The 72,089-nt window shown below is 37.8% G+C and overlaps 1 protein-coding gene across 1 annotated transcript; it reads left to right on the top strand.

The window, feature by feature from the left end:
* The first annotated feature begins 35,647 nt into the window (after nucleotides 1–35,647).
* On the top strand, nucleotides 35,648–37,222 carry LOC131066236 (glutamate receptor 3.6-like). The gene is made up of 2 exons (XM_058000945.2): nucleotides 35,648–35,900; nucleotides 36,283–37,222. Exons 1-2 carry the CDS (start codon nucleotides 35,684–35,686, stop codon nucleotides 36,477–36,479), a joined length of 414 nt encoding a protein of 137 aa, XP_057856928.2. The 5' UTR covers nucleotides 35,648–35,683; the 3' UTR covers nucleotides 36,480–37,222.
* The last annotated feature ends 34,867 nt before the right edge of the window (nucleotides 37,223–72,089 follow it).

The following is a 72,089-nucleotide window of genomic DNA, read 5'->3' on the forward strand; positions in this document are numbered from 1 at the left end:
ACTAGGATAGATAGCAACACTTTGTGATGAACAGTGAGTGTCACTTTGACTGACATGATTGATTTTCTTGACTACAGGAGTATTTGCCTATGCTAGAGTCACCAGAGAGATTCCCATCGACGCAGAGATTACGACCAGAGATGACATTCGAGGATCGAGCTACTATTGAGGTTATGGGTCTATGATATATTCTGTATGTGCCTGAGTTTCGGGTGAACATGGGTTTGCTGACTGCACTAGCTGAGAGATGGCACTCTGAGACTTGTACATTTCATTTGCCGATGGGTGAGATGATAGTCACCTTGGAGGATGTTTATAGAATACTATAATTACTGATCGATGGGGAGCTGATACCCTATGATCGAGATGGAGATAGGGAGGCTGTGAGATGAGTGTTCCAGGATCTGGGACTGGAGTTGAGAGCTAGACACGTGGCATGGGACACGATGACAATGATAGGACTAGCACTACCGACAGTGTTAGGAGGAGTGATTAGTGGGTTCCTATGTCCAGACAGGGCGACATGAGGGTTGACTGTGGGCTGGGGGCGCACCTTGGAGACACTGGTTACACAACATACTAGATATGCCTAGGGACCATGCATGCTAGCACACTTATACTATGAGCTGCATCAGTTTGTTTATCATGGATCCGTAGAATTGGGCTACGGAGTTACATTGTTGAGAGTGTGGGCATATGAGTATCTGCAGGTTACTCAACCAATACATTTTAGGAGCTAGGATCATGGATGCAACTTTGTGCATTTGTATGATATGATTACATCATAGCCACAGATTGACAAGTTGGAGCATTGGTGTCGAGTCCTAGATGAGATCGATACTATGATATGGAGGCCATACCGTGAGTGCGAGCAGTGGGAGGATGATGTAGTGGATCTACCCTATACTTTCTGGAGCAAATATCTAATTGGGTGGATGCCCTATGTATTGGAGAGATAGCTAGCTGACAGGGTATGCAGGCAGTTTGACCGGATTCAACGGATGCCACGGGGTTCTGGGTTGTATGCTCGGACAGTCAAGGATCAGGCACACTTTGGGCCGCTATTGTCGTATGATCAGGCTATGATGCAGCTAGTAGAGATTGTGCCTATGCCATGGGATATGTGGCCGGAGATTGAGGATGCAGGTATGGATGCAGAGTACACTACATTTTGGGCTAAGCATCCCTTTCCACGACTAACAAACTTAGGGGAGCCTCTAGATGGAGATGGTGGGGGGAGAGGCCGACGGAGGAGATGGGGTGTAGTTGGAGAGAGGAGGGTGGCTCCATAGAGAGAGGGTGGGGAGGAGAGATAGGCTCGGGTGGTGAGGGATCACGATGGATTGCCATTACAGGTGCCAGCAGCACAGGGTCCTAGACAGGTGCAAGGATAGGGACAGAGGTAGGTACAGGTAGAGGTACAGGTACCAGTATAGGGGGAGCCACAGGTAGAGGCACAGGGGGTCGAGGAGGTGGAGGATGAGTTGTTTGAGCTAAGAGAGATCTGCCAGGGACAAGCAGATGAGATCTAGGACCTAGAGAGGGAGACAACTAGGCTCAGAAGGTGACTAAGGGACACAGAGCATGAGCAGGATCAGGCTATCCAGTGCTATACTGAGGCTGAGACAACACTGAGGGATGGGAGACAAGTGACAGAGGACATAGGGGCTGGATATGCCTATGTTCTGTAGGCAGGGGAGGAGATAGGTTACTGGTGAGACCTATACTATGGGGTAGTGCCACCAGAGCAGCAAGCGAGGAGCTTCCGAAAATCATCGCGGACAGCGATGGCTATGAGAGGGAGCCAGAGGAGACAGGCGTCCAGTGGTGGGGTTATGGGTCCTCCACCAGCACTAGATATAGGGGGTAGGAGAGATGAACCTGGGGTGGGTCCTTCTAGGGCTCAGACTTCGTCGAAGCCAAGCGGCTCCAAGGGAGGGAGTTCATCATAGCCTTAGAGGGCTCCCTATGTATCAGTTTTGTACCATTTTTTATGATGATATAGACACCTTCGGGTGATTGTAGCCATATGATTTTGACATCATTGTATCATGACACTTACATATATATATATATATATATATATATATATATATATATATATATATATATATATATATATATATATATATATATATATATATATATATATATATATATATATATATATATATATATATATATATATATATATGAGATGAGTTATCTTTGAAGCAGCTATATGCATGTGTACCTATGTGATGAGATGTTTTTTATGTGATGCTCATGATATGGATGCAAATATGTACATGATGAAATGCAATATTTTTGTTTTTTTATGTTTTTAATATGTTATGTATGATGCCAATGTGAATGTATGAAATGCAGATGAATATGATAATGCAAATGACTATTTACATGATGAAAATGTAAAATGTGCTAACATGTGTTGTGTGTGGGATGTGATGCAATTGTGATATCTGTATGTATGTATGAAATGCTAATATGTGGTAATGCAGGTGCAAACTACATGAAATGCAAATATTTTTGGCGTGTCACTATACTCAGTCATGTGATAGTAGGCTACACGGACTTGGGAAGGACTATGGAAATCAATCAAGAAAGGGGGATGGAACGTAGAAGATATGAAAGTGAAAAGAGCTTCTTGTGCATTATTATCATTGAGCTTTATTATGGCAAAATAGGTTATGGCAATCGAGGCATATGTTTGACCTAGAAAATCATTGTACCTATTTGCATGGAGATAAGATAGTCTCAAACAAGGAATGCCCTAGTTCATACTAGACTCACAGTGTCCTCATATCCTTGGACAAGTCATAGCATTACTAAGAGACAATCCATAGACAGCAAAAAAAAAAAAGGTGATGATACCCCATCCTCACCTTTCTAGTCAAAGACATCCTGAAGATAAAATCTCTAGTCAGAGACATCCTAGAAAAGCTAAAAGACATGTCACCAAAAAGATAAAATCAAAAGAAAACCAAGACTCGACACCAACATCCACTGTAGTCATCAAGTTTAGTGTCTCTTGTCACTTGTATAAGTCTTATTTGATTGTGGTCACAATGTTTACTTTCACAAAAGGATAGATAGCACTGAACCATATGTTGTCTAAGTCTGTTAAAAGATTTGATTTGTTGAAGCCCATCACTATTGTGTCTCATCTAAAACTGACTGAATCCATGAAACCGATACTTTATTGTGGAGAAGACAGAACTTTATTGCGGATTAGTGATGCAAATGTTGCTTTATTGCGAATTGTGCACAGATAGACTGAAGAAAACTGGAAGAAACTGTACTCCTCGAAACATGTGATGCTCTCAGTTCCACACCCATCACTAGATGTAGGATTTACCTTAGCCATAGATAGGATCTGATTTATTATGGTTGGAAAGGGTTGAAAAGGAATGTTATTATGAATGGCTAACCAATCTTGGGTAGATCAATGACAAGCCATGATGGGAATGTGTAAAGTTTATTATGGATGAATAGGTTGTGAGTGTGTGCAAAGTGAAAGGATGAGATTGAATCCTGAAGGAGGGAAGAGAAATGTCTCTACACATGGCGCTAGTGACCCAATTTTCACCATGGTACTTGCCCAGGGCGCCATTGAAGTGGTTTTCACCATTGGACGAAAATGTTTTTCTTTACTTTTTTTGATTTTTTTTTTTTTTTTGATTTTTTTTTTTTTTTTTGTATTTTTGATATATTTGATTTTTTTGTTGTATTTTTGAATTAGGATACTCTAAAGAGCTATGTGTAAAACCTACGAAGGTGCATGTTGTTGATAGGATCCTCCAAGGATTCACCCTCTATGGTTGAGAGTTGATATGCACCAGATCCATATGCTGCTGTGATGATGTAAGGACCAAACTAGTTTGGTTTGAACTTGCCCTTCTTCTCTCTGTCTTGCTGATTTTTAGGATTTTCTCTGAGAACCAAATCACCTACCTCAAATGTGTGAGGCTTGACTTTATGATTGTAGCTATGACTCATTCATTGTTGATAAGCCTTGAGATGATTAAAAGTAGTTTGTCTTCGTTCATCCAATAGTTCAAGTTCTTAGCGAGAGACCCTATAGTCTTCATCACTAATAATGTTTTGCAAAGAGACTCATAAAGAGGGTAACTTGACCTCAATAAGCAAGATAGCTTCAGTGCCATAGATAAGTGAATAGGGTGTAGCCCCTATAGGTGTGCAGATGCTTGTGCGGTAAGCCCAAAGTGCGAGATTAAGTTGGATATGCTAATTACGACCAACGTCGTTGACTGTCTTTTTCAAGATTTTAAGGATTGTTTTATTAGACACCTCAGCTTGACCGTTACCTTGTGGGTAATATGGTGTGGAGAAATGATGGGTAATATGGAAGTGATCATAGAGTTCACAAACATCCTAATTTTTGAAGGGATGCCTGTTATTAGTGATGATGGAAATAGGAATACCGTATCGACAATGATATAGTTGAGAATAAAGGTAGCAATTTGTTTTCCAGTGACTTGTGTGAGAGGTATGGCTTTGATCCATTTTGTGAAATACTCTATGGCAGTGGTGATGAATTTGTGACCATTGGAAGAAGGAGGGTGAATCTTGCCTATGAGATTGAGTCCCCACTGACAAAAGGGCCAAGGAGTCGCAATTGGTTGAAGTTCTTGCACTGGCGCATGGATGAGGTTTCCATGAAGTTGACACTATTTACATTTCTTGACAAACTGATATGAATCTTTTTCCATATTGGGCCAGTAATATCCAATCCTGATGAGTTTCTTGGCTAAGGCAGGACCACTAGAATGTGGACCACATATCCCTTCATGTACTTCACATATCGCAATCTGAGCTTCGTCGCTTTCTAAACATCTAAGAAGAGTGCCATCTAGACCTCAACGGTATAGGATATCAGCTAAAATGATATATTGAGAAGATTGGTGAATGAAAGTGTGACGTTGGTTATTGGATAGATCAGGAGGTAGGGTATTGTCACGAAGGTATGCGAAAATGGAACCGTATAACTGGGACTCAGGACCAACAACACATATCATCTCAGTAGGAGTGGTTTCATATGAGAAAACCAAAAGGTTATCCACCAAGAACTCATAGCGGGTCTCATTAAGTGGTAGATCAATTAGTGAAGCAATTGTAGCCATGGCATTCACAGCTCAATTTTGCTCTCTGGGTATCTGCTCAAAGTCTATCTTCATGAACTGTTGTTTCAAGTCATCCACCATTCTTTTATAGGGAATTAATTTCTCGTTCTTTATTTGGTAGTCATTAATTGCTTGATGAATTACAAGTTGAGAGTCCCCAAAAACACGAAGTTCCTGGATCTTCCACTGAACTGCAATATGTAATCCAGTTGTTAATGCCTCATATTCCACTATGTTATTAGTGTAGTGAAATGATAATCGATATGATTTTGGTATAGAATCCCCTTGAGGAGTTATGAAGAGGATGCCAGCTCTTGCCCCATGCTGTGTGTATGAGCTGTCAAAGTATAGTTGCCAAGGCTTTGCATGTGACACTGTTAAAATGGATTCATCTGGAAATTCTGAAATTAGAGGAACATCATCTAACATGGGAGCATCTGCTAACTAATCTGTGATAGCTTGTCCTTTTATTGCTTTTCTATCCACATACTCGATGTTGAATTCACTCAAGAGCATCACCCATTTGGCTAGTCACCCAATAAGTGTTGCTTTATTGAGAAGGTATTTCAATAGATCGATCCTTGCAACCAACTTAGTCTTATGAGTTAGCATGTAATATTGGAATTTCTGGGAAGCAAAGACCACAGCGAGACATGCACGCTCAATTGGTGTGTAGTTTAGCTCATATCCCACCAATGTGCGACTGATATAGTATACTACCTTTTCTTTTCCCTCAACAACTTGTTGTGCTAAGAGTGCCCCCAGTGCTGTTGAAGTAGCTGATATGTATAGTAATAGAGGTTGATCTGGAACTGGTGGCATCAAAACTGGTGGATTTAGAAGATAATCTTTGAGTATCTGGAAATCCTGTTGACAGTTATCATCCCATTTGAATTTGATGTTTTTATGTAGCAAGTGCTAAAAAGGATTACACTTATCTACAAGTTGTGCTATGAATCTTCGTATGGACTGGAGTCTCCCCTACAAAGATCAAAGTTGACTGATATTTCTTGGTGGTTGCATCTCTAAGATGGCCTTGACTTTTGCTAGATCAGCTTTGATTCTTGTTTTTGATACAATGAATCCTAGGAGTTTCCTAGAGGTTACTCCAAAGACACATTTCTTGGGGTTTAATCTTACTTCATACTTTTCCAACCGATCAAAGATGACTGAAAGTATGTCCAAATGTGTATCTCTGTCTATTGATTTACCCAAGAGGTCATCAACATAATCTTCCATAGTTACGTGCATGAGATCATGAAAGATAGTAGTCATGGCCCATTGATATGTAGCACCTACATTTTTTAGCCCAAAGGGCATGACATTCCAACAGAAAGTTCCCCAAGGACAAGTGAATGTTGTTTTGTGCTGGTCCTCGGATGCGATTTTTATTTGATTGTAACTAGAGAATCCATCCATCAAAGATAACATCGCATGACCTGCTGTGAGATCGAGAATCAAGTCAATATTTGGTAATAGAAAATTATCCTTAGGACAAGCTTTGTTGATGTCTTTGAAATCTGTACATATTCTGATACTACGATCTGGTTTACTGACAGGCACTAAGTTGGAGATCCATTTGGTATAATTAGTTGGGTGTATGAATCCGACATCCAATAATTTCTCAAGCTCTGCTTTGACTAATAATGCGACTTGTGGATGCATCTTTCTTAATTTTTGTTTCACTGGTTTTGCCCCCGATTTATTTTTCAAATGGTGCATTACCAAATCCAAATCCAATCTAGGCATGTCAACGTATGACCATGCAAAGTTGATTTGTCGTTCTGTGAAGAAACTTATGAATTTTGACCTTTCTGACTCTATCAAAGATTGAGCCAGGAATATGTTGTGTGGAACCTCTTTTGTGCCAATGTTTGTTTTGATAGTCTCCTCTACCAACATGGATGACTTTTCTTCATATGATGCTGGGAGAATGTCGAGCCTTCCATATTCAGGTGCCTTAGAGAGGTTTTCGCCCTCAAATACATCCTTTCTTTTTAATTTTTTGGGTAAAAAAGCGCCACAATGTGGTTTTCGCCATAAGACCCTTGATTTGTTTTTATTTTTATATTTTTATGACTGGAAGGCCCAACACCCTCACCAAAATATGCCACGCTATTGAGTTCTATAGTGTATCTCGCTTTATGGTCCCCAGGGGGAAGATCATCTCATATGCCAAGATAGTCAATAAAAGCTTCATCATTTTGGAATGTGTCAAACTGTGCAGGTCCTTCATGGTCCCAGTCAATAAGTTGGTGGTGAACAAGGGGAAGGCCTTTGATGTCTTTGAAGTTAGCAGGGCTAAGAGTGAAGATGCAGTTATATTCAGGTATGTCGAGGTAGTTATCAAGGTCATCGTTGGCACTCTCCTCATCAGTCTTGATCGTGAATGAATCCAAATTATCATCACTAGTAGCACATTCTGGGACAGGTGTTCTCATTCTATGTGATTTCAATCGAGGACCTAGAGGCAAGGACTATATGGGATCCTCCGGGGTTGTTTCTTGACCAACTTTGAATTTTTCATAAAATTCCTCTTCTTTTGTGGGTTCACCTAGTTCTCTAAATGTCTCGGTGAGCTTGTAGTCATTGGAGGATTTGTCTGAACCCCATTCCCTTTCATTGGAGTCTGTGGAATAGCATTTTTCTTGTTGGATTTTGGCAACTTTGATTTGTAATGCTTCTCCTGTCTTTTGAGCATTTACCTTGGAACTCATGAAACCAAGTTCTTTGGAACATTCCTTTTTGAATGTCAATTCAGGTTGTAAAGGCTCAATGATGCCTTATTTTCTTAATCCAAGAGGACTTTTGCCATCATACCCAAATCTTTGCAGGATCTTGAACCCTTTGCCATACATTTCACATGGTATGCTGATATGATCTTGTGTATTATTTTTAGGATCTTTGTAAAGCATTTTGTATAAGTTTTCTTCTTCCACTTCACCCCATTTTTGGAAGATTGTAGGATCCCATTTAAGTGTAATGATGGATACCCGCTTAGTAGGATGTGGTCGTCCATATTCTTTTGGTGAATTTATGACTTGTTGTAATTACATGGTTTGATTCAAAGTGTATTCACCCATGCCCTTGTCCTAGAATTTGCCTTTAAGCTCACCTTGTTTTGATGTCGAAGGTTTTAATGATTCAGGATCAATGTATGCAGAAGAAGGAACAGCTTCACGATTATTGGGAATGATCATCTCAGTTTTCGGTCTCAAGTTATTGCAGTATATGAATGGATTAGGATCTCCATTAACTGTTATTTCAACTCCATTGTGAGGAAACTTAATGCATTGGTGGTATGTAGATGGGACTACCCTCATTTCATGAATCCAAGAACATCCTAGTAATATATTGTATGTGAGATCCAGGTCTAGGACTTGACAAACCACATCCTTGGTAACTGGCCCAACTCTGAGAGGTAAGGTGACTGTGCCTTTGGATGAACGCTCTTCATCATCATAGGCCTTGATGGTAATTCTGTTTTTAGAATTCACAACTTTATTAGAATATCCCAATTGTTTAATAGTGCTCAATGTACAAATGTTTAGACCCGCTCCTCCATCTATCAGGACTCATTTTATTCGATGTTTGTGTATGAAGGCTTCAATGTGTAAAGGTGCGTTATGTGGCTGACATACGGAGGCATCATCAGCTTCTATGAATGTAAGTGAGTGAGGAACGGAAAGGTATCCCACCATGGCTTGAAACTGGTCCACATTTAGATCAGTAGGGACAATAGTGTCTCTCAAGATTTTATCAAGAATGGCTTTATGTGTGGGGGATATGCGTAAGAGCTCAAGGATGGAGATGAGCGCGAGTGTCTTCCCTAACTGTTCTACAAGGTCATACTCAGGCTTGGTTGATGAGGAAGCAGTGTTTTTAGCTGTAGCACCTTGCAAAGTGAATTTACCTCCCCAGATTGTAACATGACATTCAGGGGTAGGTTCGGAAGAAGATCCAATGCCTTTTAGGATAATTTTGGGTCTTTGGGTAGAATTCTCAAGCATTTTGTCCTTGCTGATAATGTTAGAGACATAATTGTCCATCAAGATGTGATTGATAGTTGAATCATAGTTATAAGATGCTCTGGTATAGTTGGTTTGGTCATCTATGGCTTTAGCTTTTCCCTTGTCATGCTTTGGGAATGGTTCCTTAAACATCTCATGTTCTTGATTGGATGAGTGTCCTTCAATCTCAATGTCACTTCTATTAATAAGATCTTGTATGATGTTCTTTAGTTGAAGGCAATTTCCCATCTTATGACCCTTGCTCTTGTGAAATTCACAATACTCATCATCAATCCACCAATTTGGTTTAACCTTTGGCTCATATGGAGGCAAATCTGGAATTGTGATTATTTTATTTGCCACTAGCTTTTTGAAAACTAACTCAAGTGGTTCTCCCAATGGGGTGTACTTCCTTCGTGACTTTGAAGTTGTTTGAGTATTCACTTGATTGTTTGTAGAGCTTGATCCTGAAAAAATGATTTTTGGTCGTATTGTATTGGCATCAACAACAACACCATCATTGACTATGTTCTTGTTTTTGTTCCAAAATCTTGGCTTATCTTTTCTTTTAAAGTCATCTTTGTTTTCCTTGAATATCTTAATGACTCCTTGTTCAATTAGGACCTTCTCTATTGCTAAGCCTTTTTCAATGACGTCCTTGAAGTTGGACAAACAAGCTTTCCTTAGATCATAGCCAATGTATTTGTTAACATTTTGGGTGAACATTTCTACCATTTGTTTTTGTGGAATTTCACAAGAGCATCTGCTGGCTAGATTCCTCCATCTTTGTAAAAATGATGAAAAAGATTCTCCATCTTTTTGCTTGGTGTTGCACAAAGTAGTGACTGATATGTTTGTCTCTATGTTGTATGAGAAATGCTGGATAAATGCCTCTGCTAAGTCACCCCATAACTTAATTCTAGGTGGAAGTTGGGAGAACCATTCCATAGCTTGATCACCTAAGCTCTGTGGGAATAATCTCATCAAATATGTCTCTTCTACTACTAGCTCAATGCAAGCTATGAAAAACTATCTTATGTGTGCCTTAGGATCCCCTTTTCCTCTATAGTTATCAAACTTAGGTGTCACAAAGTGTGTAGGAAATGGAGGCATTGGAATGCTTTTATCAAATGGATAAGGACATATGTCTCTCATTGTGTATGTTGGCTTTGGTGTATTTATGTCCTCCATTTTCTTTTGTAAGTCCCTAATTTGTTGCTCCAAATTGTTCTTCGGTGGAGACCAACTTCTTGGACCATACCCCATGCCTGAGGCACCAATTGGAGGAGGAGCATGTTGCATATATGGAGGAGGTCTATAATGATGCTGCATATATGGACCACTTGGGTATAGAGTCATGTTGAGGAATGACATATCTGCTTTGTCCATGTATACCATACTCTATAGGAATGTCATGAGTTTGTTCTAGTGTGTTGCCCCCAAATTTGACGCGGGGTTTCCTTGTATCCAAATTTTGAGTATGCCTTTGAATATCTAATTGCTTTGGTGGTTGATCCTTAGCATTGGTATGTGATTGAGCATATTTTTCTGCATAAGAATTCCATAATGGTCTGTGAAGGTGAGTATCATATTCTTGACCATGTGTGTATGGGACCTCTGGTTTTTGAAACAAAGATGATGGTGATTCAGGCACCATATGTGGTCTTCTATTTCCTCCACTATTAGGCCTCCTTTGATCCATGTTGGAGTGAGTTTGTTGCAAAGGTCAATTTTCCATTATTTGAGACATGTCAAAATCATGAGGGATCTTGGTTCCACTTTGTGCCATCACTTGTAGAAAGTATTGTCTATGTCTCCTCATTATTTCCTCAACCAATCAATTGAAATGGGGATTCATAATGGTGTCTTCCACTTCTGCTGAATGTACGAAGAAATTGTCCATATTGTCATTGTGTGTATTATTGTTGTTTGTAGTGTCCATGTTCTCAACATTTGGAATGTTTCTATAAGAATCCATGTTAGGTAATGTGTTATGATCAAAATTGAAAAAGATATCATTGTCATATTCATAGGAACTCATGTTTGCGGACTCTTGAGCCTCTTTAGTTTCTCTCCTAGATTTTTGGGAACGGGTTTCAACCATGAACTAGGTCTTGACCAAGATGTGTGAGACTAGATGAATATGGAAAGAGTATGGAAGATCAAGAGTTGGATGGAATGTAAATGAATCTGAAGTGTACTTGCAATGTCCAAAGTGTAAGACCAAGTATGTATGTAGTAGAGTAGGTGTGACTTCCAAAGAGATGATAGTTTCTCTTGATGAGGTAAGTTGACCTTGACTCTAAGTAAGACCAAATGAGACCCAAAGGTGATAGACCTTGATGAGGGACCACTTAGCAAAATGTTGTTGTATGTAGTGTGTTGGCAAAGTAAGATGAGGACAAGCAAGTGACCTTTTGACTCAAGTTTAGACAAATGTGAATGTAATGTAAGGTGTAAACTTGATGAGGTAAGTTGACCTTGACTCTAAGTAAGACCAAATGAGACCCAAAGGTGATAGACCTTGATGAGGGACCACTTAGCAAAATGTTGTTGTATGTAGTGTGTTGGCAAAGTAAGATGAGGAGAAGCAAGTGACCTTTTGACTCAAGTTTAGACAAATGTGAATGTAATGTAAGGTGTAAAGAAATAATGGACTTTGTAAGACCCAAAGACAGGTTGAATGCTAGATGAAAACCCCAGAGAGATAACCTAGGAAGCTCAATAAGTCTAAAACTATCTGTTCTTGTTTGCTGAATTATGAAAGTTTTCAATCTTGAACACAGACGTGCCTGTATACTTCACAGACGTGCTTAAAGGACACATACGCTATTTTGTCAGACATAGACATGCTTAAATGACACAGACGTGGTTCTATTAGACATGGACATGTTTCTGAGATGCTGCAATGTTGCTCAAAAGACACAGATGCATTTTTGCCCTTCACAGACACGTTTAGATGACACAGACATTGTTCTGTCAGACACAGACGCGTTTCTACAAACTTTATACATTTTTTCCAATCTGTGAAGTTGTTTTGTTGTGACCAAATCTGAATGTTTTATTGTTTTCCATGACAAGAGGACACAGTGTTGATGAGGACTCAATGTTTGCAAGTGTTTAGACTCCAAAATGACTCCAAGAAAAGTGTGTTGTTTGATGTAAAATTGTTTTGCATACACTTGAAGACACAAAAGACACAATGTTTTGATGTTTGGTCTTGAATGTTTGATTGTTCAAAATAAGTCAAGCACAATTCTTATGGTTGGCCAAGACAATAGTTGTTGATCCCACATGGAGTTTCCCTAGAGGCTACGCTATTCAGAGCGGATACTTAGATGCTTGACCCCACTAGCTCCACCCTCGCCACTCACTTCTTGGGGTAGCCAAGCATTAGTCCCCACAAAAACTCCTCATGGTGAACTTTGTATCTCTACTAAGAACCATATGTGTGTGGGCTGCTACCAGAGGTCCGACCTCCTACCCCAACAACTAGAAGGATTTTGGCTTCTAAAACAAAAAGGTGCTAGTAAGGGCATCTGCTCGTATGACCATAAATGTGGCACTTTCAGCTCTGTAAATACAGAAGGCTCCCAGCTGGTAGGGGTTACGCCCTACAAATGATCAAATAAATTTGATCAAACGGGTTTATGGGGAGACATAGTGTCGGTATGAACTAATCAGCACACGTTATCCATAGTTTTCACCATGGATATAGTTATTTATAGTGGTTTGGAAGAAGATGGCTTTTCTTTTGCTACCACTTGGGTCATTCTCTCCTCACTAGTAGTCCTAATGACCACACGGGGAGACAAGCCCTCTAAAGATTTAAACAAAAAAAACCTATTGCTCAAGACACAAAATACAATGGTTCAATTTTAGTGCACCAATTGAAGTGTTTGCTAATCTATGAAAACAAGGCACATAATAAAAATCAAAAACCCTTGCCAAGGTCCTGCAACAGAGATCTATTAGTAGTTTGGATTGTTTGAAATAATCACTCCTTCCTACAAGCACACAAGTTAGGTAAATTTTAGATCCAAAAGACTTTGTGAAATAGGGGCCTTCAAAAAAATGATTTTGCTTTCAATACAAGCTGCACCAATTTCGTTAGCTAGATCTGAAAATGTTAGCCCAAAATAAATTAGATCTGAAATCCGAATGATGAAAAATTGATTTAATGAAACCAAAAATACAACAACTGAACACAAACGCAGTTGTCACAGACACAGACACTGCTAAAACACACAGACGTGCCTAAACCTGACACAGACGTGACTCCTGAATGCAGATGTGTTTGAAGACTTCACAGATGTGGCTGAGGAACACAAACGCATTTCTCAAAATCTGCAAAAAAAGATAAAATATTGTCGAAGACGCAGATGCGGTTCCAGGTGTCACAGACGCAGCAGAAAATCAAAAATGCGATCTGAAAGTGCACAAACGTGAAATATCAAAATGTTGTTGGAAATGTCAGATCTACAACCTCAAAACAAAATCTGCAACAAAAGATGTTAAATGCAAAAGGGACAAGAGTCCCATCGGGCGTGCCAAAATTAATACAGTGAAAATGGATAACAACAATGATGAAAGAATAAATGAATTCAACCACAAAAAACCCTAGCCTAACAACAACAAAGATCCACCATAACATATGAAGATTACCTAAGACAATGCAAATCAAATGAGATCACAAAGACTATACCATCACATGTCCAATAGGGGTTGAATCTCCATTCTTCCTATCTCCATTGATCTTGCTTGATATATTTTCTCTCAGAGTTTATGTGCACAAGAGCTCAACAAAGAACGGAAATGTGGTTGCAAGTAGGATAACATATTTAGGTGCAAAGCGTAGTGTAGTCAATTGATCAAGTAATCCGTTAGTTAGGGTTTGACAATGAAGGAAGTATCCTCTTATATAGAAGACACTATAAGAAATGGAGGGATAAGATTGAGAGGTGTAAAAGATAAATGGTCGGCTATGATTAGAGGGTAGGTAAAAGAAATAATAAAATAATAAGAGGGTAGGTAGTGTATGAATTAAGAGATGAATGACATGTGTCATGGGGAGAAAAGGTTAATGAATTAATTAAATAAATAAAGATTTATTTAATTAATAGAGGAAGTGGGATCAATTAAATAAATAAGATATTTATTTAATTTAGGAAAAGGGATAATTTAAATAAATAAATGTATTTATTTAAATGAGAAATAAGGCTAGAAGAAGATAAATGAATTAATTAAATAAATAAAATGACATGACAATTTTAGGTGTCTACAAGTATATCTTGGTTTTGTAGTTTCTCAAGGTTATTTGAAAATGGATCCAACAAAGGTAGACGCAATAGTTAGTTGCCTACTCCTAAGTCAATAGGAGATGTGAGAAGTTTTCATGGATTAGCTTCTTTCTATAGGAAGTTTATTATATGATTTAGCTATATATGTGCACCTATACTGAATACCATTAAGGGAGGAATGAAATGCCAATTTAAGTGCACTAGTGCAGCAGATAAGGGATTTGAATTGTTGAAACAAAAAGTAGCAGAAATACCTTATCTTAGTCTCCCTAATTTCAATAAACTCTTTATTGTGGAGTGTGATGCTAGCAAGATGGCAATAGGAGCGATTTTGAGCCGATCACCTGGTAGCATTTTTCTTTGAAAAGCTCAATGAGGCAAAACAAAAGTATTCTACCTATGACCTAGAGTTGTATGCCATGGTACAAGCCCTTAAGAAATGGCGGCATTATCTACTTCCCAATAAATTCATAGTTTATATAGATAACGATGCACTTAGCTTCTTGAATGGACAAGAGAAGTTGCATCAAAGACACATCAAATAGGTTGAGCACTTGCAGGCCTATACCTTTTCTATCAAACACAAGAAAGGAGTCACCAATAAGGTAGAAGATGCCTTAAGTAGAAGAGTTCTTACCATCCAAGAAGTGCAGCTCCAAAAGGTGGGGTTAAATAAACACAAAGACCTATACGAAGGTGACAAGAATTTTGGTGAAGCATATGATGTTTGCACCTAGTTTACTAATGTTTGTCATGTTGCATATTCTAATTTTCTATTGCAAGAAGGCCTTTTGTTTAAAGGACGCTTACTTTGCATACCTCATTTTTCTATGAGGGACAATATTATCAAGGAGAAGCATCAAGGCAGCTTAGGAGGAAATTTTGGTCTTGACAAGACCTTAGAGAAGGCTAGAAGGTTTTATGATTGGCCTAGACTTCAGTCCGATGTTAGAAGATTTGTGGAGAAATGTTCCATATGTCAGAGAGATAAGGGAACCTCCAAGAATGTGGGATTATATCAACCATTGGCCATATCATCTAGACCATGGGAATGTTTGATCATGGATTTTGTTCTCGGCTTGCCTAGGACCTCAAGGGGGGTAGGACGGTGTTTTTGTTATAGTGGACACATTCAGTAAGATGGCACACTTTGTGACTTGCAAATGCACTAATGATGCCTCCTATATAGCAGGGTTATTCTTCTAGGAATTTGGGAGGATTCATGGCCTATCAGTTAGCATTGTGAATGATAAAGACACTAAATTTTTGAGTCACTTTTGGCAAACCTTATGAAAGAAATTAGGCACAAAACTTTCTTTTTCATAAGCATACCATCTACAATCAGATGGTCAAACTGAAGTGGTTAATAGATCCTTAGGTAACTTGTTGAGATGTCTCACCAAATAGCATGGACAAGCTTGGGATCTAGTATTGGGTCAAGCAGAGTATGCCTACAATGACTCGATGAATAGAAACATAGGCCAAAGTCCCTTTGAGATTGTTTATGGCTATCATTCGAGGGGTATCTTGAAACTTAGAGACCTCAGTCCTATGGACCATAGAAGTGCACAAGGGGAAAAATTTGCAGAGAATATAAAAGAGATACATGAGCAGGTCAAGAAGATATTGCAACATCACAATGAGAAGTACAAGGCAATAGTGGATAAGAAAAGAAGAGAAGTACACTATAAGGTTGGTGATCTAGTGTTGGCCTACTTGAGGAAGGAGAGGCTACCCAAGGGACAACCTAGCAAGCTTTGCATGAAGAAGATTGGATCTCATAAGGTGTTGCATAAATTTGGCAATAATGCCTATGAGTTGGAGTTACCCCAAAACTTGGGCATATCCCCAATATTCAATGTATGTGATTTGTATCCATACAAGGGGTCTCAGACAGCTACAAATATAGAAGAACCTACTACTATAGAAGATGTAGACTGGTTACAAGATTTATCTCCAAGCCAACCAGTCACATTGGAATGCATTTTGGAATCTAAAGTGGTGAAAAAGACTAGGAAAGGAGTTTATAGACACTATCTAATCAAATGGATAGGGTTACTAGAGTCTGAGGCTACATGGATGTCAGAGAGAGATATCATACAACATGGTACCACTATTCAAGCTTTATCCACTCAAGAGAGTTGAGTTTTCTTACCCTTGGAGCATGGTGTAGGAGCACCTGAACAATTTTGTTGTGAAGATTCCAGGAGTTTGGAATCAAGTGAATATTGGTTTGTTATAAGGTTAGAATAGGTTAGTTGATGTTGATTAATGGTTTTTAAGGTCATTTGAACCTTTCAAAATGATCTAGGTTTGATTTGGGCAAAAGGTGCTTAACAATGTAAAGTTGTAAACACCAAGGGGTAGTTGGTTATCTTTTCAGTTAAAATATCTTTGTAAATAACCCAAGGCCAATATAAGGCTTGGGAAAACTGATGAGAAAGTTGGTTGAAGAATTGGAAGAAGGAGAACAAGAATTAGCCTTTCATTTTTGTGTGTTTTCAGTGTTTGCTTTAAGTTTTCCTTTGCATCGTATGGATTGTACGGACTTTCAAGTCTAGACCAAGGCATGAACTGTTTAAATAGAGTCATATCTTTCATTTCATGGTGATTTGAGGTTTTGAAGTGATATTGTTTGTAAGTTTTTTACATTTTTGTGTAGGCAGGTCCTATAGACCTTGAAACCAGGGTTTGAAGACTTCATGGCTCAAACCTAGCATTCCATGGTGGAACCACAGATTGAAACCTTGTGGAATGCTAGGAAGCCTTGTATTTTATGTTTTCAATTTATTTTTGAGTCAAGGGAGGCTAATCTCCAATTTTGCCACCATACCCTAGACTTGGCACATTGAGCTGGCAAGTAAAGGGATTCATAGACTACAGGACCTAGATGGGTAAATCTGTTGAATGGATTTGATTCCAACTTGGATTGTAAATCCTCATGGGTGTACAGACCTAAAACAATCATCACAATCCTTGAGTGATCGGACTAGTGAAGGCATTTGGGCAACACCCTGTTTTGTAGGCTTAAAAGGAGGAATTAGGCCTAAAAAGAGTTAGGATGGTTAGCAACCAAACCAAGATCCAATTTTGAGATATTGTATGAAAATTCCAAAAGGGTATCCGAGAAGCTAAAGAGTTTATACTAGTAATCAGGCTACTGGCAGATAAGTGCAAAATACCTCACCGATAGGGCAAATTGGACTAGGTCCACTAGTAGACTTAGAAAAGGCAAATTGGACCTAAATCTTGTAACCGGTAAGCACCAAGGTCCATAAATTAAGGTTTAGGGTGGGATAACTAAGGAAAATCATCTCTAAATGTGTTGGTAATATGTAATAAAGATCCTGTGGTAGAGAGGGTAGGTTCTTAGGGAAAGTGTTGAGTAGGATGGTCTCTAGCAAAGAGTGTTGGGCACTCAATAAACAAGGGGAGGTCACCTAGTAGAAGGACCTTGGGAAGGTCAGTAAGGGTGAACCCTACAACCTTTTGAAGGTTGGGAAGAGTGGAACCATTAGATGGTTCATGAGATAGCCTGGACAATCGATAAGAATTAAACCGATAGGAGTGAGCATTCCCCCTCTACATCAGATTAGTATTAGAGCCAGTTGATTGAACAAAGTGGTGTATGTCAGACCAAGAGGTAGAATCAGAAGCCAACAACATGCCACCTAAGGCAATGAGTCAAGAGGCCATTAGGAAGATGATCCAGGACATGCTTAGTGAAGCCCGACAGCAAAACACCAAGAAAGGTATGATAGTTCTGATACTTGATCTAAAGTACAGATGCCAATAGCTAACAAGATGAGAGGGGGGGGTGAATCATACAAACTTAAACTTCCATAAAATCAACATATTCAACCTGGGTAACATATACTTTAGCAACTTAACCAAAAACTGCTAAACATGCAAACTTATGAACACATAATCATAATAACACTCATAACACCAGTTTTAACATGGAAACTCAAATAGGGAAAAACCACTGTGGGATTTTAGACCCACTAAGAAATATACTCTTCTAGAGTATGCTCAGTTAAAAGAAAATCCTGTTAAAGATTACAAACACATTGCTAGATGTGACCTGGTTAAGGGATTTCCCTCAGATCTGTTAGGATCTTCACTTTGTTAGAAGTGACATTGTCAAAGGATTTCAAGCACTCATTTAGAATGTTACCTTGCTAGAGGGTTTACATATAAGACTGTTAAGTCCACTCGGTTAAGAGATTTTCTGTCACTTACAAAATAACAGTAATAAAAATCTATCTGCAACTTCACATCTAAAATACTAAAGTAGATTCTTATTTTCTCAAAGCAATTTAGTCATAGGACTTATCTTGTCCCTCTGTTGGGCTCTCTACACTGTTAATCAAACAAGTCTTCAAGCTTCTGTGCTCGGTAATCACTATGTAGCATCCCTGTGCTTACACTTGCCCGCATACCTTGTTTATCAACAATTCCTTATTTATAAACAATTGCTAATCGCTTAATCTCCTTGATCACATTTCCCATGATCAATCTTAGCCATCAGATCTTCAAACTTGACCAGGTTCAATGTATCCTTTCGATCTGAAAACATTTTACCTTGCCTTGGGACTTGTAGTCCTTTCTTGGAACTTGCACAAGGTTATTGCGGTTCAATCTGCGCTGTAGATCTTCCTACCAATTTTCCTTCGTCATAGATCTTTTAACAAACTTCATTCACGGCATACCAATCATTTATACATCTCCAGCTAATCATTGGCCTTCATTAAATAATGCTTTTATCCATCCCATGCATACAGTCATAACTCGGTTGCAACTCGGTAAATACTAAACTTTACTTGGTAGACATTTCTCCTTCATTAACCGATATCGATAACCTTAGGGTTTACCGACTAGGTTATTTTCTTAGTTGCATAGTATAGTATTAACCTTACAATTAACAACATATGTAGGATATCAAAACAATCTAAACATCATGATCTCATCATTGTCTAACTCGGTAATAGTTGCCCATTGAATAACTTATTTCTCCCCTTATTCATCACATTCTTTCTATGTCTTTTACCAACATCTTAATTCTCTTCTAATCAATCTTCTCAAGATATGGCAATATCATACTGAATCAGATAATCAATTTCTTGACATCAATGACAAAATAATGTTATAAAGATATTTATCATCCTTCTTCAATTATATAAAATAATCTTCAACAACCTTCTCAATATCCTTACTGAATATCAACAATCTTTCTTACTATAATGCCAACAAGGTAAGGGAAAGATCATGGAGTGGGGTGATGAAACTGATGATGAAGATGCAGATGTGATAGGAGTGGTGATAGAAAAGAAGGATTTAGAGAAAGATCAACAAATCTTCTTGGACGCCCTTAAATCATTCAAAAAAGATAGCATAGATTGTTTACTGGTCTACAGTGGAAGCCTAAATGAAGAAGAGCTATTGGATTGGATAGAAGCTTTGAACAATCATTTTGAATACAAGGAGATTGGAGAAGAAAGGAGGTTCAATATGGCTAAGACCAAGTTGAAAGGATCATATCTAGTGTGGTGGAACATGATGCAAGAAGAAAGGGAACAAACCGAGAGAAAGAAGATCAATTCCTGGGAGAGAATGAAGATTATAGTCAAGACCCAATTCCTTCCACTAGATTATGAGGTGTAGTTACACAATAAATTGATGATTTTGAAGCAATGAGACATGGATGTGAGTGCTTATATAGAGGAGCTCAACAAACTAACTCTAAGAGCAAAGAAACAAGAGGAAGAAGTGGAGAAGGTAGCAAGATACCTAAATGGCCTAAGACAAAACATGAAGATGAAATCAACACGTTGGCACTTGAGACAGTCCATAAGTGTTTTCAGTTGTCTTTGAGGGCAGAGGACAAGATCAAGAGGAAAAGTGAGTTCAATCAAAGAGGTAGAGGTGGTAAAGGGTTCAGAGGAAGAGGCACCTTCGGAAGGGGTCATAACTCTGGAAAGAATGAAGAAAGCAATTAGTCTGAAAAGAGTGGAGATAACTTTAGCAAGAATGGTCCATTTAGAGCCAACTCTAGAGGAAGAAACAACTATAGGGGTAGATTTGGTACTCAAGAAAGAGGACCCACAGTCTTCATCGATAAATTCTTTCATTGTCATCAAGTGGGCCACACAATGAACCGGTGTCCTGAAAAGACTTCAAGTTCTTATGTAGGTGAAAGAAGAACACAATTGTTGCAGGAGGAAGATAATCAAAGTGTTACCTCACAAATCAACAAAGCTAGACTAGTTTTAGATGGAGAGAACCTGATGTTAAGGAGGACCTTGTTGAAGGTACCGTAGGCTAAAGAACCTACTCAAAGAAAGACACTCTTAAAAACCACTTGTAGATCATATGGTAAGATTTGTAAGGTCATAGTGGATTCAGGGTCTACTAAGATGGTAGACAAACTCAAGTTGAAAAGGTTGCCACACACCAATCCTTATAAGGTATCATGGTTGAGTAAAGGACATCATGTGCTAGTTGATGAGCAAGCTTGGATAGATTTTGAAATTGAGAGTATAAAGACAGAGTACTATGTGATATACTACCTATGGATGCATGTCATTTGTTGCTTGGACACCCTTGGAAATATGATGTCAAAGCCATACATGATGGGGAGAAGAATTCTTATGTTATCACCAAGGAGGGAAGAAAGTTCCAAATGGATCCTTTGGTTGTTCTGGGAGAATAAAGACATGTAGGATCTAGTGTTATGCTTCTTAGTGGGAAGGAATTCCTAAAAGAGTTGAAGCATGAGGGGAACCAAGGATATGCGATCATAGTGAAGCCAAAAGAAGAGGCAACATCTGAACCTAAACTGACAGTACCTCAAGAAGTGGAAAACTTGTTGAACCGGTACAAAGACATAGTGGTGAATGAAATACCAGATGCTTTACCCCCATACAGAGATGTGAACCATTAGATAGACCTCATACCGGGAGTTACCTTGCCAAACAAAGCTTCTTACAAAATGATAGCAACTCAAAATGAAGAAATAGCAAGACAAGTGCAAGAATTGCTAGCTAAGGGATTGATAAAGAAGAGTCTAAGCCCATGTGCAGTACCTACTATTTTGGTACCAAAGAAGGATGGAAAATGGAGAATGTGCATCGACTCAAGAGATATCAATAAGATTACCATTAGATACCCATTTCCAATGCCAAGAATTGAGGACCTAATGGACTATCTAGGAGGAGCTTGTTACTTGTAAAAGGTGGATTTGAATTCAGACTATCATTAGATAAGGATCAGACCTGGAGATGAGTGGAAAACAACCTTTAAGTCCAATGAGGGGCTCTATGAATGGTTGGTGATTCCATTTGGGCTGACAAATGCACCTGGCACCTTCATGAGACTCATGAATGAAGTGCTTGTAGATTTTATTGGTAAATTTGTTATTGTTTATCTTGATGACATTCTGATTTTTAGCAGGTTAAGGGAGGAGCATATCAGACATTTGGGTTAGGTCATGAGAAAGCTACATCAAGAAAAGTTGATGATCAACATAGACAAGTGTGAGTTCTTAAAAACTGAATTAGTATATCTTGGTTTTGTAGTTTCTCAAGGTTGTTTGAAAATGGATCGAACAAAGGTAGATGTAATATTTAATTGGCCTACTCCTAAGTCAATAGGAGATGTGGGAATTTTTCATGGATTAGCTTCTTTCTATAGGAATTTTATTAGAGGATTTAGCTATATATGTGCACCTATACTGAATACCATTAAGGGAGGAATGAAATGTTAGTTTATGTGGACTAGTGTAGCAGATAAGGGATTTGAATTGTTAAAACAAAAAGTAGAAGAACTACCTTATCTTAGACTCCCTAATTTCAATCAGCTCTTTACTGTGGAGTGTGATGCTAGCAAGATGGCAATAGGAGCAGTTTTGAGCCAAGAAGGTCATCTGATAACATTTTTATCTGAAAATCTCAATGAGGCAAAACAAAAGTATTCTACCTATGACCTAGAGTTGTATGTCATGGTACAAGCCCTTAAGAAATGGTGACATTATCTACTTCCCAAGGAATTCATAGTTTATATAGATAACCATGCACTTAGCTTCTTGAATGGACATGAGAAGTTGCATCAAAGACACATCAAATGGGTTGAGCATTTGCAAGCCTATACCTTTTCTATCAAACACAAGAAAGGAGTCACCAATAAGGTAGTAGATGCGTTAAGTAGAAGAGTTCTTACCATCCAAGAAGTGCATCTCCAAAGTGTGGGGTTAAATAAACTCAAAGACCTATACCGAGGTGACAAGGATTTTGGTGAAGCATTTCATGTTTGCACCAAGTTTACTAATGTTTGTCATGTTGCATATTCTAATTTTATGTTGTAGGAAGGCATTTTGTTTAAAGGAAACTTACTTTGCATACCTAAGTGTTCTATGAGGGACAATATCATCACGGCAGCTTAGGAGGACATTTTCATCTTCACAAACCCTTAGAGCAGGTTGGGAGGTTTTATCATTGGCCTAAACTTCAGTGTGATGTTAGGAGATTTGTGGAGCAATGTTCCATATGTTAGAGAGCTAAGGGAACCTCCAACAATGCAAGATTATATCAGCCATTGGCCATACCAACCAAACCATGGGAATGTTTGAGCATGGATTTTGTTCTTGGCTTGCCTAGGACCTCAAGGGGGTATGGCAGTGTTTTTTTCATAGTGGATAGATTTAGCAAGATGGCACACTTTGTGCCTTGCAAATGCACTAATGATGCCTCCTATATAGCAGGATTATTCTTCAAGGAAGTTGTGAGGATTCATGGCCTACCAATTAGTATTGTGAGTGATAGAGACACTAAATTTGTTGAGTCACTTTTGGCAAACCTTATGGAAGAAATTAGGCACAAAACTTTCTTTTTCATCAACATACCATCCACAATCAGATGGTCAGACTGAAGTGGTTAAAAGATCCTTAGGTAACTTGTTGAGATGTCTCACCAAACAGCATGGACAAGCTTGGAATCTAGTATTGGGTCAAGCAGAGTATGCCTACAATGACTTGGTGAATAGAAGCACAAGCCAGAGTCCCTTTGAGATTGTTTATGGTTGTCATTTGAGGGGTATCTTGAAACTTAGAGACCTCAGTCCTATGGACCATAGAAGTGCACGAGGGGAAAACTTTGTAGAGAATATAAAAGAGATACATGAATAGGTCAAGAAGACATTGTAGCAGCACAATGAGAAGTACAAAGCACTAGTAGATAAGAAAAGAAGAGAAGTACACTATAAGGTTGATGATCTAGTGTTGGCCTACTTGAGGAAGGAGAGGCTACCCAAGGGACAACCTAGCAAGCTATGCATGAAGAAGATTGGACCTCTTAAGGTGTTCACTAAATTGGCAATAATGCCTATGAGTTGGAGTTACCCCAAAACTTGGGCATATCCCCAATATTCAATGTATGTGATTTGTATCCATACAAGGGGTCTCAGACAGCTACGAATCTAGAAGAACCTACTGCTAAAGAAGATGTAGACTGGTTACAAGATTTATCTTCAAGCGAACCAGTCACATTGGAATGCATTTTGGACACTAAAGTGGTGAAAAAGACTAGGTAAGGAGTCTATAGAGACTATCTAATCAAATGGATAGGGTTACCAGAGTCTGAGGCTACATGGATGTCAAAGAGAGATAACATACAACATGGTACCACTGTTCAAGCTTTATCCACTCAAGAGACTTGAGTTTTCTTCCCCCCGGGAGCATGGTGTAGGAGCACCTGAACAATTTTGTTGTGAAGATTCCAGGAGTTTCAAATCAAGTGAATTTTGGTTTGTAATAAGGTTAGAATAGGTTAGTTGATGTTGATTAATGGATTTTAAGGTCATTTCAACCTTTCGAAGTGATCTAGGTTTGATTTGGGCAAAAGATGCTTAACAATGTAAAGTTGTAAACACCAACGGGTAGTTGGTTATCTTTTCAGTTAAAATACCTTTGTAACTCACCCAAGTCCAATATAAGGCTTGGGACAACCGATGAGAAAGTTGGTTGAAGAATTGGAAGAAGGAGAACAAGAATTAGCCTTTCATTTTTGTGTGTTTTTCAGCATTTGCTTTGAGTTTTCCTTGGCATCCTACGAACTGTGCGGACTTTTAAGTCTAGACCAAGGCACGAACTGTTAAAATAGAGTCATATATTTCATTTCATGGTGATTTGAGGTTTTGAAGTGATATTGTTTGCAAGTTTTGTACATTTTTGTGCAGGCAGGTCCTAGAGACCTTGAAACTAGGGTTTGTAGACTTCATGGCTCAAACCTAGCATTCCATGGTGGAAATAGAGATTGAAACCTTGTGGAATGCTATGAAGCCTTTTATTTTATGTTTTCAATTTATTTTTGAATCAAGGGAGGCTGATCTCCAGGTTTGCCACCATACCCTAGACTTGGCACGTTGAGTTGGCAAGTAAAGGGATTCATAGACAACATGCCCTAGAGATGGGTAAATCCATTGAATGGATTTGGTTCCAAGCTATATTGTGAGCCCTCATGGGTGTTCAGACCTAAAATAATCATTAGAATCCTTGATTAATCGGACTGGTGAAGGCATTTGGGCAAAACCTTTTTTTGTAGGCTTAAAAGGAGGAATTAGGCCTAAAAAGCGTTAGGATGGTTAGCAACCAAACCCAGATCCAATTCTAAGATATTGTATGAAACTTCCAAAAGGGTATCTGAGAAGCTAAAGATTTTATACCGGTAATTAAGTTATCGGTAGATAAGTGCAAAATACCTCATCGGTGGGGCTAATTGGACTAGGTCCACCAGTAGACTTAGAAAAGGCAAATTGGACCTAAAGCTTGTAACTGGTAAGCACCAAGGTCCATAAATGAAGGTTTAGGGTTGGATAACTAAGGAAAATATCTTTGAATGTGTTGGTCATGTGTAATGAAGATCCTGTGGTAGAGAGGGTAGGCTCTTAGGGAAAGTGTTGATTAGGAAGGTCTCTAGCAAAGAGTGTTGGGCACTCAATAAACAAGGGGAGGTTACCTAGTTGAAGGACCTTGGGAAGGTTAGTAAGGGTGAACCCTACAACCTTTGGAAGGTTGGGAAGAGTGGAACCATTGGATGATTCAAGAGACTGCCTAGACAACTAGTAAGAATTAGCTAAATCAATAGGAGTGAGTATTCCCCCTCTACATCAAAAACCAAAACCAGAAACAGGGCAAGCTAAATTTTCTAAAGCTTCTCTAAGTCTTAATTATTTGAAATACCATCCCAACGTCTCCCATCCCATCATAATATTTCAACATTAAAATCATTCGTAAGGCCAAAGATATTGACATCATTTCTTGCTCGGTCGCACATATTTTTCTGGAAGGTTTCCCTTCCTCTCCACCATTTAACCACCACGTTTTCAATAGTTAGGTTGGTAACATGATCCGCTAGTTTATTTCCTTCCTGAAAAATGTGTGAAATCTTGAACTCCACATTATTTCAAGGTAATTCTTGATCAGGTTCAAAATAGTCCAGGTTGGCTCCATACTACCCCTGATGCATATCACAATGTTGAGCGAGTCACTTTCCAATGAGACCCATCTAAATCTTTCCTTGCTTTCCATGTGTAGACCTATATAGACGGCACTGGCCTCAGCATAATGATTAGTCTAGGTTCCCAAAGGGAGGGCCATCACAGAGACTAGCAAACCGAACCGATTCCTTGCCACTCCCCCACAACCTGTCGGCCCAAGATTTCCCTTGGTCGCCCCATCAATATTGTTTTTGATCCACCTCGGAGGAGGCAAATGCTGTTACACATTCACTCTATTATGTTTAATTTTATAGACTATAACAGATATATTCTAGTAAATTTGCCATGTTTTGATAGTATCCCATTCCTCCTGGTCAAAGTCAAGTGGAGGGTCATTTTTTCTGCCAAGGCAATAATTGAGAAATTTTTCCCTAACAACATTCCTTATTCTTATCACCACCACTTGAGTCGTGGACTCCATATCTCTGAAAACCCTATTATTTATTTCCTTCCATACACACCCCAGGCTATATGAGGCAAGGATATGTTCTACAAAATACCAAGAACATGGTTACCAAAGGGGCACTTCCATTGGCACCAAAAGTTCTATATAGAATCAAGAGAGACCCAATTAATATTCCACAGATTGAGGAAGAAAGCCCAAATATCCCTGGCAAAGGAACAATGTAAGAGAAGATGACCAACATTTTTTGCTTCTTCTTTACATTAAAAACATCTATTAGTGATGGGGATACCAGGTTTACATAGATTATTAGTGGTAGAGATATTTTTTTGCATGAACAACTAGAAGAAGATATTAATTTTAGGAATGAAGAGTTTATTCCAAACTCCTGCCCAAAAGGGGGCAAGAGAACAAGACCTAGTAATGAGCTTGAAAGTGCCCGCCACCACAAATTTCTCAGAAGTAGACCCATTCCAAATGACCAAGTCCTCCACCAAAGAGGATGGGATGTGGATCAGGTTAAGCCAAGATTGTAAAGGTGCTAGAGAATCATCAAACCTTCTGAGGTCCACCTAGCTTCCTTCACTGATATAATTCACCACTCAAGCGCCAATCAATCTAATGCATTGTTCTTTGAATTGGGAAGCCCACAATGAATCCAACAATGGACCCTCTCATGTCCACCAATCATCCCAAAACCTGATATTTCTCCCATTCTCCAGAACCCATCTACATCCATGATTGATAATGGGGTTGGACCTAAAGAAGTTGTTCCACAGATCAGAAGCCAAAGTCGAGAGGGTATAATTTTCCAGCATCCTTTGGAAACCATGAATTTGGTATTTGCCCTTGAAAATATCAATCCACTCATTTCTCTCCTTTAAACATCTCCAAAATTGTTTGGCCATTAAAGCCATGTTGAAGACTCTCAAATGTCGAATATCCAGACCTCCCCTATTTTTGGGTAAGCAGACTTGATCCCACACAACTAAATGAAGCCTACTCTTGGATTCAGTACCCGACCATAGAAAATGATTATGTATTCTTTTCATTCTTTCAACAAATTTGGTAGGGATTTTAAAGAGACTCATAGCATAGACCGAAAGGTTCTGAAGTAAAGCCTTGATCAACTGAAGTTTACTAGCTTGACTTAACAAAGCCCCTTTCCAGCCAGCCAACTTATTTTGGAATATATCAATTAGACTAGACCAAAAAGAATCTGGGGAAGCTCCCACACATAGGGGCAAGCCCAAATACAAATCTAGGAGGGCTCCCATCTTACAACCCAAAATATTGCCAATCTTCATTTTTCTATGCTTAGGGGTATTCATGAAAAAAATGGAGCTTTTAGAAAGGCTGGATTTTTGTCCAAATCCTTTCTCATATATATCTAGGATAACTTTAAGAGTTTTTTCTTCTTTAATCAAACATTCCCCCATCAGCTTGGGAAGAAGGCTGTAAACCCAACAGGTTGCTCTTTCTGATTTTTCTTTGGATAATTTTGTTGAAAGCTTCACTCATTAGAATAAAAAGGAAAGAAGAGAGAGGATCCCCCTATCTAATACCCCTTGACACTAAGAAGAAACCAAATGCAGAGCCATTGATCAGAACCAGAAAAATAAGAGTGGACACACATTGATTAACAAGCTGGAAGAACCGATTTTGAAAACCAAAGGAACGAAATGCTTTAAGAAAAAAAATCCAATTGACCCGATCATAAGCTTTGAGAAGATACAACTTCAGCAAAAAACCAAGCTTCTTATTGATAGATAAAGAATGAATATTCTCATGAACCACAATAATAGAATCCAAAATCTGTATACCAAGGAAAAGCCCATTCCGATGCTTTAAAATTAAAGAAGGGGGGATTTTCTTAAGTTTGAATACAAGAATCTTAGTCAATATTTTATAGATTGAATTGCATAAACTAATGGTTCTAAATTCCTATAAAGAATTGGAATTAGGCTTCTTGTGGATAAAGATTAAAAAAGGTAGCATTCAACTCCTTAAGAAGCGATTTGGAACCAAAAAAATCTCTCACAACATCGACAACATCAAAGCCAATTTATTCCAGAAGTTTTGAAAAAAGAACATAGGGAAACCATCAGGGTCGGGAACTTTATTACCTTCAAAAGAGAAGACCACAGTTGTAGCCTCTTCATGGGATGGAATTCTGGTTAGCTCCTTCTTCATGTCCTGGGAGATGATACTGTAAAACTCTCGCAAGAGCTCATCTTGAGCATTATCATCAAGAGGTCCATCATCTGAAAGAAGAGTGAAGAAATATCTAATGGATTCCTAGTTCATCTCCTCATGCTTATCAATCTAGCAATGATCCACCAAGATTTTGTTGATTCTTTTTGACGCCCTATGTTTGAGAGTGGTTATATGAAAAAATAGTATTTCTATCACCACATTTGAGCCATAAAGCTCTAGACCTCTGCTTCCAAAATTCCTCCTCCTTGGAAATGATATCATGAAGTTTGGCTAGTAAGTCAATTGATTTATCCATAATCACAAGATCATACCCAGCATCTTGAATATGAGATTGGACATCATCCAGATCCTTCTTGAACTTCTCTTTTACCTAAAAAATATTGTCGAAGGAGGCTTCATTCTAATGTTGAATATTGGACTTGACATTGGAAAGTTTCTTAGCCACTCTAAACATTGCAATCCCCTGAATATCAATACTCCACCATTCATAAATTTTGTCATGTATTTTCGGAGCTAACAACCACATCTTCTCAAACCAAAAAGGAAAAGCTTTCCTCCCAGTCAGAGGGGAAACAATCAGACTGATCAGGAAGTGGTTAGAGCCAATTCTGGAAAGTGCATTTAGCCTACAAGAAGCATCCTGAGTCCATTCAGGAGAGACAGTACCCCTATCTATCTTAATTTGAATGAGGTCCCCCCCACTTCTCCTATTAGACCAAGTGAATTTATCCCCAAGGATATCTAGGCCTAAAAAACCCAGATAGTTAATCATATCCATCAAGTCCTGCCTATTATCATCCAAAATCGGCATCCCACCAAACTTCTCTAGATTAGATAAAGGGGTGTTAAAACCCCCCAATAAAATCCATTTCCCATTAGGGAAGGCAACTCTAGCATTAATAATGGAAGACCAAAGCATTTTTCTATCATTTTTCCCATTTGGAGCATAGATGTTGGATATGATCCAAGAAGACCTATCTTTAAGACTAGTAAATCTAGTAGTTATGTGATTAGGAGAGGTTAAGACAATCTTACCAATTAATAGTCTAGGATTCCAAAACGTGGCAATTCCACCAGCTGCCCCATCAACATCAACACAATGAGTTTTGCAATCTCTGAAAACAACCAATTTGATTTTTTCCACTTTACAACAAGGCATTCTGGTTTGTTGAACAAGACATACATCCGGCTTATGATCTATAACCAAGTTGGATAAAATATCATGCTTGTGGGGATGATTAAATCCCCTAATATTCTAGGATATAACTTTCATTTGATTGGATAGGGGGAACCAATCCCCATGTACTGTAGTTTTCTTTGGGCTCCATCAACAATGGACACCTGACTGTGTTTGTCTCTACTAATCACATGCAGTGGCCTACCCACTCCCCTAATATTAGTCCCACAATCCGCCTTTTGTCAATTTCTAGTTTTAAGTCCACTAGACACCAGTGTTGAGTTATGGCCATTTGGGGAGTTCCTTCTTCTGTTCTTAGCTCTGACCTCTATAAACAAAATTGAGTTATTCATAGGATCTTCCTAGGCACTCAGTCTATATCCTAGACTCTGAAGAGTTCCCAACTTCAACAAATAGGTGGATGAGGATATCCACCTCCCCTTGAACCCCCATCGAAGTCTCATCCCCACCAGAAATCTCCACAATAGTCAAAATTTCTCCTGAAACCCCATCTGCACTTGAAGGATCCAAGTTTAAAGGATTTGGTTCTAGCACAACAATAGGAGTAGTCTAAGCATCACTCATTCTATCAAGGCATGGAGGGGAGGCCAAAGGTAAGGGTTCCACCTGGTCCACTCTCATCATCCCATCTTTCTTTTTCCAATTCTTCTTAGACTTAGGCTTAGAGGGGCGTTCCCTGGCCTAGTGACCAAATTTTTTACAGTGGAAGCAAGCAAAGGGATTAGATTCATACTCCACTTTCTGAACCCATCTGCCCAGTTTTGAGAATAGGTTAATCTCATTCGAAAGGCTAGCAGATTGTTTTACATTCACATATTTTGGCATACACTAGGTGCCTCTTAATAGAAGTCAATGAATGAACTGAAAGGAGCTCATCGAAGCACGCTACAATCCCAACAAATATTTCTTCACCCAAGAACTCCATAGGCAAAATTGATAACCACGCCCATATAGGAGCCCCATTATATTCCCATTCCTTCGGATTGAAGCCTTGCTCCCATTTTTTGAGATACAACGATGATTTACCCAACATCCAAGGGCCACCTGCCAAGAGAGAACATAGGTCTTCCTCACATGCAAAGGAAAAAGAGAAAAAACCATTGGACATCACAACCACATCTATCTGACCCTTTCCATTCCATTTTCAGGTCACCCAATCCCTGACAGCTTCAATATTAGGGTGAGGACCAAAAAACTTACCAACCAGGACAAAGGCCAGGTTAGCCATATTCCTTTCCACGATACAATCTGGAATAAAAATGGAACAAGACCCAGAATCTAGGTCCACTTTATGGGGAACAGACACAATTGCCTTGCATTTAAGATTTGAACCAAACAAAGTAGTCCATTTCCTATTGCATCCAAGAGACACCGGAGTCCTAAGATTCTCCGTAGACTTCCTAGGACCCTCCACACCACAAGGTTTATCGGTATTGTCAACTTTTCCTTTTGGTGGAACTTGCAAAGTACCCCCATCCCAAGTTTCATTGAGACTGCCATTAGTTGCTTCATATTTTGTTTCTCCCGTGGTGGAGATCACGTGGGATCCCCTGGAACCTTCATCACCCGAATTTCCCACTCCTACTCCGTTCAAATTCAAACTAGTTGCACCAGTCATTCTCGCTACTCCTACCAATGTTCCACACAAGTAATGATTATAATAAATCTTCCATTGTTGAAGCAAGGTACTCTTGCAATTTTCTCTTGTAGAAGATATTTTGTTCCAGCAACTAAACTTAGGGTATTGAGAGTTCAACCCTAAATCCTAAATTTTGTAGGCTTACACGATATCAAGCTTTAGAATATTTAAAATAACAATAAATTTAAAATTGATATTCACATCAAACAATAATTTTATGGTGGTCTCGTATGATAATTTTCTAAGATAGATCTCTTGCTATAGCTTCCTAGTTCCTTTCCTTAAGTATTAACAAACATGAGGTTTGTACTATTGAAAATATTTTCCCTAAATTACCTAGACCTAGATACAAGAGTTTTTTATTTGGTAAAACAAGTTTTGAAGGGGACCCAAAACCCTTTACAAGTAGATTTTACAAGGATGTAGAACCGACAAGTAGAACATTGCTAGAAGATCAACAAAGACCAACAATAGCCTAACAATAATGAAAGAAAAGATAGGAACATCAAATATTCATATTTAAAATAACAAGGCCAAAGCCACCAACAAACTTAACTTTTGAAAACAACCATCATGTTTTTTAAGAAGGCTAGCATAACCTTGAGACAAACAACAACAAGTAAATACAAGTTACCTGTTGCCTACAATCAATAGAAAAATTTAAAAAGAACCATAAAAACCTTTCTGAAACAATAAGTCTCACACCCTTTCCTACAAACCAAGTTTCCACCTCAATATAAGACACCTCCATCTCTATAGGATAAAATGATAGAAAACAAGAGAGAAGCACCCTCAACATCTACCTCAATAGGATAAGAGGAAGATTCATCAAAGAAAGGGTAGCCATAACCCCCTTCCAACATCTTCTATCTTTAATAACAAAATGCTACAAATAGATAAACAAAGGAATACATCAACTCAATAACTCATAAACAAGGTGAGCTAATGCCCTCAAACAACATATTCCCACATATCCTACAAACCATGTCTCCACCTCCATAGAAGACAACTCAACCTTAATAGGAGGGTCTAAAAATGAACAAGGAGAAGCTAACAACCACCACAATCTAGCACCAACCCCTCCATCTCAAAATGGGACATATAAATCAAATACAAAAAGGGAAAAATGAGCCCCCATTAAGAACAATCGAGTCAAAACAACAAAAATCCCCAACCAAAAACAAACTTCCAGAATATGTTCTTGAAATGTAGCAACAACAAACCAGCCAACACACACCATTGAGAGGCCAAAAAAGAGTGAGAGAAAGAAATCACCCATAGAAAAAAAACCCAAATAATAAAATAGCCCCCATAACCAGAAGCCAAAGGGGAAGAGAAGCCCCCCTCCATCAAGAAGCCCTTGCCACCATAGTCGACATCACCAAGAACAAAGGTCACCTCCAAAACAAATCTCCAAGGGTAGACAAGACAATCCAAAACTGAACCAAGAAATCCATGCCCACCACTAGCAACAAAAGAAATGGCTGACATAATACAGAAAATCCAACTTGGGGAAAGGGCACAAAAAAGCGCCCTCCCCATGGGCAAAACCACAATCTCTACTAGGCCCAAAAGGGTAGAACCACTCCAAACCCACTACTAATCAGGGGCATCCAAAGTTGAAGCCACAACAAAAAAAAACAAAACTACCATGCTAAAAAAGGGCAGCAAATATAGGGTTCCTTGCAACATCACTACCACTATGAGAGAAAAATGGAACCAAATGGTCCACATAATAGAATGGCACCCAAAAGAGCCTTGAACTAAGACAACTGAGGAAGCCAAATAGTCACTCTCATGATGTGGATCATCTACTTCACCCTCTCCATCCTCATCCTCCATCGATGAAACCCTACCTACAAACCTCTCATTCTCGCTCATAGTTTTCTCTGTTGGTATCCCTTTTAGTTAGATACAAGAGCTATTATAATTCTATGTGGTGGTTAAAATTCCATATTTAAAGTAACTATATTTACCTTTCATGTGAGAATAAAACATATTTGTTTTTAGCAATATCTTATTTGTATATTTGCGAAGGATTTTATAGTTGATCTAGAGAAAATTGAAACTGTGTAGAATGTTGTAGATATATTGATGAGGCTAATGAAAATAGAAAAAAATATTACTGCTATAAATTTATGGGATTCCTAGTCCCTAGAAATTAGTATATAGTGTTATTACTCCCCTTTCTCTTCCAAATTATATGACAAGTGGGAGGATTCCATGAAAGATGTCTTTATTTTATCTAATGTTATGAAAATTATTAAAACTAAAAACTTGGGCTATAGGGATTATTTCATGTCTCGTAAATAATTCTAGGTTGTTTGATATCACTTTGATGAATGCTCAATGTTTACATTTTTCCAAGATCCACAATCTAGAAAATTGGGCACAAATAACCTCTCAAATAAAATGGTGTAGCTTCTAAAAGTTAGCCCTCCTACTTCATAAATATCAAATATTTGACACAAAAGAGTTATTAAATAGAGTTAATGTTTTTAACCAATCTATTTATGAAATGTCATAAATTATCTTTTGAATGAATATGATAATAAAAAAATGAGTGAGCAAGTTGGTGGGTGAATTATGATGAGATTATGTGAGGTAAAATTAATATGTCGCTTTTTGCTTGAGAAATCATGTTGAGATTTAGGTATTGGATTCTTAAATAAGAATTTGGACATAATATTTTGGATGGAATTAGCTCATGGTTTCCTAATTTCCATTTACTTTATTTAAGTATTGTAGCCCTCATTTATTGGGTGCTTAATATGAACATTTTGATAGTGAATTTTATATGCCTTATGTTGCCAATATTAATTTTTATCTATAGTGAGTGAAAACCTTGTAAAGGTTTAGACTTTACAAGTGTACTATAACATTTTATTGCTAAACATTACATTTACTTATTTTCAATTATGGGTTATTCTTACAAAAGGATTTTTCCTATGTAAATCGGTATGCTATGTTAGATTTTTCTTGTATATATTTTCTCATAATTATGTAATTAATCTAGTTTTTGCATATATCTCCTCTCAATACATATCAATATGTGAAATGTATTCTACACATCTAATTTTTTACTCATAATATTGTAAAATATTTGAAGGATGACACCCAACCATCACATTTTGTCTTAAAATACTCAATTACATTTTAATTTGTCTAATTTTATTAAATGCATAATTTAAATTTAAATGAATCTCTTTATTAATAAAAGAGCTATAAAAAAAATTAAAGGCTTGTTTCACAATTTACCCCCATTTTTATCATAAAGATTTATTAATTTGTTCATCTCTTCTATTTCTTCACTATTGTATTTTCACTTATTTACAAGGAGCTCTTTTTGAGTCATAGATAATTATGAGTGGAGAGAAAGTTTAATAGTAATTAAAATGTTAGAAGAGAAGTTAGAATTTTTTCTTGTGAAATGTTTTCTAAGTTTATAAATATTGTCAAATTTAAAAAGATGTATTACATATCCACTTTTCTCTTTTGTGATTTGTTTGATAAAATTTTGGATTTTTCATGAAATCTTGTAAACTTACAAGTCTTGTTGACAATTTTGATTTTTTTATAAAAGAGATTTAATATCATTACCAAAAATTGATCCACATTTGTAAAAGCTATTGAATTACATGAAATTTTTTATTTGTTACTTGAATAACACAATTGAAAGTTTTAAAAAAATCTAACATAATTTTACACAACTTATATAATTATATAATATTCATACTTTTTTCTGGACTTAAATTTCTTTACTTTTACAATCAAATTTAACAACTAATCACCTAAAATAGAAAAGACTGATATATCAACTATTACGTTTTAGTTGTCCAATTAAATTTTGATTGAAAAGACTTCACTAATTTTAAAGCACGTAAAAAACAAAACTAAAAAATGTAAGAGGGACATTGATAATATGGCTGTTAACTTCCAGTCAATTTCTCTTTTCTTTTCCTCGTACCCATTTTCTTGTGCACCCCATAGCCTGCCATTATCTTCTCTTCAGGGACTGATTATGATGGGACGGAATATTAAAAGCTTGGATGGACCACCTCAACAGTTTATGGTGGGATTCTTGTCCTTTCGATGAAAGTAGTGTTGTAGGGCTTTCAGGTAGTTTGAAATAAATATACTTACAGATATCATGTACAAGGTTTGTTGCAGAGGAGAGTGCAAGCAAGGGATTGAAGATGACAACTGTGAGAATATTTCCACTTATATGCGTTTTAGTGGTTACAGTGTAGATCAGGCGGTTCAAAAAGAGACAGTAAATGTAGGGATGATAGTAGATTCCACTTCCTGCTTGGGAAAGAGAGCAAAGACTGCTATAAAGTTAGCAGTGGAAAATGTGAACAGTCAGTCTAAAATACTCAACGGCACTGAATTTTTTCTTCACCTTCAAGAGGCACAAACTCCACTTGAAACCATTTCCGCTGGTATTTTAACTAATTCTCCTGTCCTGAGCTTTTACACTCACAATTTTCCAATTATATATATATGAGATTTACGTAATCAAATCCAAAGCTGACAACATCAATTTTAATTAATCCGAACTTTCCAATTTAGAGCTTTCTCACTATAATTATTTATTAAAAATTGCTATCTAAACTAAAATATTTTAAAGTTTTTCTTAAATTTAGCTTTCTGATTAATCTCAATACAGAATGTTTACTGTAAAATCATGGAGTTAAAATTCTCACCGCTTTTTTTCCTTAAATATCATTTGTGAAGAGCTAAATTGCTCTTTTCACATGTAATGATAAAGTGAACACGTAATATTTACTTTCCTTTGAGATTTAATTTTATGGGTGAATGCAGGTGTTGATCTTTTGGACAACGAAGTGGTGGCATTAATACAAACACAAACATCTGAGGCCACGACATTTGTATCAGATCTTGGAGAGGCAGCCAAAATACCAATCCTGTCATTGTCTATCTCAAGTCCCGCGCTCTCCTCTCCAAACAGAGATTCCCATATTTTGTTCGTATGGTGCATAGTGATCTCATTCAGATGAAAGCCATTGCAGCCCTGGTTAAGCATTACAGCTGGAGAAACATTGCATTTCTTCATTCAGACCATGATGTTGGTTGCGGAGCCATGTCCGCGTTGCGTGATGCTCTTCGAGATCCGGACTCTTAAATTGTGTACACATCAATGATTCCTTCAACTGCACAGAAACAAACAGTAAGGGGAGAGCTTTACAAACTCAACGCAATAGATTCAAGTATTTTTGTTGTTCACACGCCTTTTGATCTGGGCATGGATCTATTCACGGAGGCGCAGGAGATGGGAATGATGGAATCTGGTTACGTGTGGATAACAACCCAAGAGTTTACCAGTCTTTGGGACTATGCACTAAATGCTTCTAGAGTGTCATCTATGAATGGATTCCTTGGAATTAAACCATATATCCCAAATTCTAAAGAGCTGAACAATTTCACTGAAAGGTGGTAATGAATGACAATTCCGTTTTGACAATCAGTGATAATTTAAGAAACCCTTTCTCGCATTAATTATTATTGCAAATCTTTTCATTTAAAAAAATAAATTTTTATAGAAAAGTAGAGGTCTTGCTGTCCTCGATTTTAGCGCGGCTAAAATCATGAGGCAACCCTATGAAACTGGTCTGTTTCGTGCCTCACGTCCTCCGAGAAAGGTTGATTGACTTCATCGGTTAGCCTTTTTGCTTTTCGTCTTTTGTTTTTCTCATTTTTAAGTTTTTTTTAGATTTTCCAGTTTTGCCTGCAGGGTGTTTCTTAGATAGAATTGCACATCGGACTTTAAAGTCCAATGTGCAATGTTTTGGCAATCTTCTCTACAGATCGGACTTTAAAGTCCGACCTGCAGGGTTTTTCTTTGTTATAATTGCATATCGGACTTTAAAGTCCGATGTGCAATGTTTTGGTTCTTGCCCTGCAGATCGAACTTTAAAGTCCGACCTGCAGGCAGTTCTTTTACTATAGAGCGGACTTTAAAGTCCGATGTGCAGTTTAGCAAGAAGGAAATTGCATGTTAGACTTTAAAGTCCGACTTGCAAGGAGTCTTTTCCTGCATGATTATTTTTTTTGTTTCAATTCGCCAAGGTCCATGGAATTTTTCCCGACCTGCAAGTTTGCCTATGTGCAGGTTGGGGAATTTTTCCTGATCTGCAAGTTAAGTTTTGCCCTTCTCACATATCGGACTTTAAAGTCTGATATGCAATCTTTGCTTGATTTTCCTTACACATCGGACTTTAAAGTCTGATGTGCGAATTTTGAGTTTCCTTCCCAGGTTGCAGATCGGACTTTAAAGTCTGACATGCAGTTTTTTGTCAAGTTTTTCCCTTGCAGATCAGACTTTGAAGTCTGACCTGCGTATGGTGTTGTTTGAACTTGCAGTTTGAACTTTAAAATTCGACTTGCAAGTTTTTCCCTTTTTGTCTCCTAAGTCATTTCTGACTCCTGTTTCTTGTTCTAATTGATAAAATTTGCTGGTCTGATGGTGATCATTTTCAAAACACTAGTGATCCATGTTGAAATATCCGAGCCCTCTCCCAGCAAATTGACAGAGAAATGAAGATGCGCTAATGAGATTGCTGATATGGCACTAGACAAAACTAAGATGCAAGTTGCTTTAGGTCGGTTTGAAGAATTTCAGAAATCCAATGAGGAGGAGAAAGATGAATAAAGTGTCCTCTTTTTGACACTTTCTTTTCATGTAGTTGCATTGTTAGATGTTGCAAGTTTTCTCGCAGCAGCATATTTTCTTTTTGCTAAAATTGTAGTCAAGTAGGACTGTGCAGTTGAATTAGTCAATTGTGCCCACATTTTTTTCAACTTCTTTTCCTATATAAGGAGGGCCCTCATTTGTAAATAAGGATCTTTTTGGCAATGCAACAAAATTTTGCCAGTTTGTATGTGCACTCTAAGACTTTGAGTTTAGATGTAAATCAGATTGTTTTCAATAAAAGAGGCAAGTTGTGTTGAGACTTTGTGCCAATTCAAGTTGTTATGTGACGACATTTTCTAGAGTTGATTGTGAGTTTTGTTCTATTGTGAAAGAGGGATTTAAATTCAATCTTGCCGACTTTGAGCTGCTAATTGTATTTATAGTTATATGTTTGGTTTTCAGATTTGGTCTTGTAGACTTTGAGCTGCTTATCATATCTGAAACTAGTGTGGAAAGCTAAAGTGGGAAGATAGCTTGTAGACTTTGTGCTACTTCTATTTTTAAGACTTGTGCATGTGAGTTGAAGTGCATCATGTAGTTAGACTTTGAGCTGCTACATATTGTGTTTAGTTAGCAGAAAATCATCTGAAAAGGTTGATAGGAGAATAGATAGTTGAAGACTTTGAGCTTTCTTTTTGTTTTCCCCTCCCAGGGAAGTGACAGAGGTCTTTGTGTCTTCATGGAAACTTTGTTTCCCTTTATGTTCCAAAAATCCTACAAAGAAGTCTTGTTTCTGTATTTGCTGTTATTTATTTCCAATTGCTATTACTTTTCTTAGAAGAGTAAAGAGCATAGTTTTTCTCGAAAGAAGAAGAAAGACTGTTGTCCCACCCATATTAGATTAGTTTAGTTTTTAGATAGGGGTAGCCTTCCCTTAATCAGGAGAGTTTTACTCACACACTGTGGTTGAAGCCACAATTTTGTATATTTCCCCAAGTGTGCAAAATTTTCAACCAACAGTTTTTGGCGACTCTGTTGGGGATACGATACGCATCCAAAAGCCTCATGCTTTTGGTTGAAGTATACCGGTATCCTATTCATTGTAATTCATTTCCTTATAATTTATCAAACTTTCACCAAGGATATGAAAAATGGCAGCTCAAGGTCCTTGGGGGAATTTTTTTGGTCTGTTGAACCTGACTCAACCCTTACATGTTCTTCCTAATGGTTCACAGAAGAACTTTCCCAAGTATTTTGGTGATGGTGCTCAGCATCTTGATGAACACATCACTGCATTTTATATTGCATGTGGTGTTTTAGGAGTTGAGCATGAAGATGTATCTATAAGGTTATTTATTGAAACCTTACAAGGTGTAGCAGTTGATTGGTTTTACCATTTGCCAAATAATTCTATCACAGATTGGGCTAGCCTCAAAACAAGGTTTGAAGAAAAGTTCAAACCTGTAGAAGATGAGCATGCGCTCTTGGCACAATTGACTCAAATGAAGAAAGAACCGCAAGAGCCCATGCAAGAATTTGTTGCTAAATTCAACAAGCTACATAACCACATCTCAGTTGCTTCTCAACCTATAGCAACAAATTTGAAGTTCTTCTTCATGAATGCTCAGTCACCTGAGGTGAGTTTCTTGTTGAGAAGAGTAGTTCCAAGAGACCTTGCAGCTGCACAAACCTTAGCAGTTGAGGTTGAAGATGATCTTATCCTTACAGGTAAGATAAAGATAGAGTCAAATGGGTCCAAAGAAAACTCTTCTTTGGGATCATGGTCTACCAAGAGAGCAGATACCATGATGCAAAGGTTGGCTAATGAGTTGCTTGCCCTCAAAAAGCAAATAGCTCAAGGTTTATTTTCTTCCTCTTATGAAGACATTCCTAGGAGGCCATATCCAAATACTGCTCCTAGTTATGTAGCTAGAAATCAAGACAAGCTTCCTTCGCCACCAGAAGGGCTTGCACTTCAGGTACCATCAACAAATGCAGCAGTGGAGGACCTTGAATCTGAACAAAGTGATCTTGTTGGTCTATTCCAAGAGGAGGAAACAGACATAGCTGGCGACTCTCAAATCTGGTTTATACAGTTCCAGAAAGCTATTGAACAAAAAGAAATGACCATGCCAAGTACCATGGAGGAGGACAATCACATCATGAGATGTGAAAAGGTGAACATGCATGAAGATCCTAGTCAAGTTGAAATGAATGCTTTCATGCTCCAAGGTCATGAACTTGGATGTATCTTACATAAGAGACCTACCCCAAAACTTGATGAAGATCTTTTCATGAGCACTATAGAAGAGTTTTGTTCAAGTCTTATTGATGATTCTCTCCAATCAAAATTTTGTGAAAAACCTACTAAGTCATACAATGCAATCATGTTTTCATCTGAATCACATGAAGAAGATCATTATGTTCAACATGAGGTTGTTACGGTTGAAAAACTAGTTGTTCAAGTTGTAGCTAGTAAGAAGGTTTTAGTCTTTGTACGATCAAGAGGATGTCCAATCACACATCTTGGTTGGTTGGAGGCTAATGGAAAGCCAGAGGTCCCACTTGTACATGAGCTAGAGGATATACTTGAGAAAATAGCCAAAAAAGTATATTCAGCTAAGCAAGAGCAGTCTGGTTTCAAAACTCCACCTTGGGCCAGTAGTACATATGATTCACCCCAAGAGGAAGGTGGATTTGTTCATGTCCTCCAAGGAATGTTGCATCAAGTCCTGGTACACTTTCTTGTGCTCCATCTATACAAAGTTGCTTATGATCATGCAAGGCATTGCAAGCTGCTGAAGAAAGGCAGCTATTTTGGAAAGCCCGTGAATGGTTTCATTTAGGAAGGTTTCAATTGTCAGTTAGTTTTCTTTTCAATAAGTGTAGTTGCACAAGTCTGTGTCTTTCTTTTTAGTAAGTTGTTTTGTGTCTTAGTCCTTTTGTCGCCTGACTCTATAGCCCAATGGATACAGGCACTCGGAGTTCTAGATTTTACAAGCTTCAAGTGGTGTAGCTTGTTTCCCAGTCAGAGCCAGCTATTGTCCTCAATTTTAGCGTAGCTAAAATCGTGAGGAAACCCTACAAAACTAGTCTATTTCATGCCTCACGTCCTCCAGGAAAGGTTGATTGACTCTGTCGGTTAGCCTCTTTTGCTTTTCATCTTTTATTTTTCTCGTTTTTAAGTTTTTTTTAGATTTTGCAGTTTTGCCTGTAGGTCGGACTTTAAAGTCCGACCTATAGGGTGTTTCTTAGATAGAATTGCACATCGGACTTTAAAGTCCAATGTGCAATGTTTTGGTAATCTTCTCTGCAGATCGGACTTTAAAGTCCAACTTGCAGGGTTTTTATTTGTTAGAATTGCACATCGGACTTTAAAGTCCGATGTGCAATGTTTTGGTTCTTTCCCTGTAGATCAGACTTTAAAGTCTGACCTGCAGGTAGTTCTTTTACTACAGAGCGGACTTTAAAGTACCACCTACATGGACTTTTCCCTTGCACATTGGACTTTAAAGTCCGATGTGTAGTTTAGCAAGAAGGAAATTGCATGTTAGACTTTAAAGTCTGACTTGCAAGGAGTCTTTTCCTACATGATTATTTTTTTTGTTTCAATTCGCCAAGGTCCATGTGCAGGTCGGGGAATTTTTCCCGACCTGCAAGTTTGCCTATGTGCAGGTCGGGGAATTTTTTCCGATTTGCAAGTTAAGTTTTTCCCTTCTCACATATCGGACTTTAAAGTCTGATATGCAATCTTTGCTTGATTTTCCTTACACATCGGACTTTAAAGTCCAATGTGCGAATTTTGAGTTTCCTTCCCAGGTTGCAGATCGGACTTTAAAGTCTAACATGCAGTTTTTTGTCAAGTTTTTCCCTTGCAGATCAGACTTTGAAGTCTGACCTGCGTATGGTGTTGTTTGAACTTGCAGTTCGGACTTTAAAGTCTGACTTGCAAGTTTTTCCCTTTTTGTCTCCTAAGTCATTTCTGACTCCTATTTCTTGTTCTGATTGATAAAATTTGCTAGTCTGATGGTGATCATTTTCAAAACACTAGTGATCCATGTTGAAATGTCCGGGCCCTCTCCTAGCAAATCGATAGAGAAATGAAGATGCGCTAATGAGATTGTTGATATGGCGCTAGACAAAACTAAGATGCAAGTTGCTTTAGCTCAGTTTGAAGAATTTTAGAAATTCAATGAGGAGGAGAAAGATGAATAAAGTGTCATCTTTTTTACACTTTCTTTTCATGTAGTTGCATTGTTAGATGTTGCAAGTTTTCTCGCAGCTGCATATTTTCTTTCTGCTGAAATTGTAGTCAAGTGGGACTGTGCAGTTGAATTAGTCAATTGTGCCCACATTTTTTTCAACTTCTTTTCCTATATAAGGAGGCCCTCATTTGTAAATAAGGATCTTTTTGGCAATGCAACAAAATTTTGCCAGTTTGTATGTGCACTCTAAGACTTTGAGTTTAGATGTAAATCAGATTGTTTTCAATAAAAGAGGCAAGTTGTGTTGAGACTTTGTGCCAATTCAAGTTGTTATGTGACGACATTTTCTAGAGTTGATTGTGAGTTTTTTTTTATTGTGAAAGAGGGATTTAAATTCAATCTTGCCAACTTTGAGCTGCTAATTGTATTTATAGTTATATGTTTGGTTTTCAGATTTGGTCTTGTAGACTTTGAGCTGCTTATCATATCTGAAACTAGTGTGGAAAGCTAAAGTGGGAAGATAGCTTGTAGACTTTGTGCTACTTCTATTTTTAAGACTTGTGCATGTGAGTTGAAGTGCATCATGTAGTTAGACTTTGAGCTGCTACATATTGTGCTTAGTTAGCATAAAATCATCTAAAAAGGTTGATAGGAGAATAGATAGTTGAAGACTTTGAGCTTTCTTTCTATTTTCCCATCCCGGGGAAGTGACGAAGGTCTTTGTGCCTTCATGGAAACTTTGCTTCCCTTTATGTTCCAAAAATCCTACAAAGAAGTCTCGTTTCTGTATTTGCTGTTATTTATTTCCAATTGCTATTACTTTTCTGAGAAGAGAAAAGAGTATAGTTTTTCTTGAAAGAAGAAGAAAGACTGTTGTCCCACCCATATTAGATTAGTTTATTTTGTAGATAAGGGGACCCTTCCCTTAATTAGGAGAGTTTTACTCACACTGTGGTTGAAGCCACAATTTTGTATATTTCCCCAAGTGTACAAAATTTTCAACCAACAGGTCTAAAGGTGAAAATCATTAATGAGTTTAAGGGATAGACTCTACTTTATTTAGCTTCTACCATTAATTTAAAATAATCTAAGCTCTCTTTTTATTTTGTGAGATAAAACATACCAATAATTTGTAATATTCATGGAGCAAAATTTTTATTTTAGACCATTGATTTTCATTGAGGTCAACTATTTAGAATCAATTTCAACCCCCATGAGCATTACAACTTGTAGGTACATGGAATACAATGAAAGTCATTAGATTATATTTTAAATCAATGGTGACAACTAAAGATTGTTGATATAACCCTAAAGTAACTAACAATAATGATATATTATTAGAGAATTAATTTAGATTTCTATAATAAATTATAAAATGTTGGAGAATCTGATCCAATCATGTATTGAATATTGGGGCGAATCTTTGAGTCAAAAAAATTAATAAAATAAATTTTCCGACGATTTAAATAACACTAAAATAAAAAATTACAAAAATGTGACATTTCAGATCACCTTAAAAGTTGAAATTATTAATCAAATTTTGATTCCCAAATCTCAAAAAATAGTCAATTGACAAATAGTAACCACTAAAAAAATCACTGCCCAACATGAAAACCATTAAGGTGAATGCATATGATTTAGTGGCCTATGATACGGTCCTTAATACTTATGATAGCTTGAGAAATTGGAAAGATGGAAAGAAACACAAGTCTTTTGTCACCGTCAACCCCTCTTGAAGTAATATTAAAACAAATTTTACTAGTTTAGGTGGACCTGTTAAGTTCCATGATGGGGAAATGTATAATTGTACTTACGAGATAGTGAATGTGGTGGAAAAAAGATATCAAGTTGTTGGGTATTTGCCATACAATTCCTCCAAGTTGTTCAGAAGTCCAACTTTTGGTAACGAGGGGCTTCGATCCGTGATTTGGCTCGGTGGGTTTTCCACTGTTCCTCGCGAATGGGTAATACCAACTAGGCTAAAGATCGCAGTTGCTTTCACAGAATGGAAGCAATTTGTCAATGTCTCATTTAACCCAGATAGTAATGAAACTACAGTCTCGGGTTCATCATTGATGTATTTCATGCTATTGTGAAAAGACTTGACTACCAATTGTTGTATGATTTCATTCCTCTTGACAATCCGAATGATTATCTTTATAATGAAGTCGTCCTCCTAGTGTTGGGATGTGAAGCCCAACAGTCACGACCTTTCGTCTTCTCCAGACTCTTCATTCCAAACCTGAATGTGAATGTATATATAGACATGTACAGTCATGTATTATAGTGTGGATAATAAAGTGATTCCCTGCTTTGAGTGTGGATGTAGGCAAATTTGCCGATCCACGATAAATCATGTGTTGTCTTTTGTTATTCCTTTATTCTATTTTTTTACTCATTCTAATCTTAACAATTGGTATCAGAGCCATGCTGGCTTGAGTAGAGATGGAGGAAGAAGGAGAAGGTAAAACTTATAACTTCTATGGCAGTTTTACGTTCCATGTAAAAATATGTTTCAAGCGCTGCGTACATTGGTGGGATGGCTGGAAGAAAGAGGGGAACTCAGTTGAAGAGGAGAATCTAGTGAAAGAGAAGGATGTTGGGATTCTCATTTGCTCTCCTCTTGAGCCAGCTTTGGCACATATTGGCCAAACTATTAATGGTCGGGAAGTTGTTGGTATTCGTGTGGTGAAGGTTGAACGTCGTGATACCTCATTTGGAGTTGAAGATAGTCCTTGTATAGATGCTAGAATTTCTGAGCAGAAATATGTTGGAAAAGAGGCTATTGTTGAAGAGGATGAACTCAAGAGATCATGGGAGGAAGAGTGTATGCCATCAAAGACCCAAGTTGAATCTGTTGTTAACTCCCAAGATGAGGAGGGTGCAGATTGGAGTGACTCAGTTGGAATTTCTTGGCAGAAAGATGCTGGAAAAGAAGCCATTGTTGAAAAAGAAGGTTTGAAGTATACATTGCTTGAAGAAGAAGAGACTGGGTTGTTTGGCTTCCAAGATGAGAAGGATGCCTCTAGGGGTGAAGAGGATGCAGTCTCAAATTTGGCGACTGAAGATGAACCTGAGGATAATGTGACCAAGAGCTCAAAAGATTACTTGTACGAAAAAATTGTGAGGCTGAAAGAGGAGAATTTGATGCTCACAGAAAAAATATTTAGTATGGAAGCTGAAATAGAAGATTGGTGCTCTTCTATGAATCTCGAAAAATAGAAATTTGAGAAAAAGTGGGAGTTCGCTAAAGAGGAAAGAAATAAAGAGTTGAAGAAAGAATTGGCTGAGCTCCATTCTATTTTTATGGAGTTAGGAATTGATGAGGAAGAATGTGAAGCTAGAGAGGCTGAAGCGGCTAAAGAAACTGAGGAGATGACAAATCCCAAAGTGGTTATGGATGGGAAGGTGAAGAGTCGAAAGGAGTGGGAGGCCTATAATGTGAGCCTCTCCAATGGTGGCCTAGATTTTGTACCTATCCATAACAAAGCAGTCGTAGACCCCCAAGAACAACGCAAACAAGCTGAACTATCCACATTCTCTCAAAATATTCAGGCGGAAATTGATGCCAATAGCCCTGCGCAATGGAAGTCACCACAGATGCCACCTCAGATAGGCTTCGAGGTGTTGGAAAAGAGACCCATCATCATGTTTGATGGCACCACTCGCACTTACTATGCCATACCCTCTGATATTTTGCACCCATCACCCTCCTTTGCGGTTAACAGTACATCCATTCCCCACTTTGATAATGCAAACTTTGGTATGCATGATTCAATCCCTAGACCTTATCTCGGCCAAGAAATAAGTAATCCATATAGTCAACCCGAAAATCTTCAAAGAGATGATGAGATTGAAAGGCTTGATGCAGCAAATCCCACACAACTTGGTGGCCCTACTTATGAAGATTTACACTATGCTACTTATAACGGGCTAAGTGGAAGGGAAGACAACATGGGAAGGTTGAACGACTGTTTAAATAGAATAGGTGTGGTTTTTGGAAGGCATAATAAGAAGCATGGTAGGCAGGTGGATATGGCATTTGGAGTAAAGGTACAATAACCATGGGAATGCAGGAATTAATTTCAGAATGCTTCCAGAGGCTGGCAGTGTTAAGCGACATTCACCTGAAAGTGTAGAAAATGCAGATGCTTGTGAAATTCAGTCAGAGCTTACTGCTGGAGGGTGCAGAAAAACACGGCAACATGGCTTAGCTAATGGTGGTAATAATGAAATTGTGAACGTTTCTGCGGTAGACCAAATTAGTGTTACAAATGATGATGATCAGGTGAATACGTTTTGTGAATCATATTGGCCCTCTTCTCGTCATGATGGGATCTTTTATGATCCTTGAACTGGTTATTATGGCACAAAAATTACAATTACTGATATATATCCTTTTCTGTCAATTTGCACTCAGCCTAAATTATTTATGACAGAGCCTGAGTATGAAGATTTTGTGGTGAGTAAACTCAGTGAGGAACTAGAGAAGTTTGTGGATGTGGGGCAAATAGCACAACACACCATATCTCCTTGGTGTGCGAACAATCTTCTGGTACCGCGGGAATATTGGTTGGAGCCCGTAAAGATGGAAGATAAAGATAGTTTATTTGGAATGGGGATGAGTAGGCCAGTCTGTGGCGGTATGCTTGCTTCCTACTTGGATGAACAAATGTCAACTTGGATGGGTGCTCATTCGGTTGTTGTTCAAGCTTTCAAAGAACACGAACAAGTCATTATAGCTGATTGGATGACAATGAATGATGTGGATTTGTTCAAGGAAGGACTACTCAAGCTTCAACAGTTGGCCATGGTGGGCAGACTCTATGACACCGTGTATCCCGCTAGACCAATGGTTTGCCATGTGCAACCGTTACAAGATGTTTGCAATGATAGGCATGAGAATTTTGACAGCGCATCATACTTCTGGGCGTTGGCACTCCTATCGGCTAGGGGATTTGTAACGATTTTAGATGTAACTGAGTTTCGCAGCTTGGTACCAGAAATTTTAGGTGGCATGATGACCACGTGTATTCCTAGGAATACGATTGTTGTTTTGGAATCTCTTGTTGGTATTGATGAGCATACCTCATTGGTCATGTTGTTTGAGAAAGATGACATGTCTTTAGTGTTTTTGTTGAGTGGGAGCTGTAGCATCCTAAAATTGTGACACTTGCAATTTCGACTGCATTTCGGTCTTCACGATGGCGACGCAACACGCAACCTGAATGGAGACCCCGAAACTTGCTCACGACACTGAAAACTGCATTTTTCAAGCACCCTGTTGTCCCGGGAGGTGGGACCAGAGCGCCCAGCGCCCTGGTCCTTCAGGACCAGGGCGCCCTGGGCCCCAGGACCATGGCGCCCAGCGCCCTGGTCCCCGGGTCCTATTTTGGGCCCGGTCTCCTAAGGGGTCTCGGGTCTATTTGTTTGCAATTTGGAAATTAACTTTCCTGGTCGGCCTAAGGTCAGGAAAATCAGTCTATCAGCCCTAATTGACAAGTATATAAACTACATTTTCTCTCTCATTTGGATATATGAAGAGGATATAGGTAAAAAGCGTGGAAATTATACTCAAGCATTCAAGCATTCAAGCATTCCTTCAAGCAATTGATCATTTCAAGTCTCCATTCAAGGCTAAGTGTTGCATTCAAGACAAGGATTCAACCATTGAAGAGGAGATCACATACTACATGATACATACAACATACAACATCTAAACCTTCGCACATAAGGATACAAACATCCTTAGAACAAGGTATTAGTACTTGTTTTACATACATTTACATTTACAGCACTTGCTCATTTCTTGGTTAATTCCAAAACCGGGGTTTGACCTAACTTAGGCAAACCCCTAATCCCTAACCCCCCAATCGTCTTCGCTTTTCTGTGTGTAGGTTGCAGGTACATGGCTGAAATTGAAGATCTGGAATCCTTGTACAGAGACGAACAGATCCCCCTTCGTTTCGCGGATTTTTCGGAGGACCGTGGCGTCGGGCGCCATTGTCTCGACAACTTTTGCTTAAATTTGCAGGACAGCGCCGTATCGACATTTTACTGCTAATTCCAGGTCCCCAGCTTCATCCTATATCCCTATCTCAGTTTATAAGCGAATCTTTATCACTTTCTATGCATGCTTAGCTTAATTCTTCTATCAACATTCTTTACAAAAGAGGGTAGCCTTGCTGTCTTAACCCTTGAAACACATTTAGCATCCAATCTTGCATTGCGTGGGATTGGATCTTGTGGGTTTCAACCCCTCTTTTGAATGTAAAGTCTCTCCCCTAAGTGAAAACCATCGAATCCTAGCGAACCTCCCTTCTCTCTCCTCGGAGTTGGAAGAGGGGAGAACAACTAGGGTTCGATCGCGATTTTCCGCTTTACATTTTGGTGAACCCGACGTGAACATCCTTTCTGATTTTTCATGCTTAGATCTGAAAAAATTGATTGCATTTCCATGTTTGATCTTTTGCAAAATTTTAGAGGTGATTGCATAAAAACCCTAAATTTTCTTTTTAGTAATTGAACTTGAGAAATGTCTAAATGTTAATGCCTGTTTCAGATCTGCCCTTCTATTACAAATTTTCAATTCATATTTGTGCTTTAATTCTGAAAATTAAGTGGTTAAGTGTCAAAACCCTAATTTTTGAAACCCTCTTGATTCAACCTTTGTCCGACAATTTCACTGATCAAAACATCTCCAAATCAGCTGTAACTTTGGATTCTGCAATAAAATCACAATATCTTTCATCCCTAAAAATTTGGAAAAAAGTTGCGAGGACCGTGGCGCCGAGCGCCATCATCCCTGACATTTTTTTCGAAATTTCGGGAGCAAGATCTTACTGTGTTTTTCTGCTAAAATTCAGAATTTTGGCTGATTTTATCAATTATAACACCTTCAAAATTACAGTCAAAGTTGGTCTTGTGATTGCTTGGATTAAGGCTTCTAAACATTTAAAAATCATTGAAATTGAAATTGTGTCAAAATTGTGTTCTTACTGTCCTAAATCTGAAAAGTGTGTTATAATTCATTAAAAATTTCAGTGCTTTATTCAAATTCTTGCAATTTGTGACTTTTGAAATTAAGTGCTTAATTACAACAACTTTGATTTCCTCTTTCAAAATTGAATTTTGCGTGAAATTGAGTCAATTTTCAAATTTCAAAATTTGCATTGCTCTTGACATTCCCTCTAAAATCATAAAATTCAAAATTTCAGTTTCCCTCTCTTTTTCAAAATTCAAATTTTGCATTTTTTGACAATCTTGGTAGGGTTCAATTTCGAGATTGCAACTTTAATTTGGCCTATCTACAGATCGTAAAATCACTCAATTTTTTCAGATTAGCTCTAAAATAATCATACCTTTCATCCCTGCAAATTTCGAAAAAAGTTGCAAGGACCATGTTGCACTCCGGGCGCCATGGTCCCAGACATTTTTTCCGAAATTTCGGGAGACTGTTGTGATTGCATTTAACAGCTTAAATCCAGAAGATTGGCTGATTTTACTGAAAATTGCTACCTCTAAATTCAAAATCTTCTCTCTCTTTCTAGTGCATGAGTTTTACAACAATAAGCCCTACCTACACTATTCCCGTTAGACGAAGCCGTAGAATTAAGTCTTTCCAAGGTTTAACTACTGAGGAGATGGAACCTAATTTGAATAGCCTTTTTAACGAGGACATGGGTAATTCCTCTAATCCTCTTAATGATGAAGAAGCTCTCCATGAGGTTTCTGAAGAACAACTTTCGAAATTGGATAACCAATTTGACGATTTTCGACAATGGATGTCTCAAGAATACCCTGATAGTCAAGCTCTTCCTTTAATTGAGGGTCTAAAACGTATGCTTCAAAGTGATAAGAATGGAATTGATATTTTGCGTGGTATTGCACACATTGTGGATTCGAATGTGATGCCTATGAAGAGTTGTGCTGAAAATCTGGGTTATACACAACCTCCTACTCAAGTCAATCATTCTATTCCTTTGACAACTTCTATTGCTAGCATACCTACTTTTACATCAAACATAATGGCTACTTCTACACAAGACATTCCTCCTATGATCACCAGTCATGGGGGCAACCCTTCTTCTTCAGTTAACCCTCTTCCTTCATTCAATCCGACTTCTTCATTCATTCCTTCAATGAGTGTCCCTATTATATCTCCACAAATGAACATGACGCAAGGGGGCAATTCATTTAACCATTCTATTCCTCCTTGTAGTGTTCCTCCTGTCCAATCATCTCCTATGACTAATTATCATAGAGTCCCACCACCTTACTCTTTACCTTCTTTCAATAACATAACACCTCCATCTCAATCTAACACATCTAATATGAACTCTTCGACTGAAGCGACCATTAACAATCTAGCACAAACTGTCTCTTCTTTACAGCAACAAATTGCCTCTATGAATCAATCTAAGTTTAGTGTGCCCACATTTGACGTTGCGAGCCCACTTTCTCTTGACATTGTTCGAGCTATCCCTCCTAAACATGTTGAAATCCCGCATTTGGAACTTTATAATGGTAAAGGAGATCCTCTAACACATGTTAAGACTTTTCAAACAATATGTACCGATTTTGCTTATGACCAAAGGTTGCTTGCAAAACTGTTTACTAGAACATTAAGAGACAAAGCCCTACAATGGTATTGCTCGTTGCCTTCCTATTCTATTACTTCTTTCGAACAACTTGCAAATGCTTTCATTCAACAATTTCAAAACAATATAAGTCCTAAAGTTACTTTGATTGATTTAATGCATTGTAAACAAGGTGTTAAAGAAAAAGTGACTGATTTCATTGGTAGATATAAGCATTTGTATGCTCAAATTTCTTTTCCAGTGCCTGACAATGATATTCAAAGAATCTTTATTTCTAATTTACAAAAAGATATTCGAGACAAACTTCTATTTTCTGAGTTTACTTCTTTCCAACAATTGTGTGCAACTCTTCACAATTATCAACTGACTGTGAGACAAATGGAACAATCACATCCTATGGCTCCGAGTGATAAGGGTGATAGCAGTCAACAACCATTTGGGAAGTTTAAACCGAACAGAGATTCCATCAAATTCAATGAAAACATCATCAACAACAATGTGAATGCAGCATCAGGTGTGCCTCCTATTTCTAAATTTTTCAAGAAAGAAAGAAAGTATACTCCTTTGAATGAATCATTGCATAGTATTATGAATAAGTTATTGGAACAAAATGTGCTTACTCTTCCTCCTATAAGACAAATTGATCCTGCAAAGATTACTTCACCTTATTTTGATAACAAATCTTTTTGTCAATTTCACCGTCAGCCTGGGCATGATACTGAAAAATGTTTTTCTTTAAAGGGTAAAATTCAAGATTTGATTGATAACAATACTATCTCTGTTTCTGGAGTGAATGATAAAGGCAACACATTTGTAGCTCCTCCTAACCAAAATCTTCAAATTTTCACTGATCCATTGCCTTCTCATACCTCTAATGCAATTGAGGCTAATGATTCCTCTCTCTCATCTGATGGTCTTGTGTCTATGACTCCGAATGTGATTAACTTTGTAGAGCAGCAAGAAATCCCTAAAGAACCTTCCATCACATTTGATTCCAGTGAAACCATTAGGGCACCTGATGGTCCTTTATACATAGTTGCAAAAGTCAAGAATACACCTTGCCGTGGAGTGCTTATTGATCCTTCGTGCATGATTAATGTTATTACTGAAGAATTCCTTTTTACTTTGCAATTGAATCAAGTGATATATGACAAAACAGATGTGATTGTGAAATTATTTGATGCATTTTCTTCTCCTGCAATTGGTTCTATTACATTGCCTATTGAGGTCCATAACAAATCTATTGATGTGAACTTTGCTATTATTCCATCTGCCGAACAATTTCGTGTGAAGCTTGGCTATCCTTGGCTATCTTCCATGAAAGCTATTGCTTCTCCTATTCATAAGTGTTTGAAATTTCCCCATAATGGTGAAGTTGTTACTGTCAATCATAGTCTCTTTAAACCAGTTGAAAGAACTTCTAGCGTTCCTCTTGATTACTTTTGGCCTAAACAATTCCAATCTCTTCCTCCGCGAAGTGATCATCTTTTCAAATCTTATCAAAAGTGGAAAAAAGATATGATCCTATCTCTAAGTGAACCTAGAACACCTAAACTTGATATTCCTATCATTCTTGAGAAGGAAGTTCTTCCTTTGAAAGATAAAACTAATGTCTTTCCTCAAGAAGATTCTCAACCCATCCCTATGGATGTGACTATGTCTATACCTAATAAACCTTCTAAGAGTAGACCTATACCTCCTCGTCATGATGGACTTGGGCTTCTCCCTAAACCAAAAATTCCTCCTTTATATGGAGCAGTTCCTCCTCCTTCTTTTTATAGAGAGAAGAGACCTTCTTCTTCTCCTATTATCCAGCCTAAGAGACCACAACCTAAACACCCAAGTGCTAAGGACGAAAACATTCCTCCTCCTCAATCTTCTCCACTTCCTACGAAGACTAGACGAAATCGTTCTGCACATGAACGCCGACGAAAGCATCGTCTTAGAGCTCAAACTTTGCAATCTCCAAAGATACCTTCAACAAGCATTATTCCATTTTCTCCTCAGCCGGACATTGAGCCTAAATCTCCTAAACATAAGATGCATGATGGTCTTGATCCGGTGCGAGTTAAAGATCCTATTTTTATAAATCTTGATGATGATATGGATGAAAATGTTATTCATGATGAAAATGTTACTCCTCTTGCTTCTGATAGTGAATATGAACTTGTTGATGTTGATAACCATTTATCTAATGAATTTTCTAAAGCACTTATCCTAGCTCCTAGACAAGAACAACGTGGCTCGGAACATGAACATAGCCCGTGTTTGGATCTTGTGATAGCTCCATCTGCTGTGTTGGATGTTCCTCCTCTAGCGTGTTCCCTGCCTTCCCGAAACATTGATCAGCAAGATCGGGGGGTAGATGACGTGCTAGATTAGTTTCATTAGCATAGCAGATTCTCTCCCCCTCTCTTTTGTTACTTCTTCTATATGTTATTCTCATTCTTCTATTTGTTGTCCTTAGTGTTGTTTACTTGAGGACGATGCAAAGTATTGAGATCTCTCGATCTCTCTCATGTTGACTCAAAAGACACATGTGTTCCCTTCTTCTAGGTGACCTTCCTTGATTGGGGAATGAAGAACAATTATGCATACATACATATGAATTATCATACAGCATACTGACCCCGAGGAAAGCGAAGTCACCTCGTGCTTTGTGTTTTGTGTCTATTATCCTTGGGTTTATCTCACACTTGGGGGCTAAATCCTTGCGATAACGTGCTCCTTTCCTTTCTCATTTCTTATGTGTATCACTACGTTAAAACAATCACCCCCGGTGAGGCGTGTGCGATCGCTTTAACGTAGGGGGGCATACATCCCGTTCATATCTTTTCAAGATACTTGAAAATTTCTTGGTAAATTTAGCCTTGCCTTGAAAATTTTTGATATCTTTCTTGCATGACTCATAGTGAGGGAACCTTACTACTGACAGTCATGGTTCTTCCTCGTGATCTTCCCTTTTACTTTGTCAATCGAAGTCGTAAGATCCTTAGTCCACTGGGGGCTTAGTGTATCTTGCCTCCTTGACGTGGTGAAAGTCTTTCAATATTGTTTCCTTGTACTTTACCGGAAGTATGAGCATACATACTCCCGCTAAAGTGGGGGCTAAATGTAGCGTCCTAAAATTGTGACACTTGCAATTTTGACTGCATTTCGGTCTTCACGATGGCGACGCAACACGCAACCTGAATGAAGACCCCGAAACTTGCTCACGACACTGAAAACTGCATTTTTCAAGCACCTTGCTGTCCCGGGAGGTGGGACCAGAGCGCCCAGCGCCCTGGTCCCCAGGACCAGGGCGCCCAGCGCCCTGGTCCCTGGTCCTATTTTGGGCCCGGTCTCCTAAGGGGTCTCGGGTCTTTTTGTTTGCAATTTGGAAATTAACTTTCCTGGTCGGCCTAAGGTCGGGAAAATCAGTCTATCAGCCCTAATTGACAAGTATATAAACTACATTTTCTCTCTCATTTGGATATATGAAGAGGATATAGGTAAAAAGCATGGAAATTATACTCAAGCATTCAAGCATTCAAGCATTCCTTCAAGCAATTGATCATTTCAAATCTCCATTCAAGGCTAAGTGTTGCATTCAAGACAAGGATTCAACCATTGAAGAGGAGATCACATACTACATGCTACATACAACATACAACATCTAAACCTTCGCACATAAGGATACAAACATCCTTAGAACAAGGTATTAGTACTTGTTTTACATACATTTACATTTACAGCAGTTGCTCATTTCTTGGTTAATTCCAAAACCGGGGTTTGACCTAAAGGCAAACCCCTAATCCCTAACCCCCCAATCGTCTTCGCTTTTCTGTGTGTAGGTTGTAGGTACGCGGCTGAAATTGAAGATCTGGAATCCTTGTGCAGAGACGAACAGATCCCCCTTCGTTTCGCGGATTTTTCGGAGGACCGTGGCGCTAGGCGCCATCGTCCCGACAACTTTTGCTCAAATTTGCAGGACAGCGCCGTATCGACATTTTACTGCTAATTCCAGGTCCGCAGCTTCATCCTATATCCCTATCTCAGTTTATAAGCGAATCTTTATCTATCAACATTCTTTACAAAAGAGGGTAGCCTTGTTGTCTTAACCCTTGAAACACATTTAGCATCCAATCTTGCATTGCGTGGGATTGGATCTTGTGGGTTTCAACCCCTCTTTTGAATGTAAAGTCTCTCCCCTAAGTGAAAACCATCGAATCCTAGCGAACCTCCCTTCTCTCTCCTCGGAGTTGGAAGAGGGGAGAACAACTAGGGTTCAATCGCGATTTTCCGCTTTACAGGAGCATAGATGCACGACCATGTGATGCAGGAGTATGTGATGGAGAAGTGTTTTTTTGCACTTGACAGATGCGGTGTGTCTAAGTATGGATTAATCGGTAAAGTAGTAGGAAAAAATATTTTTAACTCCGATTTGCCATGGAGAAGCTTAATTTGAAGTGTCCGTGAACAAAGTTTGGCGATGCTCAAATCATTGATGGACCTGATTGCGAGGTGAAGATTTGGAAATGCAGGGAATGTTGAGACATGGATGTGCCGATTGAGCTTCAAGTGGGAGATTGTTGGGATGTGAAGCCCAACGGTCACGACCTTTCGTCTTCTCCAGACTCTTCATTCCAAACTTGAATGTGAATGTATATATAGATGTGTACAGTCATGTATTGTAGTGTGGATAATAAAGTGATTCCCTGCTTTGAGTGTGGATGTAGGCAAATTTGCCGAACCACGATAAATCGTGTGTTGTCTTTTGTTATTCCTTTATTCTATTTTTCTACTCTAGTGTATCTCAAGGTCTGTATTTTTGTAAGTACTTTTTCTTTGGTAGAAATTTTGAAAGCGTATTAAAAAGTTGTAACTTATGTAATTACTTTTTCTTTTGTAGAAATACGACGCAGTTGTGGGTGACGTTACAATTACAGCAAACAGAACTTGTGAAACTGTGGATTTCACTCAGCCATTCAAGGACACGGGTTTAGTAATGCTAGCTCGCACGACCATAAAGGAGGAAGCCAACAATGGTTGGACATTCTTACAGCCATTTACTCCAGTAGTGTGGGCTACCACGGCGGCGTTCGTTTAGATATATACAGGACTAGTGGTGGCTCTACTCGAGCACAAAATAAATCCTGACTTTAGAGGAAGTTCCATTAACCAAGTGATCACACTACTTTGGTATCGCGTTTTCTCACTTCTTTCTTTAATTTCTACATATGTGTTTAATTTTGAGTAACCTATATTCCCATTAATTCTTCCAGGTTTGCGTTTTCTGTGTTTTCTGCGCTCACCGTAAGCATTTCCATTCCATTCAGTGCTCACCATGTTTGCCTTGTTCAACACCTTTATCTGCATCTACTTATATGTTGTGACCCAGATCTAATTATAGTTGTTGCCCATTTGCAGAAGAGGGAATTCACAGCAGTTTGTGAGTCGAATAGTTGTTGTAGTGTGGCTGTTTGTAGCGTTCGTTTTAACATCCAGCTATACAGCTAATCTGGCGAAGACTTACTGCCGAGGAAATTACGCCACTCATAAATGATGTTGGTGACTATAAAGTGGGCTATCATGGTTCATATGTTGGTAGTTATCTAAGAGACAAATTGGGAGTAGCCAAAAAACAACTAGACAGAACTTCATCTCCACAGGCTTATGAGGTGGCGCTGTCAAAAGGGGCAAAAAATGGTGGAGTAATGCCATTTTAGATGATATCCCATATGTGTGTGCCTTCATTTCTGGCCGATGCGGTTATTCTATCGTAGGGCGCGCGTATCCAAGTGGAGGCTCTGGTTTTGTAAGTCTTCTTTGAACTTATATCATTTTATTTAAATATCGTCCAATTGAAATGTTGAGTATTAAATATTTGTTCCTTTTATGAATTAAAATTGAGTTTGGATTGTTGAATTGGATGGTGGTGGAAAGTAGGGAATTTACACTATTTTTTTTTATGTTATAGGAATTAGTATTTTAAGGATTATATTTTTGTGATGTTTTCAATGTAGTCTTTTCGTAAAGGTTTTCTTCTAGTGCAAGCTATTTCAGAGGCTCTGCGAATACATGTACTAATTTTGCAAAATATTCAACAAGGCCAAGTGTGAGAAGCTTTCAAGGGCTCTACCTACTTACAGGAATGGTATCATCTTTGGCTTTGATTATATTCCTTTCTCAAGCCCTATACAATTTCACAGAGGTCCTACAAAACAAAAAATTAACATGTGGAAATATAACAAATCTTTTGTAAAGTATTTATATCATGAGTAGGTTTCATCTTAAGATTATGCATTGGAAATGTCAAATGAAGAGAACCACCTTTCCAATACAAAAAAAAAAAAGTTGAAGTGAATATCATAAATTGGACATAAGTTTCCATGATGATGCAAACCAAAAAGTTGCAAACACACAAATAATAAATCAATCACCATCTAGACAAATGCATGAATGAATGAGAGAAAGTTGATATGAATTACCTCTAAAAAATATACATTACGAAGTGAAATGAAACAAATATATATTTTGTTATAAAAAAATCCTATACAATTGTTTTGCTAATTTTTTTAAAACTATTTTTCAAAAAAATTTAATTTTTAAAATATTTAATTAATGAATTTCTTTTACAGAACTATAATCTTGACTTTTAAGATAATTTTAGAAACAAACATTCACGTAAAATATATATCTACAATTTCACTTTCATCTTCACTTACAATTTTAATTCCAAATACTATATTAAATTACTTAATAATAAAAATTTAAAATATATATAATTTTTTAATTCATTACTATTTTTTTTTTAAATTAAACAATTACATATATAACATTTTTCCTTTCCTTCTATTGTGTAACCTTTCTAGCCTAGTTCTTACTTCAAACTTAAGTAATCAATTCTAATAAATAAAGAATTTATTCAAACACTTATGTCCCTCTTAAAATATTTCTTAATAGCACTTGGACTTTCAAAATTTTAATTTAATTATTTTGGTAAAAGAAACACAGGTAGCATAGGTAGAGTGTTTCACTTTTGAGTTTGTGATGTCATATATACGTCACTTTATATATTTTTATGTGTGTTGCATATATATATGGATGAAAGTATATATATATGCATTTATAATAAGAAATAATAACATATAAATAAATTATAATATATGGTCCTAAGTGTTGTATAACTGCATGCTTTTGTTTTGACTTTTTTTTATTTTATTTTGTATAATGTCTTTTTTGACATGTTCATTGTAGAAAGAAAATTTAGGGTTATAAATGAATTAATAGTAAATATTATTTCAATTTTTGTTTAGAAGTCAAGACTCTTATGTTCTATCAATTGATATATTTACTAATTGTGTAATACTCAATTTAAGGAATCTAAAATGTGGAGGCTTTAGATTGCAGAAGGACATTAGAGAGGGATGATAATAAACTTAAAAGTCTACTCTAATTATAGAGAGATGGAGATTCACACATTAATGGAGATTCACTTTTAACATCATTGTTATGCATTTTTTAATAAGACATTGTCATGTTTACATGGAAGCTTGCTATTTGAAATGCACACAAAGATTTTCTAATATCATTTTGATGTAATGTTTTGAATAAAATATTGAATTTTAGTTATCACCCATGCTTTTAATACAAAAATATTGTTTGATATAATTCATGGAGAGAACATAAATTTTCTCTAGTGTCAAACACCATATTTTATTCAAAAGGTTATCACCATAGTTTGTTGCATCTTTAGTTCTTTTAGTAATACCATAAAGTTGAATTTTAGATGAGATATTTCTATTATACTGTAGGATCTATACAAAGAATTGTTGACTTGTATGGTGGGATATGCATGTCTTTCTCTAAATATTTCTTGAATAGAAAAAATTCATAATGAAGATAAAGAAGGTTTTCATTATGAAGCAAAATACAATAAAGATCAATATGTAAGTTCTCATTAAAATGTAAATATTTTCTCCTTTTTATTTTTTACCACATGACAATTGACATACATATCCACTTCAATATATCTATTTTACGCAAAACATGTCATGTCAAAATCCTATTTCTACTTTAACTAGTATTTTAGAAAAATGTATCATCACATCATTTAAAATATATTGTGTACAAAAACAATACTACAATTTGTATACAAATACTTAATTTGTGAAAATCTTGGTTGCCTTCATATAATAAGAAGTGATCAATTAATCCATTTTTCATTCCAAGTGACATACAAGTAATAACAATGAAATACTATTTTATTTGAACAAAATAAACAATCTATAAAGTATAAAAAAGTAAGATCCAGTATAAAAAAACAACATTTTTAAGAGTATAATCAATGTTTTTTTTTAAGCAAAAAAAGATATATATATATATATATATATATATATATATATATATATATATAGATATACAAAAAACCCTTTTGTATGTTAGCAAGATAGCAATCCTGCTTTAATCCATGTTTTTTGGATTATAACAGTGCAAGTTGTTTTATTGCAATTGTTGTTTGTTTTTTTAAGCTAACCAAGGAAGATTGGTTTTAATTCTGATTTTTCTATTTTAAGTAGTTTTATTCCTTCCTTTCCTCTGCTTAATGCTTTCATAGAGGCTATATATTTTGTAATTCCTTCATTGTAAATAAATGAAACAATTTTGTTCTTATTATGCTCTCAATTTTCTCTTATGTTATACTGCAAGTTGTGTTCTTATTTTTCAGCTAGATCCTCTTGTGCAGGTTTAGATTAAATTTTACATGGTATCAAAGCGCATAGGTACTAGAAAGAAGAAGCATTAACAATCTTTTATAGTTTTTGGAAGATTAGAGTTATTTTAGAATGAAAATTTTCATTGTCTTGGAGGTTGTCTATTAATTTTGTTTATGTATTCATCAACTGAATAAAGTTCCAAAAGGGGGTAATCTAATTCTAAAATGGGTATTAAATATCATTCATTTGTCATCACTTTGGAAGAAAGAAACTACAAGTCCTGGCATCATGGAATTCTAAAGCATTGTCAATGGATTCATCTATTGTCACATTTGTATGGGCTTATTCCTGAACCAAGTACTTGTTGGCATAAATCTGCTTGGGAAAGTAGAAATGATCATGTCTTAGGATTAATTGGTTTAAGTGTTGGGGAACACACATCATGGGCTCTATCACACATTGAGTGCCCTCACACTCTTTGGGCCACTTTACGGGAAATGTATGGAGATCCCACTTAACCTCCATTCCTAGATAATCCAACTATAGACATGCTTCTTTCCCTTGATTATGATGATGATCCTATGTATGATGATGACACTGAAGAGTAAATTTCTTATTGGAAGAGTCTTGATTGTCTTGATTATATAGAGACATCTCGTCCTGATTCTCCTCTTTCTACACCTCCAGTATTGGCAACTATTGAGTCACCTCCACCCACCATTTTGATAGAGATTTTGGCTTCTCTGAATGCTAACTCAGATTCTCTTCACCAGGTTCATTCTTGTCCTCTTGATGAGCGAGATATCATCCTATCAGACATTTACCATTTGTTTGTTGAATCTCTCCTTGATCATGATGGCAACGTTGAGGACACATGCCATCTCTCCAATTTCAGCTCATGTCAAGATACATATTCTTTTGGTTTGGATTCTCTTGTCCTCTCCCAGCCACTCCATGCTACTATCTTGACACATCCTGATTCACATCCAAACAAATCTCACACTTCAGTGGACACTGTTCTTGAATCTTGTATGGTAAAGTCTCAATTTAGCATCAAATTGGAGAAATATAATTATTTTCAAAAACCATTCACCTTGATTCCTTCACACATCTCCCTTGAGGGGGAATTCAATAGTTTGACAGCTCGAGGTTTCTATCTTCCAAAAGGAAGAGGCATCATTTGTTGTAGAGGAACCTACTACATCATTCGCCATGCTATATTTTGTATTGACATTCTTTCTCTTCTTTGTGAAGGCACAAATGGGTCCTATCTTTTCATTTTCACTTTTTACGACACCTTCTTGGGGTGAAGGATGTTGCAGCATAAAAGTTGTCATTCAAAGTTAGTGTTTATTTTGAGGGGGGTGTTCATTCCCATTGGGTTTTCCCTCTTTCCTCTTTCCTCTTTTCCTCTCTAGTCTTTAGTCTCCTTAGTTAGACTTAAGGGGGGGAGTTAGCGTAATCTACAAGATAGCAATTCAACTTTAATCCATGTTTTTTGGATTATAAGTGTGCAAGTTGTTTTATTGCAGTTGTTGCTTGTTTTTTAAATTAACCAAGGAAGATCAGTTTTAATTCTGATTTTTATATTTTAAGTAGTTTTATTCCTTCCTTTCCTCTGTTTTATACTTTCACAGAGGCTATATATTTTGTAATTCCTTCATTGTAAATAAATGAAAGAGTTTTGTTCTTATTCTGCTCTCAATTTTCTCTTTTGTTATACTGTAAGTTGTGCTCTTATTTTTCAACTAGATCCTCAAATGCAGGTTTAGATAAAATTTTACACTGCATGGTATAGTATTTTGTAGACTGACAAAGGCGAGACAAAACTGAGATATATCGTAGCTTAAAAAAAATACATCAAGTACTAACATGTTTCCAAGCATCAAAGTCATTTCCCCGAATTTCCTCTATTTCCATATTTCCTCCATCTTCATTACCTTCTAATGTTGCCTTGGCCGAGATGTCTTATGGTGCCTTCACCAGCGCTACTAAGCTTGCTAGAGGGTTTGATAGAACTGGGACAAGTTAAGCATACCCTTTCACTAGCTTCAAATGTGGCTTGTCGAGCAAGAGACAGTGTAGAGTATAGAATACTTCTAAGAAGTGGTTGGCTATTGGCTGGGTGAGGAGATCACCATAGAAAGACAATTGGTGCTCAAATCATTTGCAATCTTCGGATTTGAAGCTCTTTTTGATAGCCTCATACATTTTTATGAACTGTCTCTTTTTTTATGATAGAACCGAGGAAATAGACCTATTCATGCTCACCTGTACAAAAGTTATATTTTTCAACTGCAATCTCCAGCATTTCCCCATTAATGTATTCACCCTTGACATATTGGATTGCAATGAGTACTAGAGAACCATAATTCGCAATAGATCAAAGCAATTTGCTAATAGAATGGAGATCACCTGAGATGGGTAATGGCTCCATGGGGCAGTCGCATCCAAAAATTCTTATCCAACAATTTTCTTGAATGCTCATTCCACCTTGTTGCAGTCCCAAACAGAAATCTTCTACATGTGAGTTATTGTGAAGGGTCCAGAAACAGGGAATTCCCATTTCTTGATGGGAATCGACAGGCGGTGATTCTATGGGTGAATTGCTATTGACACCATGCACTGATACATACCTAGCACCTCTACCGGGCAGGAGAAAAAACTTAGAGCTTTGTGAAGTGTAAATGCAGATTGAGATGAGTGACAAGCTAGGTGCATTAAATAGAATGAAGATAGCTTTTGCAAAAATCTCAAAATCCCCTCATTCTAGTTGTTTGCATGAATTTGAATAAAAATTGTGTGTCGTACATTTATGAATGGAAGTGCTAAGGTAGTGTGCATCATTAGAAGTAATCACTCTAAACCCTTACCACACATGCGAGACAAATAGAAATGTGATTTGAATTATATCCTTGAATGAAAATGTACTATGAAGAATATGGCATGGCCTGAATGTATAATGATAATGATTCAAATTATACTGGGCAATTTGTTCTGTGGTGGTCTAATAATAATGTGGAAAGAAAATCGAAATTTCCACTGAAGAATAATAAAACGAAAGGCCTGTGAAATACATTCCACATATATAATTATTTAGAATGCCTGCACATTAAAACTCAAACATTAGATAAAAAATTTATTGGTTGATTATTTCTTAATAATTGAAGCCACTTCAGGCATATTCATGAAGGCTTCATTCAATGTAAATAGATTCTACATTGGAAAGTCGACATCCAACATTTGTAAGGAAATCACTCATCCCATTCGTTTCTCTCTAATAGTGAAGAATCTGGTACTTTGAGAACAAGGTGATAATGTGCCATGCTTCCTACAACACAATTGATTCGCTAATTTGAGTTTTTGAAACTTTTTTTAACGCTGATATAATGTATAAAGAATCCCCTCCAATAATTAGATTCAGGATTTTCAGGGATGTTCCCAATTTGAGACCTGCTAATAAGAATTTTGCTTTTACCATATTATTGATGGCAAATGGTATCTTTGATGCAATTTTTGAAATGATGATACCTGCTTGGTTTCTAACAACACAACCAATGCCTGAAATACTTGGATTACCTCTAGCTGCACCATCAAATTGTGTTTGATGAAATCTTACTCTGAAGGAGACCACTTAACTTCTCCTCTATTAATATTCTTTCGTTGGTTGATCATTAGACTTCTTTTGAAAGGTATGGTGTACAAATTGTCATGAACTTTGTGATTCTCCTCTAGCTCTCTCAAGTCAATTGTTGACAATTTTGCACTATTCAAACCGAAACAATCTGAGATGTGAAACTTGTTGATATTAATCATACCCTGCCCAACTGTAGTGACAATGGTCGTTCATCTAACATCATATATTTGCACCATAATGTTCATGGAATTAGCATCAACAAAGAAATTTGGCGCAATGAGCTTGCCCAACCAAGCTCCCACCCATTCCTCATAGGAATCTTCAAACCTCTCTTCTGATACCAGTGTTGAAACAAATCCCATCCTACTTCTAGAACCTTGGCATTCTTGACACCATCTAAACTATCAAGCAGCCTATCCTTCGGATCTCTTGGGCGACACACTAGATATGGCGAAGTTTTCCTTGCAATTGCTTGATCAAGTCTTCATCAGTCTTCATTGGAAGCTTTCTACTCATTTTGAATGCCTAGGAACTTACACCCTACGACTCTGGTACTACAGAAATTACTTGAGCACTGTCCAACTTACTTTCACTATTCACACTTTAATTGAACATGCAATTTAGACCATAATCACATATGAGAGCTAAGAATTTGACAAACTCACCAGTTGAATTATGCTCAAGTCTATGTTGCCTATGAAAACCCTAATTACCTTTGCAACTTCGCTCAGAGCTCAATTTAGACAATTCTGTCAAATGAAAGTAGTTTAGTGGAATGAAATGGTCCCATAGATGCTTATAGTGGCTCGCAACGGTTATCACCACAGCTATTATAGTCACTTCGCCATTGATCCTCATTCTTGTGCGAGGATTATTCATACGTGTAACTGTTTAATACTTTTGAATATGCACCATATATCAGCAACAGTCCCACAGGAATGAACTGCTATGATCAAAATATAAAGCTCTTTATAAATCTTCACTAACCTTTGCTTTGCATTGGGCTCCACCTAGACACATGTCACCACTATAGGACATAGGGGGCGTGACTAGGTTCTGATACCTTTGGCTTCCTAAGGCCCCACTCCAATGAGAAGGCTCCAACATGCACTGATGTGTCTCCAGCTTCCAACGAGCCCATTTCTAGACGGTCTACATGCTCCCGTGTGCTTGATGGTTCTGACATACCAGAGAGCCTCGGGGCTTTGCAGATCGTTGATTTCATCTCCAAGGGATTAAAGAAAGATTATCATCTAGACTTATGAAAAGATACTAACTGGGCAGACAAGTCACCAGGTTGAAGGGGTCGGTGATGGACGAGATCGACATGACTTCAAGTTATTACTTAAAATCAGAAACTCTCTACCATCGATCAACCTAAAAATATAACTCAGGCTAAGAAGAACGAAAGGAAATGACCACCAAGGGTTTAGGCTTTAAGGGAAAATAGAATCCAATGTAGAAATCGCACCAGGAGGAGAATGGGGCAATTCAACTCAAAATTTTGAGGTGCTACCAGATACAACCATGCTTGTATATTGGTGAGTTTGATCCTTTGACTTAGTTTTGTATGTATCATCTATGCAATACTTATGTCCACATTGTAGTGCAAGTACAATATGGTGTCATCATATAGGTGGTCTTGTGGTATGTTTTTGTTACATTTCGAAAAGGAAAATGTTTTGTCAAGTTTTACTTTGGTGCTTCAAACAAGGCATTACAACATGAAATTCCATGCAAGCATTATTGGACCTAAGCAACGCTATTTTTAGAAATGGAAATAATCTATAGATAAGAATTACAACTAAGAAAGGACTCTCTAATTAACTTCAGTTAATATGTGCAATATTAGAATATTACACCAAGGTCATGTTGATGATATAAATTTTCTTTTTCACCATTGGTTTATTGAACATCTTGATGTTAATTTTCTAATAAGAGATGCTTCCGTCTACAAAACTAGTAAGCTAATGAAAGGGTTATTAGTGAAAAATACTTTCCCTTATAAGATATCCTTATATAGTGGGTGTGCCTAAGTTGTATGACCTAATTTTCTTTTCATTTCTCTTTAATTATTAGTTTTAAATTCTATTGAAGTACTCTTCTTGGCCTGATGGAGCTAGATCTACAAAAAAGAGCTACCACTCTTGTTAATAGGCCCAAAGTTACTTATGGTTTGATGAAATCTATTTTCTTTTCAACTTGAACCAACCTATGTCCCTAGGATTGGATTTGTCATGCATTGTCTAATATTGTAGGATACAACATGGACCACCAACAACTATGGCAATGAATCTCAAAATTTAAAAGATAACTATATGTTGTCTTGGTTTTGATCCACAACTGTGAGATTTTGCCAAGATCAAGGACACAATGAAAAGCATAAAAAAAGGGACAATAGAATGACAAGAACAAACTGTATTCTCATCAATAAGCAAATGATCAACTGGATTCACCAATACAATGAATATAGGCGTGCTTATATAGGCAAGGCCATATGGATGTACGAGCACACAATTATGACATGTGGCTCAATGAGGAACAAGGGTAGGTAAGAAATATTAGGGGTAGGTAGGAGAAATAATATAATACTCCACAAGAGGTTGATGACCCACCAAATGTGGAGTGTAACAACAAAATAAGACCACAAAAGGTGGAATTTCTCCTACAAGCTTTATCCCTATGTGCACACTTCTCTAAGTGTCTCAAATCCAAACTACAAAGAGATACATTATCCTAAGTTAACTTAAGTAAAGTGTAATAATATTCATAATGAATATTTATTTACACCAACACCCCCCCTTAAGTGCAACTTAGGGGAATGAAGACTCAAGTCAACAATGCAAGATGGGTCCCAGCTACTAGGCCATGATAGGTACCCATGTACAATATGCAAATGCAAGAAAAACTATGCAATGCAATCTCTCACAAATGGAGAAAGGGAGAAAACCCAGTGGGAAAAAACTCCCCCCAAAAGAGAGATGAAAGTACAAAAGACTCTCAAAGAAGAAGGACAAAACCTCAAAGAGGAAAAAGTCCCCCCCATAAGAGAGGAAGGAGAAGTCAGCTGACCCCCCCTAATGACACATCCCACACCCCCAAGAGAGCTCACAACTGTTGGAATTTACTCTCGGTGAAAGGTTTGGTGAATATGTCAGCAACCTGCTCTACTGTAGGACAATACTGCAAATCAATGACCTGCTCCTAAATCAGCTCTCGAATATAGTGCATATGGATCTCGATGTGTTTGGTTTGTTGATACTGGACCGGGTTCTTTGAGATTGCAATAGCACTATGATTGTCACCATGTAGAACTGTCGATCGTGGAGTAGTGAACCCAAACTCTGTGAGAATCTGCCGAAGCCAAATGGTCTCAATCGTTGTGTTAACAACTCCTCGATACTCAGCCTCAGTCGAAGAGAGAGCAATAGCATGCTGCTTCTTACTCTGCCAATAAATGGGGCCTGAACCAAGGTGAAAATTGTAACCTAAAGTAGACTTACGATCATCAAGATCGCCAGCCCAATCGGAGTCTGTGTAACCAACCAAGCGAAGTCATGTGCCTATTGCATAGTGAATCCCATAGTGATGTGTACGCTGGATGTAATGAAGGATGAGTTTGGCGGCTTTCCAATGAAGCTCATGTGGTTCCTGCATGAAGCGGGAAACCATGCCAACTGCAAATGAAATATCAGGGTGTGTATGGGTCAAGTAGATGAGACTACCCACAAGCTGATGATACAAAGTGGCATCAACTGGTGGAGAAGAACACTGAGCCTCAAGCTTGGCTCTTGAAAGAAAGGGAGTCGGTGAAGGCTTACAATCAGCCATATGAAAGCGTGCAAGTAGATCAAGAGAATACTTGGGCTGCGATAGTGTAATCCCGGAAGGTGACTGTGAAATGTCTATCCCGAGAAAGTAGTACAAAAGACCCAAGTCAATCATAGCAAATCTGTCATGCAAAATAGATTTGACCATGCTAATGATGGATGCGGTACTCCCTGTAATGATCAAATCATCAACATAGAGCACAAGTATCAAGTGAGAGTCATCCTGTCGCAAAATGTAGACATTCGGATCAGAATGACACCTGATGAACTCGACTGAGAGAAGAAAGGAATCCATCTTGGCATACCAAGCCCTAGGGACCTGCTTAAGGTCATAAAAAGATTTCCTTAGTCTGCAAACCAAGGAAGTATCCTAGATGAAACCCTGTGGCTGCTCCATATAAATCTCCTCATCAAGATCACCATGAAGAAAAGCACTCTTCACATCCATTTGATGTACAACCCAACCATGAGCTGCAGCAATAGCAAGTGTCAAGCAGATGGAGTTCATCTTGGCTACGGGCGCAAAGGTCTTAGTATAGTCAACACCTTCAACCTGAGAGAAACCTTTCGCAACAAGTCAAGCCTTATACTTATCCACACTACCATCCGTGGCATACTTGGTCCGATAGATCCACTTACATCGAACCATCTTTCTCCCCTTAGGGAGATGGACTAAATCCCATGTGTTGTTCCTCATCAAGGAACTATACTCTTCCTCCATAGCTCGGTCCCACTCAGGAACCCCTGATGCTTCCCTAAATATCCGTGGATTGGAAGCAGTAGCAATGAGTGCATGTGGTAGATCCTAATGCTGTGATCGAGTCCTCTATATATCTGAAGGATCCCCAACAAGAGAACCCGCAAACTCAAGTGTTTGTCAAGCCCAACGAGGTCTAGGTGGAGGTGGAGAACGAGGCTCCTCAACTACAAGTGGACCCTGCGGAGGTGTAACCCTGCGAGTTGGAGTTGAAGGAGTCCCATCATTTGAATCACTAGTATCACTATCCACAATGGAGAGAGGTGGAAGAGGTAGAGAGGCTAAGCTAGGAGAGCTTTCCTCAAAGTGAACACTCCTCTCAATGAACACCTCATGTGTCTCAGGATCCATCAATCTATATGCCTTAACACCCTCAAGATATCCAACAAATATGCAAGGCTGACTCTGAGGTTCCAATGCCTTACATTTCTGCGGAGGTATGCAAGCCCATGCTGGAAACCCAAAGACTCTAAAATGTCTCACAATTGGTTTCCTACCAGCCCAAGCCTCGAAAGGAGTAATACCTTGCAAAGCTTTGTGAGGAACCCGATTCTAGATGTGTGTGGCACAACTGATAGACTCTGCCCAAAAATTGGGCTCAAGAGAATGTCCATGTATCATACAGCTAGCCATTTCTTTGAGAGTTCTATTCTTGCATTCTGCAACTCCGTTTTGCTGTGGAGTGTATGCAATAGAATGTTGAAGATCAATCCCCTCAAATGTACAAAAATCCTCAAGTCTCTTGTTCACATATTCCATTCCATTATCTGTACGAAGAATCTTGACCACTTTCTCGGATTGCTTCTCCACACGAGTCTTGAAGTTCTAAAATCTGTCAAATACTTCACTCTTATGAATGAGAAAGTAGACCCAAGTGAAGCGCAAGTAGTCATCAATGAAGGTGAGGACATAGCGGGCCTTGCTAAATGAAGGTGCTAGAAATGGACCTACTACATCGCTGTGAACAAGTTGAAGAACTTCCAAGACTCTCCAAGCTCTCCCCTTATCAAACTTCTCCTTGGGATGCTTGCCCATGGAACAACTTGAACATACACCCTCTGAAAAACTAATTTGAGGTAGACCTGTGACCATGTCTTTAGTGCTGAGCTGCTGAAGATAGCTATAGTTGAGGTGACCAAACCGCTCATGCCATAGCTTACTTTCAGAATTTGAATGAGTAAGAAAGGCTCTAGAAGGAGAAATTGGTACAAAGTGGGAGAATGAATAAAGCCTTGAGTTGTCATTTACTTGTCCCACTGCTACCAAGGCATCATCATCAAGTTCCTTTACCACAATTGAATTTGGTGTAAACTCAACCTTTTTCCCATTCCCATAGTGAGCGATTTGGTAGATAGAGAGAAGGTTGGTAGACAAGTTAGGAACATAGAGAACATTCTCAAATGTTCCATCATCCATGTCAACTGAACCTTTCCCTTCAACCTCTACTTGTGTATCATCACCTATGTAAATGTGAGGTACCTTAGATGGCTCCAATGAAGAAAACTGCTCCTTTGTAGAACCCATGTGATATGAGGCATCCGAGTTAAGTATCCATTGTTGTGAAGAACCTGTTGTAGCCACAAATGCTTGCCCTTTTCCCTTAGAATGTGAGGAAGAGGAAGGAGATGAATCCTTCTTTGTGTAGGTGGATGGCAAGTTGATGTTGTTTTTCTTAAGAAGATTAGTTAACTCATCAACTTGCTTTGTGTGGCATCGATGCTCATCATGACCATACTTCTTGCAATATGCACAAGTTGGTTTATCCTTCTTAGGTGGTGTCCCCTTCTTGGAAGAGGATGAAAAATCATCTTGTGATGGAGAGGATGATTGTCCTTTTTCCTGTTGTGGCTTAGACTTGGAGTGCTTCTTCTTCTTGTTGGAATCTTTGCCTTGACTTCCTTGATTCCCTTGATTAGCCACCAAAGCCTAGGACTTTGAAGACTTGAGAAGCCCCATGTTCAGCAACTTAGATTGTTCCAATATCAACACTTCTGTGAAAGCATCAAATGAAGGCATAACATAGGAACTCCCCACTGTCAAACGATGAGTTTGGAAGCTAGACACAAATGCTGCATATTCTGGTGCAAGTTTGTCTAACAAATTGAATATCAACTGAGCATCCTTTTTGTCAATTTCACAATCCTTAAGCTTTGCTCTTAGCTCATTTGCTTTGGTGACATAATCTTGGATTGTATCAAAACTCTTGGGATCCAAGCTGGTGAGCTCATTGTCAATCTTATAACCTTTGGTTTCATCAACTTGACCATACAATTTCTGAAACATATCCCAAGCATCTTTGATTGTAGTACACTTTTCAATATGAAAGATGAAGTCATCTGACACATACTTGCACAAAGTTCCAAGAGCCATGCAATTCTTAGTGAGCCATTCTAATTGAGAATTAGGATCAGGTGGTGCTGTTATTGTTGAATCTATGAATGCATGAGACCTTTTTCTATTAATTTGCTCCATACTTTAATTTTCCATGATGCATAATTATGTGGAGTTAAAGGTGGAAATTTATGAGGTCTCGTTGCAATAAAAATGAAAGAGCACAAGGAAAGAGAGACACAATCACACAAGAAACCCCCCCAAATTCACTCAATCAAAGACCCCCCCCCCCCAAAAGTTATGATTTGGCATGCATCTGCAATGGACCACTTGCAAAAAATGGCAAAGTGGACTTCTGATTTCAATTTGACAGTTGCTTCAATAAGGCCAAAAGAGACTCAAACTAATAATTCAAGAAATCTAAACTAAGATCCAAGCAATTTACAAGTACCAAATAGGTCAAATAAGATCAATATATGAAAGTACAATTTCCATTTAAAATCTCTGAAATATTATCATAGATTATGAAAGTAGATGAAAAAACATGCACTTTCAAAAAAAAGGCACCTGAAAAGGAGGTCGTATGAACTCAAACGAGGCCTTTCAAGTTGTAGAATTGAGGATTGGACAGGTACAGCTGAGAGAATCTGAAAATCTTGAAAAAACTATGTACCAAAATCAGAAAATAACCACACCACTGCGTAGAGCATGAAAAATGAGCCCAAATCAAAAAATATTGCACCCAAAAAGGAGCAAAATTGAGCAAGTTATGGGCCTCCAAAGTTGACCCAAAAATTCAAACTGCTCAACGGAGAAGGGTCAAAAAATTTCCAAAGAAAATGTTGACTAGGCGCTGACTGGGCACTGGTTGGGTGCTACTGACTGTGCGCTGCTGATTGGGCAAAAGCTGACTGGACAAAAGGTACGGATCCAAAAATAATTTTCAAAAAAAAAATAATTTTCAGAAATTTTTTTTTTTTTTTTGAAAAAATTCAGAAAATTCCGTACTATTCCGCCCGAATTAGGCAGAAAATTTCCTCCACACCCAAAAATCTATTTTTGCCAAAACATGTTGAATTTATACTCAATTTTTATGGAAACGGCCTCTCGGACGCAATGGTGAGGTCAAAAACGCTCTAAGATGCCTCCAAAAAACGCAGTCCCTAAGATCTGAAAATAGAAGCCTTCCATGATGTCTCCAAAAACAATCAATGAAGCCCCAATGGCTCTGATACCATGTTAGATTTTGCCAAGATCAAGGGCACAATGAAAAGCATAAAAAAAGAGACAATAGGATGACAAGAACAAACTATATTCTCATCAATAAGCAAATGATCAATTGGATTCACCAATACAATGAATATAGGCTTGCTTATATAGGTAAGGCCATATGGATGTACGAGCACACAATCATGACATGTGGCTCAATGAGAAACAAGGGTAGGTACGAAATACTAGTGGTAGGTAGGAGAAATAATATAATATTCCACAAGAGGTAGATGATCCACCGAAAATGGAGTGTAACAACAAAATAAGACCACAAAAGGTGGAATTTCTCCTACAAGCTTTATCCCTATGTGCACACTTCCCTAAGTGTCTCAAATCCAAACTATGAAGAGATGTATTATCCTAAGTTAACTTAAGTAAAGTATAATAATATTCATAATGAATGTTTATTTACACCAACAACAACTATGAAACTAATCTCCACATATGAGGAATTGATCTAATGTGTGAAATTGATCATGTAACTTAGAGTAATGATATGATAATCCATTATAGTATGGAACATGTTCGCCCTTAATTTTTATGTTTGCTTGTTGTAAGGATGGGTTGTTTTTGTTATTTCATTTAAGAAATTTATTACAGCATATGTGTGAAGTTCTCCGTATTTAAACCTCTTATGGATTGACTTTA

This window comes from Cryptomeria japonica, chromosome 5, assembly GCF_030272615.1.
Source record: "Cryptomeria japonica chromosome 5, Sugi_1.0, whole genome shotgun sequence".
NCBI lineage: Eukaryota > Viridiplantae > Streptophyta > Pinopsida > Cupressales > Cupressaceae > Cryptomeria > Cryptomeria japonica.

Excerpts from the sequence above, each read along its gene's own strand:
- LOC131066236 (XM_058000945.2), top strand. The coding sequence starts at position 35,684 with ATGCGTTTTAGTGGTTACAGTGTAGATCAGGCGGTTCAAAAAGAGACA. Across the intron at positions 35,901-36,282 it reads ACTTGAAACCATTTCCGCTG|GTGTTGATCTTTTGGACAAC; the intron begins GTATTTTAACTA and ends GGGTGAATGCAG.